Here is a 52,668-nt window from a genome sequence, read left to right as displayed (position 1 = left end):
TTCAACCGATAAAAATATTTAAAAAATATGAGATGTCTTTTTAGCCAACCCATATATTATTTATTTTCATCACCTTATGTTTGTTTTTTTTATAAATAGAGTTTGATATTAACATGCAAATGTAACACCCAACCAACATGAACATGAGTTAATAAGTAGTAAAAAGTTGAAACTGCCGATTAGTTAATTAACACGTGGAAGGTCAAAAATGATGTGCATATTCAAAACCTAATATCGAACCTATATTTTGACTTTCACAACCAAGTTCATATAGATATAGCAACTTTTGTGTAACACAAAAGTTTAACATATTTACCATGCATCGTAATAAACTCTTACAAGTCACTTTCAAAGGCTAAAAAGTGCTAATCACAAGAAAAAAAACAAAATAATACCAGAATATTACAAAATAACAACATTATGTAACTCGCGAAAATGATATTGTGAATTTGTGATATATTTTACCACTAACTATGTAAGATGTATCCTCCAATGCCGGGTTTCGTTACAATTACCATAGCATTCTGTAGAGTGTAGGGTGTCTACTTAAATCTTTATGAATCTTGTAGTGGTTTATGCCATAAATATAATCTATGATTAGAAACCAAATATTAGATGAAATAGATTTAATTATAAAATAATCTAAATAAACAAGGATAAAAATATTTAATTGTTAAGAATATTTTTGAAAGACGTTTTGCATTGTAGAATGTTTGACAGTATATTGTGTTAAATGAAGACTAATAAGGATGAGGAAAATGACTCTTGAGGGTAATTAACTTTTGTGTTTGTACTTATTTGGTCCATTTCCTTTTTTTGTATTCAATATACCATCGAACTTGTTGTTTGCATTCACCATAACCCTTTTGAGCGACTTTTGACATGTGATAGCCGATCAAAGGGTTATGGTGAACACAAACAACAAATTCGATGGTATATTGAGTACAAAAAAAGGAAATAGACCAAATGAGAACGAACTCAAAAGTTGGTTACCCTCCTGAGTCATTTTCCTCGAAAATTTAAATGAAATTAAAGTTGCAAAATTATCAAAGACTGCAACCTTCTTTGGCTATAACGTATATGAAGAGCGTTTCAAAGGCGTAACCTTATTAAAACATGGTCTATGTTATGCTTACTGTGGTTAGCTGTCAACAATTCTTTGCAAAATGATATGACTGTGTATGAGAGGTATATTTATCAGCATAAACGTTTACCTCAAGTTATATTATGATGATGTGTCTACAAAAGCAGCATGATATTGTACATATTGATGTTGTATCTTATCCCATGAATTCGATCTTAAAGCTAAGTAAACTCAAAAATCACAGCACTTGTGATTCCACTCGTTTGTAGACTTGTCTAGAATCCATGATACGATAAATCATTTGATTGGAAATGTAATTGTAGTCATGAAATGCGCATGCTTAGTCAAGATTCCCCTAATAAATATTCAAGTGCATTACAAAGTTGTACATGTATGAATAATGTTCTTTCGTGGGTTATGTTTTTAAGAGAAGCAAGAATGAATCTCATAAAGTCATTAATATCAGTAGGAGATGACGTGAGATTTGTTGTAAATGAGTATATGAAAAATGAATCAGGAGGGTAACCAACTGTTGCATTTGTTCTCATTTGGCCCCTTTCCTTTTTTTTGTATTCAATATAACATCGAACTTGTTGTTTGTGTTCACCATAACCCTTTGACCGGCTATCACAGGTCAAAAGTCGGTCAAAAGGGTTATGGTGAACACAAACAACAAGTTTGATGGTATATTGAATACAAAAAAAGGAAATGGACCAAATGAGTACAAACGCAAAAGTTAATTGTCATCAAGAGTCATTTTCCCATAAGGATGAGTAGATGTTTTTCTAATTTTCAGTTTTTAATTTTGAACAAATTATTAAAATTGTCCGTATGGTTTGGTCAATTGTGACATCTCCAATTTCACGGCCAAAAAAGACCGATTTGTTTATGCTTTGTTTTATAAATCAGAGTGATCGTTTAAAGAAAACGGTTGCGGAATTTGTTCCTAAAACAAAATATGATAAGAGTTTATCAAAGCATTTCTTTAAAGAAATGTATTTTCATTATATAACAAAATCTCGGGATGTCATGTTCAATACATGCCAAAAGCATAAACAGAACAAAATAGACCTTACAACAGTTATTTATAACTACTGATCTATAATCCAAAACCTCTCGTCAAGTCCACCAACTTATACTTTTGTGCCATTACCTGTAATGCAAAGAAAACTGAGTGGGTCAGGCTTGGGAGCCTGGTGAGCATATAGGGTTTTCAACCCACAATAAATAATTAATTTAATTTCATCAACCAATAATAATCCAATTACCCATTTCCGTTATTCTCACTTTACATCCCTAAGACAACTAACACAAGGGGCCTAGTCTAAGAATATTTCATCGAGGCGACAACACATGCTTCGGGGGTTCCTCAACAATATAAGTCAAATAAGGCAACCATGAGGGGGATGAAATACATCGAATGAACACCCAAGTTCATTAACACCTACAGGTTATGAGCCTGCTGGTGTTCCACGGGACTGTCTAGAAAGACTCCGTGGTCGTCATCTAAATTCCACTAGATGACTGGATCACAATGACATCGAGGCCTCTCATCTGTTTATCACACATCAACTATCTACCCATGTTCTACCCAACATATTAGTAGATAAAAATCTATATTTTTATACATAGTTTAAAACCTGTATAACATTCTCATTCAATACATATTCCAAACAACAGATGAGGCACATACACATAACACGTATTTCATAGAGAATAAATCTTATCTATGAGATAGAAGAAAGTGAATATACATTCACACATATAACCACAAAATATACACATAACACGTATGTCGTATAAAATACTTCATAATTATGTGTTAGAAGAAAGTAACTACACACTTACACCAAACATATACTTAATACATTCAAACAATACTTGTATTAAAATCGTGTTTATGAAAGGGACTATACACTCACACATATAAACAAGTTTATATTATACACATAGCACGTATTTCATAACAAATACTTAATATTTATGCGTTAGAAGAAAGTGAAAACACACTCACTTGATCAGAAGATGATCGGACAACACTACGACTTGCAGAAGTAGTATTCTTCAGTAGATCTGGAAGATCTTCACCAAAACCGGGCTCCTCGCGGGCAGAGCTTCGACTCGGGAATAACGCTCTTCGAGATCTTCGGTACTTGCTTCGGGTCTCGAGATGATAACGGGGCTTAGGGGGTACTTCTTTGCACGTAAATCGATGCAATACAGGTGAGAGATGAGAGAATGAGCAACTAAACTCGGTTGGGCCTTCAAATCTATTTATAGGGCAAAACTGGCCCTTGCCACGTCGTGGCACCTTTTTCCACGTCGTGGGCTTGGTCGTCACTGCATGCGTTATCGCAAGTTGCATCTAGGGGACTCCCGGAGGTGTCAGAAGACTGGCCACGTCGTGGTATCTGACAGTTTTGGGGTTTTGCGCTCCGAACTTCAGAAATTCATAACTTTCGCATACGAACTCCGTTTTCGACGTTCTTTATATCGACGCGAAGGTGAGATTATGCTCTACAACTCTCGTTTAGACTCAATTGGCTAATTTTGACTTTATTTTTAATATATTATAATTATATTACTTATATATTATGTTTAGTAGGCCGGGACAGGAAAACTCCGTTATAAACTCATAACTCCTTCGTCTGACGTCTGTTTTCGTCCGTCTTTCCGTCGTTGCACTACTATCGATGAGATATTCAATTCTCATTTATATTGTTTTGTATAAATATCGCTCTAACGTAAATTCACTATTTACGTCGCGCTGTGTCGTGCCGGTTCTGTCGCGAAACTTCGACAGGTCATAACTTCTTCGTTATAACTCGGATTTCGACGTTCTTTATATATTCGGAAACCTCGTAACATAAACTACATCTTAGTTAAGATTACTACTTCTAAATAATATTTCCCAAAAAAAAGTCATTTTTGACGCTCACTGTCCTTAAATTGACTAGCCCAGATCTACAGGCGTTACATCAATATTATATGTTTGGTATTTTAACTTTTCTTTTGCATTCGGACAATCCTTATAATTTAACTTTATTACGGTCTTGGTCCCTATTGGATGTAAAAAGACCATCATGCCATTGTCTATAACTTTTTAATATGTTAATTTTTGAAAAAAAAATTATATTATCAATTAAATTTTGGGTTAATAAAGAAATGTTATTAAAATACCAACGGACACTTCCCCCAGCCCACAACATGTCCTTCCCTCCAACCTTCGTGCTCTCCGGTTAATCTTCTGGTGCTCTTGCGAGAATCTGTAAATAAACACCTCAAATCCTAATCTAAAATTAAAAACTAAATCTAAAATTTGAATCTGAAACTGAAAACCAAAACTCAAAATCAAAACCTGAAATTGGACTCAATATCCGACCTAAATTATGAAACTCCAAAATAAAAACCCAAAATTGATCTATCTAGATGGTATTGTAATCCAAAGCTCCAAATTCCAACTACAATTACTACCACACTATCATTACAATCGTTTCCAGCTCATACAAAAATTGAAGAACAGTTTTAATAAATGTAAACCCCTAAACCCAAAGAATCACATACAAAAAACGGAGAAAAATTTCTTATAATTCAACCCTCAATTGTATGCCTATCTTAAGAAAATAATACCCGATACCCGACCTATATTGTCATTCGGGTTTTGGGTATTCGAGTTTGAGGTCGCGTCGGGTAATTATCGGGTATACCCGAAAATTTCTTAAATGACACTTATTGATAGCTTTTTTTTAGGAGTGTTCATTTGGATGGATCGGTTTAATCCGATCCAATCAAGTGTATCCAAATTAATTTCGGTTTTCAAAACATAGATCCAAATAGTCCAAATTAAATTCAAATCCAATCTGATCCAACCAAATTATAATTCGGTTGGATCGGTTTTTTACAATTCGGTTTTCAAGAATCAAGACATTTCAACAAATATATAACTTTAGTATTAACTTACTCTATAATATAAACTAAAAAATATTGGTTGATTAGTTTTGAACTAAAACTTATAAATAACTATCAAGAAAAATATATTATAGTTTACTACTTTATTGACAATTTTTTTTTATAAGAAGTACATATTAAAGTATTATAATAGATGAAAAATTTTAATATATTAAAATAATAATTTAGTAAATTTATAATTTATTAAAGATATATATTAAAAAGAACAAAATAATAAATTGTAATTCGGTTTTTTTGGACTATTCGGTTTTTATTTTATAAACCAAAACCAATCCGAAATCCAAAATAATAATTCGGTTTTGTTAAAAACCAATCCAAAAATCCGAATATCCGAACCAAATAGTCTGATCCAAATTGTCCAATTGGACAATTCGGTTTTATCCAAATAATGAACATTCCTACTTTTTTTTACATGTTGTTTGGTTTAATAAAGAATTGGTAGGAAAATACTCCATACAATTAACAAGTACATATATAATAACAATACAAATCATTATAATATGTTATGTACTTTTTTAATTCCATTCCGTGCGATAGTGAGAAACTGAGAATTGTGATGACGATTCAGGACTTTAGCTTCAGCGTCGTATTCCCTTTGCAAGTTTGCGTCGAATGTCGAGTCGTCGTTCATAAGAATGAAACGAAGGGTTTTGTTTTATTTGAAGTATTTGCGTACGTGAATGCATTATATATTTGGTATTATTTAAAAAACGAATTCGGGAATTCGGGTATACCCGAAAATAAATATTCATATCTAAAACCCGACATATATTATTATCGGGTTAACCTATTACCCGAATGTTCATACCCGTTACCCGTTCTACTCGCCCCATTCTACCCGAATTCGGAACGGGTCGGGTAGGTAGAACGGGTTTCGGCTTTTTTCGACAGGCCTACCCCCAACAAATAACTTCCCTTCGTCTGAATCCATTGACCCCTCTTTATTTCTTGCACAATGAAACGTGGAAGGTTGAGTTGTAGTTTTTGAATTTAGGGTTAAAAGAAGAGACAGAGAAGAGAGGTATGGAGAGGAACCATCCCTAGGTTGTTGGAACATTTGAACTTAGGGTAGAAGATGAGACATGGCAAAGAGGTAGGGAGAGGAACTCATCTTCGATTTCAAAAAAGACCTATTATAACTTCCCTTCGTCTGAATCCTCTATTAGACTACCGACGAGCATAGAAAATCACCCATAAAGCTATCACCGACACCACCAGAAAATCGCCCAGAAAACTTTAATCAATCATCAATTAGGGTTGAAGATCTGTTGAGAATGTTTTCGAGAACGGATCTGACAGACAGACCAAGGTCATTGACGTAATTGTTCCATACGAGGAGCTTGTACATGGAAGCAGACGTGGTGGCGGCGGTGGAGGAGTCGGGGTCGGCCATGGAGGCAACATTGGTGGTGGTAGCTGATTGTGCATATGAGCACACGGTATAAGCTATCTCGTTCTCGTTATTGCCGACGTGGACACGCTTTAACGGCGTGGTAACGGGGGAACACCGCCCCCTTCTCGTTGTGGCATGCAATGTTGTAACGAGAACAGGCCAAAATGCCATTTTCCACCAATCAAATTTCTTTTTTTTTTCTCTATATCTCTCTTTCTTAACACATGTTATAACATTGAACACCATTTCCTATGTAAATGGTGTGGTGTTAAGGGTAATGTGTCATGGTGATGTGACAATTTTTTGGTGTTATAACACCCACTTATACCAATGGTCCATGAGAAAATGAAGGAGGGGAATGGGTAGGGAAGAGATAGAGTAGGTGGGACCCATTTAATTAATTAAGAATATAAATATAAATAACTAATAAAATAAATAAATGTAAAAAAAAAAAAGACAAGATAGTCTTTTTATATGTGACAAGGATGAAATACATAACAAAACCGCAACCTAGGAACGGACCGAATGCAGAAAATAAAACAAAAAAAAAAAGTTAAGGACCAAACATTTAATTTTGATAAAAACTATAGGACCATTTTAATAACTTTTTCTTTAATTTTTTTGTTTTTTTTTTTTTGGGTGGATTAAGGACTTTATGTCAAACTTAGATAAGTACTCATTGTGTCGAGCTATAGGAGCGAGCCCTTATAATTGCAACAACTTGTCATTTGGAAGGAATAAAGGACAGTGAGATTGTATTGGACTGTTGGACAAAGTGGTAATCTAAAAATTTCATAATTTCATTAAATTATAATTTTATACATAAAATAAAATGATATATTTTTTCAGTTTTTTTTGTTTGATTCAGTTTTTATAATAAAAAAAGCAAATCGAAACTTTTAAATTTAAGTTTTTCAAATACTAAAACCAAACTGTCAGGTCTTACAAACACCTAACCTTTCTTGTTTGATTTTGATTCTTCTTCATGATACTTAGATTAACAAAAAGTAAGATAAAAATTGTTATATAAAAATGTTATTTGTTTTGATCGATAACAAACAAAATAATCAATTAGTTTTTATGTTTAGAATTTGAGATAAATCATCTATTCAGGTTTGAAATTTGACAATCACAGTACTAGGTTTTCTTAATAGTAAAAATTACTATTTGTTAATCAATTAGTTTTTCGATTATATGATACCGCTGTATACTTTATTTGCAGACTTATGTATATAGGGTAAATGATACAAAAAACATTATTTTTACAAAGAAATTCGATTTTGACACCATGTTATTTTTTGTGTCAATTTTGAAACTGTGTTTTCCAATTCGTTACAGTTCTGACCACTTGACCGGTTAACCAGGTTACATGCTGACGTGATATGATGACGTGTCAGTTTTGATGACGTGACATACTGACATGATATGGTGACGTGTCAAAATTGATTTTTTTTCCACAAAAAACACTAAGTTTTCACTTTTTTTCGATTTTGACATTAAGTTTAATTTTTTATTTCAATTTTGACACTATGTTTTTTTTGTTCCAATCGAACATCATTTATCAAATTTTGTTCAATTTTGTCTATTTTCCATTTGAAACCGTATAAATATATTTTTTTATTACATTTTAAACCGTATAAACATATTTTTTTCGTTTAAAAACCACATTTTTATTTAAATACAAGGTGTTTTTTTTCTTACATTCAAAGTATTAGTTATATCATGAGAATCAAACTAACCATAAGCTTCTAATAAGATGTAAAAATTTGATGGGTTGCAAACTTGATATCCAAATTTTGATCAACTACACGCCTATAAACCTTCAAACACATTTTAAAGTTGCATATTAATATAAAATACAATTTTTATATAGCTAATACATATTTATACATAAAAATATGGTTTGAGTGTAAAAAAAAATGTATTTATACAAAACTATGGTTTTTAAATGAAAAAAAAAACATATTTATACGATTTAAATGTATTAAAAAAATATTTATACGGTTTCAAATAGAAAATTGTCAACATTGAACAAAATTGAAAAAAATGATGTTCAATTTGAAACAAAAAAACATAGTGTCAAAGTTGAAAGAAAAAATTAAACGTAGTGTCAAAATCGAAAAAAAAAATGAAAACTTAGTGTTTTTTGTGAGAAAAAAAATTCAATTTTGACACGTCAGCATGCCACGTCATCAAAACTGACACGTCAGCATGTCACATCAGCATGCAACCTGGTTAACCGATCAAGTGGTCAGAATTGTAACAAATTGAAAAACACAGTGTCAAAATTGACACAAAAAAAAACACAGTGTCAAAATCGAATTTCTGTGTAAAAAGAGTGTTTTTTGTATGATTTACCCATATATATATGATATATCTTCGTGCATACGATAAATACTTAAGATGTAAGAGTAAAATAAAATAAAATCCCTAATAAATTATTGAAGCAAAGGCTACTTGTGTAAAAAACCAAATAGAAATAAAAGTTGTTTCCCAAAATAAAATCTAACAAAAATCAAAATGTTAGTATTATATATAGGTTAATAAATGCTAGTCAAAACTCAAAAAAGGGTAGACGACTTTCATAATTAAATTCACAACTGCATACCCACCCCCCCCCCCCCCCCCCCCCCCCCCCGAAGATATCTAGAAACTAGAAAGAGAAATTGAGAAGAAAATTTCTAGAGAGAGAGAGTAAACTAAAGAAGAGTCAAACCCTTTAATCTTGTGTTCTTATTGCTCTTTTGTCTTTTAGAATCATTTTCGTCAATCAAAATCCAAATCTCGAATTTTCAATTCAACCCAAATTCCCCAATTGGCAAAATAAAAAAACCCCATCAATTAGCGTGTTCTTATAATCATATCATAAGCCTTCATAGCAACGAATCATCGTTCCAATATTCTCAACTCTTTATCTGTGTTGTTCTTCTTCTACTTTTTGTGGTGATACATAAGCTCGCATCTCGTTCATCTTCTTCGTCGATTTCTTTGAATTTCGGATGTGGTTGGTAACACTGCGATGTTGAACAATCAAGCGGATTTTTCAGGTAAAACAACGCAGTAGAGTAATCGGAATTGTGTGAAATGGGAGGGGTTTGTACTGGTGGAACGTTGAAGCGGAGCGTAGCGGCCGAGTATGGCGGTGATAAGGGGATTTTGGGGTTTTCAGGGAAGTTGAAATCGGCGACGAGTTTTAGTCGGCAGACGAAGAAGAATGATTATGATGATTCAGGTTTATATTCTTCTTATTCACATCATGATAATGATGATGATGACGATGATGATGTTTATCATAGGAGGATAACTCCTTATGATTCTGGCGAACTGATGTTCTCCATTTCAAGAGAATTGAAACCATCTACTCCAGCTAGGGTTGGGGCTATTAAGGTCTGTATGTTCAATCTCTCTCTCTCTCTCTCTCTCTCTCTCTCTCTCTCTCACACACACACACACACACACACACACAAGATCATCTGAAATTGGAACTTTAGGATGACTGTTGAATGTTGATTCCTGCAATTGAAACTGAAAAATGAAAAGGGAAATCTAGAATTGAAGATGAATGAAAAAAATTGGTTTCTAGATTTGAAACAAAACCATATACAATTTCTCTATAATCTTGTGTATATCGAAAAACATATTCATACAACTTCTCTATAATCTTGTATATATTCAACCTTTTCTGACATGGTGACATGTTTTAGAAATTTGGACTGAAAGCTCCATTATAAACTTCTAATGTTGATTATTTGTCTAAAAGTTAAAGATTTAACCAATAATTCATATGATAAAAAACCAATTTAAGACATTTCTTTACAAAAAAACAATAATTGTACTAAAGTGATGTTCTTGATCTTGTATTTTTATAGGCACCTCATGTGAGCACATTTCTTGGAAAAGCTGGTAGTGTAGGTCTTGAAGTGTTGGATACATTAGGAAGTAGTATGATAAATTTAAATGCTAATAGTGGATTTGTATCAAATATGGCTTCAAGAGGAAATAAAGTATCAATCCTTGCATTTGAAGTAGCTAACACCATTGTTAAAGGCTCCAATTTAATGCAATCACTTTCTCAAGAAAATATCAAGACTCTTAAAAAAGAGATTTTGCATTCAGAAGGCGTTCAGCTTTTAGTTTCCACAGATTCAAAGGAGTTGTTACGTATTGCAGCTTCTGACAAGAGGTGAGATTTTCATCTTCATCTTCTTCTTCCTTTATTATCTCATTTAAACCAATTTGTATATTTGTTTTTATAAATTATAACATGGTCTTTTGTTTTTGTAGGGAGGAACTTGATGTGTTTTCTAGAGAGGTTGTAAGGTTTGGGGATATGTGTAAAGATCCACAATGGCATAATTTGGGTCGGTTTTTTTCGAGGTAAAAATCCGATTGTTTATTTTGACATTTTTTTTATGAAATTGGAACTGGATTTTGACTTTTTGACTGTTGATGAATCAGATTGGATACAGATCTGTTAACAAATCAACAGCTAAGAGAGGAGGCAGAAATTACTATGCAAGAATTGACCAATCTTGCTCAATATACTTCGGTAATTTGCTTATATTTATTCGATATACATTACAAAATTTACAGGTTTATTCAGTTTACATCACAAAGTTCAAAGCTTTATTCTGTATACATTCACAAAGTTAAATAGATTTTTTTGATATACATTACAAAGTTAAAAACTTTATTCTATATGCATCAATAAGTTCAAAGTTTTATTCCATATACATCACAAAGTTGAAAGCTTTAATATCTTATTTTGTTTGTTGTAGGAATTATATCATGAGTATCATGCTTTAGGAAGATTTGAACAAGATTACAGACGTAAGCTTGAGGAAGTTGAAGCCTTGAATCTTCCTCGAAAAGGTTAGACACGTATAATTATAGATAAAAAATAGTAACAATTTTTGTTATTAAGCACGTCTCTAATAGCTTTTTTTGCCTTTGAATTATTATTTTTATTTGGTGTTGATTATTTCTTTACATTGTAGGAGAGAGTCTCTCAATGTTACATAGTGATGTAAAACATCAAAGAAAACTCGTGAGAAGCTTGAAAAAGAAATCTCTTTGGTCTAAAAGTTTGGAAGAGATTGTGGAGAAGCTTGTAGATGTTGTCACCTACATCCATCAAGCAATTGTGGAGGCTTTTGATGAAAATGGTATCAAAATCTTGGATTAAATATATTTCTTTATACAACATTCAAAACTTAGCTCATAAAATCCTTGATTATTACTTTTAGCTCCAAGTTCAACAATCAATGACAAAGAGGTCCATAAAAAGCCCGAAACATTAGGTGTTGCGGGGCTTTCTTTACACTACGCCAACTTAATCACTCAAATGGACAACATTGTAAGCTGTTCTCCATTTTTCTTCACTTTTTGTAATCATGATTTATTTTAGTTTAATCTTTAAATTAACATTATTGTGATTAATTATTATTATTATTATTATTATTATTATTATTGTTATTATACAGGCATCTCGCCCTATTTCATTGCCTCCTAATATTAGGGACAATTTATACAACGGTTTGCCAACAAATGTCAAGACAGCTTTAAGATCTCGTTTGCAAGCACTTGACTCCAAAGAAGGGGTAAACGAAATATAAGAGTAACTTGTTATTATATATGAAAATTAAAAATAGATTGTATATATCATGAGTGCAAAAAGTTTCAATTAGCGAGATTCTTACAGAGAAAGTGTGTTATATATATTTCAGATGACAATGCCTCAAATCAAGGCAGAAATGGAAAAAACACTCCAATGGCTGGTTCCAGTAGCTACAGATACCACCAAGTATGTATTTGTATTTAAGAACATGTATAAACACCAATGCTTCAAACAATTCGATTTGTGTTCCTAATACTTTGAAATTATTCAATTTTGTGTTTATAGAGCGCATCAAGGTTTTGGATGGGTGGGAGAGTGGGCAAACACGTGGTAATAAGCTAATCAATTCTTATGCATATCGATTTTTGATTTCTTTCTGCTTCGTATTTGACCTAATTGGATTTGTTTTTTTTCAACAGCAATGAGTTTGGGAAGAAGACAACAGGGGGAAACAATGTTATCCGGCTTCAAACACTTTATCACGCTGATAAACAGAAGATGGATCGGTACATACTTGAATTAATCATCTGGCTTCACCGTTTAATAAGCCTTGTGAGATTCAGAGACAAGGTTCCAAAATACGTTCCTGCTCGATCTCCACCTCCACCGAGTAACAATGGCGTTGTCGTAGATCCATCTCGATTGAAAGGCAATGGAAAGGTTCAACGCGTTCAGATCTCATTGGAAGATCGGAATCTTCTGGAGGAGGTGATGAAGCGAAGGATGTTGGTTCCCGGAATCAGCAAAAGTCAGGAATTCGTGATGGTGAAGAAGAAGAGATTGAAGGGTTTTGCATCGAGATCGAGTCGAAGCATGGGGAGCTCACCTAGGAGGGAATTAGGGTACACGAATGCCGATATGTTGGATGTTTTGGATGGTTTGGGTACAAGTTTTTAAGCTGTTGGTACATATATATACATTTCAAGGTTAGATGGATGGATTGGGTACAACTTTTTGAGCTGTTGATACAACACATGCTTTGCATCTTAATTATATGTGTATATATCATATAATATATAATCTTATATCGTAATACATACATGAGGTGGGTGTACTAAATATTATATGAGATTATGTCGTGGGTTGTTTTATTTATTTATTTATTTATTTTTTTTTTAATATTTGTCACACAAAAGATTCAATTTGTAATGGTGGGATCGTTGGAAAGATATTATTATATAGTAAACATTGATAAATCCACGTAGGAGGTCCAAGGATCAAACCTTAAAACTTTCAAAATGTTGTTAATGTTCAGATAATATGTTTTATCATTTTATACCAAGAAGCATATAAAAAAAGAAGTGGAATGTGTATGAAAGATTTTAGAAAATGAAGTTCATTTAATTTACGAGGCAAGTTGGGAACAAGTTTAATAGCAATATTGTTTTTAACGATGTTATGTGTAAACAGCCGAAATGGATTTTGAGCTAGATTGTGACCCGACATGTTTCCATCTTGAATATGGAGTGGATAATAAAGAGAATGGTGCAAACATGGAAAAAACAAGGACTATAGAATAAGAGAATATTGTGTCTATTCCAACCTGGAAACTCTAAAAAAGATGTTGATTTAAAAATTAAATATGTAGCACAAAGAAAAAAAATGAAAAATAAAAATAAATTTAACAATTAAACACCCAACATAAAGAGATGCAGCACAAAAAGAAAAATAAATTGTTACAGAAAAAAAGTAAAAATGTAAGGCTTCTAATAAAGTGGTGTATAACTATGTGCAATAAGGCTTATTAAAGGGGCATCAAAGTTGAAGTTATAAATTAAAAATAAAAAAAAAAAAAAAAAAAAAAAAAAAAAAATCAATTTTCGATCAACAAATGAATTAAAAAAATGGAAGAAACACAGCATATATGTTGTATTGATAAATAATTAAATAATTTGTATTTTTTATATTTGTAGTTTTATATTTCATGTTATGATTATAATTTTGTTTATCCATTACATAAAATAATCTTTTTGTCTATATATATATTAAGTTTTATAATTAAATAAACAATAATTTATTTGTTTCAAAATAAATTAAAAACATTATTAATAGAGTAAAAATAATTACGTATTATATTATTAAAAATTTGGTTTGAATTGGATTGTGAAAACAAATCATAGTTGGATTGCAGAGGTAGAAGTGTAAATAAATCGCATGTTTAAATGACCGTTTATAAATCGTTCAGTTGAAAATTCATTTATATTAGTTTATTTATTAATTGAATTTTTATTCTTTTATTAGTTTATTTATTAATTAAATTTTTATTCTTTTAGTTAAACGAACGACCATTAACAATTGTCACATTTATTCATTTATGTTCATGAATGTTGGTTTATGTTTGTTTTTGTAAGTTTATTTATGTTTATATATGTTAAATAGTTTTTTATTATATTAATATATATTATGTTTTTTATGTTCATTCGTGTATATGTTTTATTTACCTTGTTCGCGAATATAAACAAACATGAACAAGATTATTTGTTAATTAATTGAATATGATAAAAAAAACCTTTTTATCTGTTTGATGGTTCATGTTGGTTCTTTTGTACGGCTAATTTGGATACGCTGCTTTTTGTTGTCGACATTTGCTTTGGAAGTCAAACATAAATACAAATTTTAAGATTTTCTTCTTTAGTTTTGACATATTCCTCCTCAGCCTTGATTTTTCTTTTTCTTCTTGTTTATAGAAAAAAAAATGGCTTGTTTTAACATGTTATGACCAAACTATAAAAATTAGGGTAAATTATACGGATCGGTCCTGTGGATTGGGGTAATCTGCACGTTTAGTCCCTAATAATTTTTTTTAACTCGGAAAGTCTCTTAAACTATAATTTGTTGCGTATTTGGTGTCTACTAAACATAAAAAGACACTTTTTACCTTATGATTTTATTTTCAGATTTATTTATTATTTATATGTTATTTAAATAGAATAATTTAATAAAAAAAAAAAACTTCATCCGTCCCTCCATACAAACGCATTCCTCTCTCTCGCGTTTGAATATGGTTTCACGTGTATCCAGAATGTTGACTGCCTCCTTCCTCCCACCTGAGTAATATCCCTTTCTCCTCCTCTTCACTGTACACATGCTTCATCATCTCCCCAACCCCAGAATTACCCCCTTTGTGCCCTAAATATCGCTGCAAAATGTGACTCGCGACGATGACCGACCAAGTCGACTGCCGCTTGCCCCATCGTCTCTATTTCCCTCTCTCTTAGTTGGAGCACCTCCTTTTCCGACGTTCCGTTTCACAGGAAATCGGTGCTTTTTACCGTCACTGGTCTCCGTCATCAAGCATCCGCCTTCGGACTCCAACGTCAGGCAACCTCCGTGATTTCAGACATTCCCTCATTTCCTCTGATACAACCAAATAAATCGATTTCTTCCATACATCCATTGACGAACAAAATCAGTTTCTCCATAACCGATTTACACGTGAGCACTGGGTAAGGGTCGAGATCACAGATCTACATAACTGATCAAAATACTTTTGGAGTTATATAGGAGAAGAAAATGGTAGCTTAGAGGCATCTTTTTTACATTAGAGTGATTTGGGGTCAAATATGAAATGGAGAAGATATAGTTAGGGGGTTGGTGGTGACAGGGCGACAGAGGAGGGGAATGGGAGAGAAGATGGCCTTCGCCTTCGTTGGATCGCCAGAAACCTTTGAACCATCACCATCTTTTTCACCTTCGTGTTTTATCAGCAAAACCAAAATGGGGGTTGAGGAGGTCAGAGGTTTTAGGTCCGGTGCCGGTGTTGATGGTCCGTATTCTCATTTTTGTAGATAGAAAGGGAAAAAGATATTAGAGAGAAAGGGTAAAAGATTTGGTGGGTGGGACCCACACATATTAGTCGATTTCTTTTTAGTAAGGGTATATTGGTCATTTTAAGTCATTCAGGGACCAACGACGCAACAAAATCAAACTATAAGGACGATCCGATTTAAAAAAAATGTTAGGGAGTAAACACAAGGATGATCCGATTTAAAAAAAATTGTTAGGGAGTAAACGCACAGATTACCCCAAACGATAGGGACCATCCGTGTAATTTACCCTAAAATTACTGATTTTAGCAGCCAAATTGTTATTTGCTGAATATTGCCCAAAATACCCATGTATATACGTTACTATACACCATGTTCTCCTTAGAAAAAGCTAGAAAAAAATTCCAAATACTTTGTAGCAAACTGATTTCTATCTCTAAAACATCAATCAATCTGTCACCCTAGTTTAGTGACATTTCTCACTACTAGTGGAATTAGGACAGTTTTACCCCTCAATTACACGCAAATTGTAAAAGGTTTATACAGAATTTATTTAACACAATCAGCTAAATAACCAAGGTTTATTAGAAGCAAGATTCACAAATCGCAAAATAGTCCCAGTATATGCAGTAACTTCAGTTCTACTTCATCTCATTTCTTCCCACTTTACTAGAAGAAGATGAACCCATCACATACCGAAAGAAAGACGATGCAGGAGAGTCAAGTCGTTCCTTTATTATGAGGTATCCCTAAGATTTAAAGAAATAAATACCATGTCATTAATTTTATGGCAACTTTTAAACATGCAAAACTTAAATAATCTTTTTTGGACGTTTTTAAAACATTTTTCCAAATATTTATAGGTTTAATGTTTATTTATAGCCCTATTTATATAAATAAAGACAAGAAAACAAGTCTTAATAAAAAGAATGAGTTGGGTTTGAATGAAAGAAACATAGTTTATACATTCAAAAAAAAGCTTAGAAATGAAATTAAATCAAATAAAATTTGAAACTATAATAAAATAGGGATCAGATGGTTATGAATTGGAGGTGCCTGATTGTCGTAAAGCTTTAGGCAGACACCCCATCTCGCATGTTTAATTGCGAGCGATGACCACTCATCACTTCCCATTAAAACTTGCTTTGAAGGATCATGCCTTTTCCATTTCCCTTAACCTCCCTTTTATAGCCACTCCCCACATTACTATTTCTCTCCCATCTTCGATATGGGACCAATTACATTTATTATATATATATATATATATATATATATATATATATATATATATATATATATATATATATATATATATATATATATATATATATATATATATAGTCATAATATTCATAAACTTAATGCTAAATCATATATATTATTTTACTAGGTGTGAGACCCGTGTATTACACATGTTGATTTAAAAAAAGATTAAACATTAAAGTGTAAATTATTAATATTTTTTAATGTATAATTTTAAAATAAAAAAGAAAGAAATGTATTTATTGCAATTTAATATCATATATATGATATTTAATACTTTGCATATATAGTAAATGACTTTAATTTTAAAAATTGAAACAAACCAAAAATTGACAAGTAGATAATATTTTTTTTCAAAAATACCACAAAATGATAAATGTCAAAAATAACGAGAGATTGACATGCGGTAAAAAAACCTTCAATTATTAAGAAGGAAGTGATAATGTTTGTGTTGAGTTGTTTGTTGCAATTTAATATTTGCCATGAATGTGGCTATAAAGTTAGAACTATTTTTGTTCTCTTGGCATAAGATCAGAAAAATGTATAATTATCTCTATATGTGAATCAAAGTATTATTATTACTAAAATGTAAAAGGAATACAGTAAAATTTACGTAAAAATATTACTCATAAGAAACTAAATTATGCACACACTACAAAGGATACAAACCTTTTATTTAAAGAAATCACCATGTTCCAAAAAATGTTTCATTCTTAAAGTTTAAACTACGGCATATTTGGTAAAATTAGATAGCTGAAAGTTATGTCTTTTATATACATAAGAGGGTTTGGGAAAGTAGCTATTTGCTTTTAGATGTGTAAATTTAGTTAAAACTAAAAGTTAAAAACTCCAAAGATATACTTGAAGTAGTTTTTAGACTCAGAGTTTAAAAAATAAAAATAATAATAATAATAAATTCTTGTGACAAACGAAACTTTTTTTTTCTACATTTTTAAAAGATAAAAACTTCATGTCAAACACACATGTGAATAAATCTAAATATAACAAATGTTTTTTGAGTAAAATAAAGGCTATTTCGTTGTTATGTTTTCAGATTTAAAGTTCCTTTAACAGTTTAATTATTTGACAATGATATTGTTTTAAAACATTTGACTTTGCTGAATTTAGTATCATTTTGAAATTAAACATTAAAACGTCATTCATATGTTAAAAATCAGTTATTACCAATAATTTCAATGATGTTTTATAATATTTTCACATTCAATATTATCAAGTCATTGAAAGTCAATGATGTTGATATTTAAGTATTCCAAGTTTTACATTTTTGTCCAAAAACGGTAGTATTTTAAATTGACTAATTTTAGATGACATATTTGTTGCTTATTGGATTCAATTTATTATGACATTTTTTATACTGAGACAAATTCTATAATGTAATAAACACAGATTGTATTTTGGAATTTAACATAATTTAAGACTCGCATGAACTATCAACTAATGGGCCCATGAATTGGGCCTTTATAGTGATTTGGGTCTCAACTCAATGCAGATTTGAAAATATTTTTTTCAAATCATGGGCCCTAATAGCATTTTGAATCGATTACTGCCTTTATATTTTATCTCATACAAAAGTCCACGCAGATTTAAAAAAGTAGTTTTTTATTAAGGTCGTAAAAAGAGATAACTTTTTAAACATGAAAAACGCATTTCTTAATAAATTTAAAAAGAGCATTAAATAGGCTCTTAATTTTTTTTTCATTTTAAGTTTTTTTTTATATTTTAATGATTAAAATGACAAGTCGACGATATTACTCTCAAATAACGTAACTTTCATATGATGAATCTAAGAGATTCTAATTTTGACAACGTATCAGTACAAAAATACCAAATACGAGAAAAAACAGAAGAAATAAATCATCCTATAATATGTAGCAGGGGTGGATCCACAATAGATATCAGGATGCCCCTCAAAAAAATTTAGTACTATAATTTTTTTAGAAAAAACCTGTTTTATGTAGTGTATATATACATAATATTAATATGTTTAGCGAGATAATTACACAAGTTGTAGTTGGTTTAGACGGTTAAGGTGTTAGGATGTATTTCGGGAGGTTGCAAGTTCATATTTTCTTATAAATATTTATTTTCTTTCATTTTCACAGTTTCTTTTATATAGCTTTATATGGATTATACTTATTATATTATGATGTTGTGAAAGTTAAACACAAATATTGTGTTGTCAAAGTGGTAAAGCGTTGAACTTTTAACTTTAAGGTTCCTATTTTATTTTGTTTATCAGTTTTTCAACTTGTTTTTTTTAATTCTAAAATTGTCTCACATCAATCATAACATGAAACATGGATCATACACATGTTATATAAGCAAGACAAACTTCTCAATTCTCAAAAGTTAAACTTTCGAATGGGTTTAGGTTTAAACCCGAAACCGAGTTTGGAAAACCGAGAAACCGAACTTACTTTGACCCTGGCTCCGCCACTGATACCTACAATAATGTTCAAGACCATTAGGTTTTTACGCTTTAACACATGATGTGTATCGATTATGACATCCTTAAAGTTTTATTATTTTGAGACATTTATTAGTACTCAAAATGTTGTGCCTTACTCGAATTTTCTGCAAAAAAAAATGATTTTTGAAAGCGCAAATTTTTTTTTTGTTTTGAAAATTAGGATGTTACAATTGATATCAGAGCATTAGTTTAAGCGATTTAGGAAATTATGAGGATTTCTAGACTTAAACTTAGAGTGATAAGCGATGATGATAAGGCGTGTGTCTAGTATATCTTAGGTTGTGTATATTAGGTTGTATATCTAAATAGTACTAGAATACCTTAAGGCGTTGACCATAATTAAGATTATGTGCTCATGAAAATTATTTTATAACATACCTTAGGTTTAATACCTTAATCGATATGATGTGTAGTAGCATATTAGGAGAGATGCCTTATATGCTAATATGTGTTGATTGATAAATAATATAGCATGCTTTAGGTTGCTTACCAAAACTGCTATTACTTGAAGAAGTTTAAGGTTTGTTACCGTCTTACCTAGGGGTGTTCAAAAAAACCGCAAAACCGAAAACCCGAGCCGATCCAGTCAATCCAAAACCGGAAAAACCTGAACCGAAATTAACCGAAATAAAAAAAAAACGAAACCAAAAAAACCGACTATCTATGGGTCGGTTTCGGTTTTAATATTTAGGTATCCACGGATACCCGAACCGAACCGTTATATATATATATATATATATATATATATATATATATATATATATATATATATATATATATATATATATATATATATATATATTCAAGCATTATTTCCAAAAGAGAGAGTGAAGATGCAATAAACAAATAAACAAATAAATAAATAATAATGATATATATTATTAGTATAGATATAAAACATAATAAAAATATTAAAGATCTTAATTGTATGCCTGTAATATTTTTTAGTCACGAAGAGAAAGTGAATATGCAATAAACAAATAAACAAATAAATAAATAATAATGATATATATTATTAGTATAAATATAAAACATAATAAAAATATTAAAGATCTTAATTGTATGCTTGTAATATTTTTTAGTCACGATATATAATACTTTTTGATGGTTAGGATGGTTGACATAACAAAATTTATCCTTAAGCATGATCCGGTAATGGCCATTGCCAATTTTCAGTTTCCATTTTCACATTCATCATGTTTTCGTGTTATTTTTATTATAATAGTTATTATAAATATTATAATGAATATTATTTGACGTCATCATGTTTTTGAAGTCTACCTTGCTTATTTTGATAAAAAAAAAGGTTGAAATAGAGTTTGTAGTTTTGTTTGAATTTGACGTTTATATTTAGTGGGTATCCGTGAACCGAACCGTGGTTACCCGTCTTCACACGGTTTGGTTCGGTTCGGTTTTTTCTACCAAGCCGGTTCGGTTTCAGGTAGTGCGCAGGGACCCCCTCCATACTCACTTCCCTAACCAGGCACATACAAGTATCACATAGATAACAGGTATAACTAAACATGCACATAGTCATCGGGTGCCACCTGGCATCGAACTGTAGTCTGGAAACATACATATAAACATTCATCGGGCCCCATCCAACATCGAACCGTTATCCGGAAAGCATACAGACATTCCTCGGGCATCGCCCAACATCGGACTGTAATCCGAAAACATACAAATACAGACACATGCAAGAATCATGAAGACATCAAGCATACCAACATTCCTCGGGCACCGCCCAACATCGGATCGTAATCCGGAAAACATATAAACATACATCGGGCACCGCCCGACATCGGACCTTAGTCCAGAAAACATACAATCATAAATATAGGCTGGCATTTGTGCCTTCAAGTCGTTCAAACAGGAGGAAACTCACCTTGAATGTTGAAGCTCACTGCACGAAATCCTTAGTTGGTGCCCTGACAATTCCTCCATCTATCAATACCAAAATATCACCCAATTAGCCATCAGGTCCCAAACCATGATCCATAATCCATACTTGGGGTAAAATGACCATTTTACCCCTGGCCCAACAAGATTCACAACTAAGTCCACTAGTGGCCCACTAATGGACCACTCTTCTAAATTGGGACAACCCCTCTAATGGGCCTTATCCTAAATCCCAAACATATTCTTAGCCCAAAATATCTGATTTCTGATGACCTACAAAGGCCCAAAGTAGTAAAGTCCAATGAATGGCCTAAACCGAAGCCCACATGTGCGAAGCCCACTCTAACTGAGTATGTAAGGCGTACTCAATTGTACGCAACGCGTACTGGGTTTGTGACATGTACGTTGTGCGTACCAGCCTGTACGCCCAACGTACTCCTATGTTAATTCTGTTTTTCTATTAAGCACTTAATGCTTCAAACCAAGGGACCAAATCACAGATATGAGCTCTACTTAACGTCTTGACCTATAGAGTCACTGACTTGGTGACTTAGCATGAAAGTGACCTTAACTCATGCATGGGTGGATTTCAACCCCAAAAATGGCAACTTTATGATTCTTGAACTCAAATAACATTGAGAATGGAAACTCTAAGTTCCAAAACGACATGGACACAAGGGACTTCATCCATGGGATCAAAAGAGTCTATAAACCCAATCTAAAAGAGACCTAAGAGAATAACCACCAAGTTCAAGACTTTATACCTCAAATGAGAGCCAAAAGTTGATGAGGTGTTGGATCTAAAAGCTCAATCTTCTCCAATAAATCTTCAAGAGTGAACACCTTCTTCAAAAACACCAACATGCTCTTCTAATGGCCTTATAAGCTCCAAGAACACACAAGGAGGGATTAGGGTTTCGTGAAAGTTGTCTAAGGGTGAGAGGGAGGCTGATCTTTAAGGACATTGTGCTCTTTATATATCTCTTATCCCTATAATTAGGGTTTTCAAGATCTGACCGTATCCCCCGCATACCACCTTGTACGCCCAATGTACGAGGTCTCGCACCCCGACCTAACCCTCGCGCCTACTCTGCGCGTATCAATGCTACGCCCTGCGTACTAGGGTTTTCCCCAAACCCTAATTCTTCCGAAAACCATAACTCTCTCAGTATAACTCTGATTTCGATGATCCTTATATCCACGAAAAGGTGTCGAGAAGCCTTACGCTCCTAACAACACACCCAAGCCTTAAAACCTCCCGGAAAAAAAAATCCAAAACCCACAAAAGACCGAGATATCAAATTACGATTATACCCTTGGCTTTTGAAGGCACAATCGAATACTTGGACCACTTATACCATGACACCCACATCCGAAGTGGGCCAAATCCTTCCTCTCCTAAGGCCCTAATCCTTATGACAATTGATGATTGGGCCGTAACCCCGAGCAACGAAACACTTTCAAAACCGAGTGTTACAAACGATGTCATGGAAGGATTATGAAATGAAGAAATAGAACGATATGTATGGTGACTTGCATGAGTTAAAAGATGATACAAGTAGTTAGAGAGTGTTTTTCTCCATACCGCTAGAATAAATTCTACTATAGTGTACCTTGTAGACTAGACAACACTTGAGAAAGAATTTATATGAAGAGCTTGGAAGTGAAAATTACTAGTGACCTAGGAAAAGTATTAGAACATGCTAGATCATACATATGCATGAGAAGGATCCTAAAAGGCAAGTATGGGAAAGCCAAGATGTGCTTGATAGATATGTAAAATCCCTAGTTGATTTTTGGAGAAATTGTTGTATGTACTTGTTTGAAAACACTTTTGTGTGATTAGTTGCTTAGTGATATAGTGAATTGGAGACTACCAGAAAATTCTTGGAACGAGTATGAATATGTGTGGAAGGTAGTAGAGGTCTATACTACCCACAACACAAGACTCACACTTGGATCAAATAGTGTAGCACCCGGTTCCTGGTACGTAAATGTTATTTGAGTATTTCCTTTCTTTTAGCCTTGGACTCGGCGAGTCATAGGTCCGACTCGCCGAGTGGATGCGGGACCCGGGACACGTTTAAGTTGGCGACTCGGCGAGTCCATATCCTGGACTCGGCGAGTCATAGCTGTTGGATGAAACCCTAAGTTTCAGGGGTTTGCACCCTATTTAAAGGACTTATCAGCCCCAAGCCGGCCCCCATTGACCCTTAAAGCCCTGTATCTCTCGTTCTAAGCTATTCTTTGAGAGTTTGAGGTTTGTGTGTGTGTTTTTGAAGGTTTGGAAGAAGGAAGGAAGTAGATCCAGAAGAAGGGAAGCCATCCAGGCATTATTTGTGTTCTTCCAGCAGTTCCTTTGAGGTATAACCCGTTTTCCCCTTGATTCTATGCTTAAAACTTCATTTGGGTCCTTCTTGGTCAAATCCCCAAGCTTGTATGTGCATTGTATGTCGTAATAAGATGTTTGGCCTCTAGATCTAGGCAAGATTGAGCTCCAGGAGCTCAGATCTGTTAGCTTTATGGCCCCATGTTGCTTGTTAGCCCTAGATCTACCCTTTTGAGACATTTTGAGCCCTAAAATCCATATTGGTGAATATCCACACGTAAAGTTGGAAACTTTACGTGTGATTCGTGTCCTAGAAGTCCAGATCTGTGAATGACATGGACTAGAATCGAGCAAATCTGTGTATTTAGTGGATGCATGGCAACGACTCGGCGAGTCGTTCATATGACTCGGCGAGTCTGTTCGCGAGTCTCCGAGTTTGTCCCCTTTTCGTAGTGTCGAGTGAGCAGTGAGTCACGGGGTGTGACTCAGTGAGTCGGAAGCTTAACTCATCTATGGAGGTACTCGGCGAGTCAATGCCCTGACTCGGCGAGTTCAAGGCAATCTCCTTAGATCAAGAACAGACTCGGCGAGTTGTTCATACAACTCGGCGAGTCTTAGCATCAGTGTTCATCGGATGAAGATGAACTTGACGAGTTGTTCATACAACTCGGCGAGTAGGATGAAGGACTTGAATATTGGTTAAGAAGGTAACCCCGTCGAGTCGTCGCCTAACTCGACGGGTAGGATCGGGATTCAGGGCAGTCGTTTGGATAGGGACTCGGCGAGTTGGAAAGCCAACTCGGCGAGTCGGGTCAACTGAAAGTTGACTCTGACTTTGACTTAGGGCATGGTCAGGGGTAAAATGGTCTTTTTACCCAAAGGTCAGTGCGCAGTGTTTGATTGGGTATATTGTGGGAATTGCAGCCGGAGGATTTCCGGAGCAGCAGCAGCAGCAGCAGTAGGCAGTCAGTTCCCGATCAGATCAACAGCTACTTCGAGGTGAGTTACCTTCCAGTAGCGGTGGGTCTAAGGCCACAACGCCGACCCACCAGTAGGAGACGTATGGTAGATGATTGTCTTTGTGATATCATCTAGGTTTACTACTACCTGATATGTTATATGCTAGCATGATACGTTGTATGTGATAGTAGTCGAGTTCGGTTGTTAGGACCGAAGGGTAGTCAGACACCCCAGATACGTCTGACCGTATATGATGATATGTTTGCATACTGGCTTGTTATGTTATATGCGATAGAGGTAGTATGAGGGGACCAGTCCCTGTGGTCGGTTGTTAGGACCGACGGGTAGTCAGCACCCCAGAATGGCTTGACACGGGTAGTCAGCACCCCAGAATGGCTTGACACGGGTAGTCAGCACCCCAAAATGGCTTGACATGGGTAGTCAGCACCCCATAATGGCTTGACACGGGTAGGACGGCACCCCAGAACGGCCGTACCGGGTAGTCAGGCACCCCAGAATAGCCTGGCAGTAGGTATGTTACGTGTTTGTATGGTATGTGGTACGACGGGGGAACTCACTAAGCTTTGTGCTTACAGTCTTCAGTTTTGGTTTCAGGTACCTCCTCAGCTAGGGGAAAGGAGCCGGCGCGGTAGAAGCATGTCACACACACACACTCTCCGGTTTCCGCATTTACGAGCTTCACTGGGATTTGTACTCTGATATTTTGATTGAATGTATGAATTGGCTTTTAGACATGGTTCACTTGTGTTATGATTTGATCAGACAATGTTTTTAGCATTTATTTTCTAAAGTAATGTTTTTAAAACGAAATTTTTGGTCATGAAAATTGGGTCGTTACAAGTTGGTATCAGAGCCCTGGTTTGAGGGATTCGGACACACCTTCGGGAGTGTCTGAACTCAAATCGAGGGATTAAAAGATTTTCTAAAAGAAAATGTTTTCTAAAATTGAGAAAAGAGTTTTGAGAAGGAACGAAGTGTGTGATGTGCGCGACCGGCCGAGCTCAAGTAAGTATCCCCAAAGTATCCATACAAGTTTACGTTATGTTTATCAGCTTTTGTAGAACAGCATGCTAGAATAGGACTAAGGATCTAGGAGTGATGCCTGATGTGCCTGCTTAATGTGTTTCAGTTGTATGAGAACCTGCATGCTAGTTATTGAGTAGATAGTAAGTAGGATAGCCTGATTAGGTTATGCCTGGTAGTATGAGCTTAGCACTTTATGCTAGCTCAGTTCCTGAAAGTGGATAGAGTTAATTGAGATTGTTACCCTTATCTGAATGCTGCTTGCTTCGTGCTTCGTGGGACTCTGAATAATGGGAGTTAGCCATTAGGCGAATGCGTCACGTCACATGTGATTAGGGTTGAATAATCTTAGAGTGCCGGATTTGATCCTACTGTGCAGCTCTTATTTGAGTCCAACCGTTGTAGGGACGAGTCCGATACTCGAAGGACTATCTGAGCCTCGTCACATGTGATGGTATTCGGGTAATGGCTAACTGGCATTACAAGGAGGCCTGCAGCAGCTGAGGACTGGTTAGAGTGGAACTAGAGATTTCCCTAGGGCAAGCCTAGGATGAGTATAGCAGTAATCAGCAGTAGTGAAAGGGATCTGGTGGAGTCGAGGCATTCCTTGAAGAAGGTACGGATAGATGTGGAAGGTAGTATGGGCCCATACTACTGAAAGCAGAGGATCCGTACCCGAACCAACGATGGCCAAGATAATACCAGGGAACTTGTAAGTAGATGTGATCCCTCAGGGAGTATCAGTATCACTAATGATTGTTGTGATGTATTGCAGAATGGTGGTACTTCGATCGAGGCCGGTAAATGGCGGTTCAGGAGAGGGGTCAGGTTCGGGATCAGGTTCCGAGCCGGTTGATGAGAGACTACGCGAGTTCATCGCGTCAAAGATTACCAGGGGCATCCTTGAGTCGACTCCCATTATCTTCGGGTCGATCAAGGAAGGGATCATCGAGTTGATGGAGGATCGCCTCAGGGCGTTCAGGAGCGACATGGCATCTGGCCAGTCGGGGTCTCGCACACTGTCCTTTAAGGACTTTAGGGGCAGTGGTGCGCCGGATTTCCATGGGGTGAAAGACCCCATTGCTGCCAGGCGATGGATTGCAGACATCGAGTCTGCCCAGTTGACTAGCTTCTGCCCCGAGGGGTCGAAGGTGAGGTATGCAGCAGGATGTTTACGGGACCGAGCCCGGAATTGGTGGGAGTCAGTGGGTGACTCGTTGGGAGCCTCAGCTATCGAGGCCATGACCTGGTCGGACTTTGTGACCAGGTTCAGGGCAGAGTTTGCGTTGGCGGTCGAGCTTCAGCAGCTGGCCAGGGAGTTTCTTGACATGAGACAGACGACAGAGACTGTGGCGGAGATCACCACCAAGTTCCGGGAGAGGGCTTTGTTGGTGCCCCAGTATGCCGGTGACGAGGACATGAGGAGGACTCGTTACCATGATATGCTACGAGCTGACATCCGGGAGCATGTTAGCTTTTCGGCTTGCCCTACCTTGGACTCTATGATTGCCAGGGCGAGGGAGAGGGAGATAGATTTGGAGCACATACGAAAACGGAAATTGGAGGAGGGACAGGCAGGAGGGGCTTCGGGGAAGAAGCCCAAGGGATCAGATGGTAGGCCGAAAGGCCAGTCAGGACCGAACCGCTGCAGGAAATGCGGCAGGCCGCACGAGGGGGCGTGCATGATGGGATCATCAGGCTGCTACAAGTGCGGCAAGTCCGGGCACATCAGCAGGGATTGCACTGCTTCGGCAGCAGTTATTCAGACATCAGAGTTGCTGTGTTTTCACTGCAACCAGAGGGGCCACAAGAAGGCCAATTGCCCCTAGTTGATAGTTTCAGCGCCGGTGAAGGCGCCAGCTCCAGCGACCCTGCGGATCACGGATGGCCGGCAGGGCAAGTCAGAGGCTCCAGTGGTGAGAAGCCGAGCATTTCAGCTGACTACCGAGGAGGCATGCACCGCACCCGATGTGGTGACGGGTATGATTCTTTCCCTCTATCTTATTTTTATAATGTTATGTTATTGATATGTGCTCTGTATGTATACGTATGCATTAGGATCGTTCCATGTGAACGGCCTCCCAGTTCATGTGTTATTTGATTCGGGTGCGTCCCGATCATTTGTTTCCCTTGCACTTAGCAAGAAGTTTCATGAGCCATCAGGCGAGTTAGATTGCCCTTTGGAGGTGGAGATTGCTGATGATCGATCGGTGCGAGCATCGATGGTATTTCGAGATTGCATGTTGTGTTTGTTCGAGGAGCGCTATTTGGTAGATTTGGTTCCCATACCGTTGCGTGGGAACAAGGTGATTATAGGCATGGATTGGCTGAGCCCTAATGGGGCTGTGATAGATTGCACGCAGCAGCTAGTGCTGGTCAGGACCCCAAGTGGGGGAGAGTTAGTGATTCATGGAGAGAGGCCCCAGTGTGGACCCGCTGTATGTTCAGCAGCGAGGGCTAGGCGCTACCTTCAGCAGGGATGCGCAGGATATGTCGCGTATGTGATGGATACCCGGGAGGCGGGTAAGTCGACAGTGAGCGAGGTTCCGGTGGTCCAAGACTTTGCAGATGTTTTCCCAGAGGAGCTTCCTGGGATACCTCTGGAGCGACAGGTGGAGTTCAGGATTGACCTTGTTCCTGGTGCGGCTCCGATAGCCAAGGCACCGTATCGGTTGGCTCCTCCCGAGATGCAGGAGTTGTCTACGCAGCTGCAGGAGCTGCTAGACAAGGGATTTATTCGTCCGAGCAGTTCGCCTTGGGGAGCTCCGATTCTGTTTGTGAAGAAGAAGGACGGGTCGCATCGGATGTGTATAGATTATCGGGAGCTGAACAAGGTAACAGTGAAGAACCGTTACCCGCTTCCGAGGATTGATGACCTCTTTGACCAGCTTCAGGGAGCATCTTGGTTCTCCAAGATTGATTTGCGTTCGGGTTATCATCAGATGAGGGTCAGGGAGGAGGATATGCAGAAGACCGCGTTTCGGACACGCTATGGCCATTATGAGTTTGTGGTGATGCCGTTTGGGCTCACCAATGCTCCTGCCGCGTTCATGGACCTCATGAACCGCGTATGCAGACCGATGCTGGATCGGTCTGTGATAGTCTTCATCGATGACATCTTGGTTTATTCCAAGACTCGGGAGGAACATGAGGAGCATCTGAGAGAGGTGTTAGAGACCCTGAGGAGGGAGAGCTTGTATGCCAAGTTCTCCAAGTGTGAGTTTTGGTTACGCGAGGTGCAATTTCTAGGACACCTCGTCAACCAGAACGGGATTCTGGTCGATCCGGCCAAGGTCGAGGCCGTGATGAGATGGGAGGTTCCGAAGTCTCCATCTGAGATTCGGAGTTTCCTGGGATTGGCAGGCTACTATCGGAGATTTATCCAGGATTTCTCCAAGATAGTCGTACCCCTAACGCGGCTAACGAAGAAAGCCGTGGTCTTTCGGTGGGGACCCGAGCAGCAGGCTGCATTTGAGACGCTGAGACAGAGATTGTGTGAGGCACCGATCTTAGCCCTGCCAGAGGGCGTAGAGGATTTTGTGGTTTATTGTGATGCGTCCATTTCTGGGTTGGGTGCGGTACTGATGCAGAGGGGGCATGTCATTGCCTACGCTTCGAGGCAGCTCAAGCCTCACGAGGCGAACTATCCGACGCACGATTTGGAGTTGGGGGCGGTGGTCTTTGCCCTCAAGATTTGGCGGCATTACCTCTACGGGGTTCGATGTACCATCTACACGGACCACAAGAGTTTGAGGTACCTCATGGATCAGCCGAATCTGAACATGAGGCAGCGTCGATGGTTGGACGTGGTGAAGGATTATGATTGTGAGATCCTTTACCACCCGGGGAAGGCCAATGTGGTGGCCTATGCGCTTAGCCGCAAGGCGGCGCCGATCAGGGACGTTTGCATGAGGATGACCGTGGTGACTCCCCTGTTGGAGCAGATTCGGGAGGCTCAACAGGAGGCTATCAAGGAGGAGCATCGGAAGAGCGAGCGTGTGGTGGGTCAGGCTTCCTCCTTTGATTATGATAGCCGAGGACTTTTGACACTACACCGTAGGGTGTGGGTGCCGTATCACGGAGGCGTGCGCCAGATTTTGATGGAGGAGGCGCACAAGTCCCGATTCTCTATTCATCCCGGGGCGCCGAAGATGTATAGGGATCTTCGTCTAGACTATTGGTGGCCCTGCATGAAGCGGGATGTGGCATGGTATGTCGAGCGATGTTTGACTTGCAGGAAGGTCAATGCCGAACATCAGAGACCGCATGGCAAGATGCAGCCGTTGGATATTCCACTGTGGAAATGGGAAGATATCACGATGGATTTTATCACGAAACTTCCCAGGACCGCACGTGGAGTGGATTCGATTTGGGTCATCGTGGATAGATTGACCAAGAGTGCTCACTTTATTCTGATTCAGAAGAGCATATCGGCCGAGAAATTGGCCGACATCTATATCAGAGAGATTGTGGCACGGCATTGGGTGCCAGTATCGGTGATCTCGGACAGGGATGTGCGTTTTACTTCCAGGTTTTGGAAGAGATTCCATGACGAGTTGGGCACTCGTCTGCATTTTAGCACTGCCTTTCACCCGCAGACGGATGGGCAAAGCGAGCGGACCATCCAGACTCTGGAGGATATGCTGCGAGCGTGCATGCTAGATTTCGGTGGTAGCTGGGATACCTATCTTCCCCTGGTCGAGTTCTCCTACAACAACAGCTATCACGCGAGTATCGACCGCCCTCCCTTCGAGATGTTGTACGGGCGGAGGTGTAGGACCCCGATATGCTGGAGTGAAGTTGGTCAGAGGGTCATGGGGAGCACCGAAGTGGTGCTCAAGATGACCGAGAGGATCCAGCAGGTCCGGAGCAGGCTTCAGACTGCTCAGAGTCAGCAGAAAAGTTATGCCGACAAGCGTCGATCCGATTTGGAGTTTCAGGTCGAGGATATGGTTCTCCTGAAGGTGTCGCCGTGGAAAGGCGTCATTCGATTCAGGAAGCGGGGCAAGTTGGGCCCGCGATTCATCGGACCGTTCAGGGTCGTAGCCCGGGTGGACGATTCTGCAGTAGTACCTTTGGAGGATTCTGCAGTAGTACCTAGTGGACGATTCTGCAGTAGTACCTTTGGAGGATATTCAGGTTGATGACAGCCTGAATTACATTGAGCACCCAGTCGCAATCCTCGACAGGAAGTCGAAGGATTTGAGGAACAAGAAGGTGGAGCTAGTGAAGGTGCAATGGCAGCACGCAAGGGTTCGGAATGAACTTGGGAGCCGGTGGACGAGATGATGGAGCATTATCCCGAGCTGTTTCAGGATCGAGCAGCAGACTTCGAGGACGAAGTCTAAAATAAGTGGGGGAGATTTGTAGCACCCGGTTCCTGGTACGTAAATGTTATTTGAGTATTTCCTTTCTTTTAGCCTTGGACTCGGCGAGTCATAGGTCTGACTCGCCGAGTGGATGCGGGACCCGGGACACGTTTAAGTTGGCGACTCGGCGAGTCCATATCCTGGACTCGGCGAGTCATAGTTGTTGGATGAAACCCTAAGTTTCAGGGGTTTGCACCCTATTTAAAGGACTTATCAGCCCCAATCCGGCCCACATTGACCCTTAAAGCCCTGTATCTCTCGTTCTAAGCTATTCTTTGAGAGTTTGAGGTTAGTGTGTGTGTTTTTGAAGGTTTGGAAGAAGGAAGGAAGTAGATCCAGAAGAAGGGAAGCCATCCAGGCATTATTTGTGTTCTTCCAGCAGTTCCTTTGAGGTATAACCCGTTTTCCCCTTGATTCTATGCTTAAAACTTCATTTGGGTCCTTCTTGGTCAAATCCCCAAGCTTGTATGTGCATTGTATGTCGTAATAAGTTGTTTGGCCTCTGGATCTAGGCAAGATTGAGCTCCAGGAGCTCAGATCTGTTAGCTTTATGGCCCCATGTTGCTTGTTAGCCCTAGATCTACCCTTTTGAGACATTTTGAGCCCTAAAATCCATATTGGTGAATATCCACACGTAAAGTTGGAAACTTTACGTGTGATTCGTGTCCTAGAAGTCCAGATATGTGAATGGCATGGACTGGAATCGAGCAAATCTGTGTATTTAGTGGATGCATGGCAACGACTCGGCGAGTCTGTTCGCGAGTCTCCGAGTTTGTCCCCTTTTCGTAGTGTCGAGTGAGCAGTGAGTCACGGGGTGTGACTCAGTGAGTCGGAAGCTTAACTCATCTATGGAGGTACTCGGCGAGTCAATGCCCTGACTCGGCGAGTTCAAGGCAATCTCCTTAGATCAAGAACAGACTCGGCGAGTTGTTCATACAACTCGGCGAGTCTTAGCATCAGTGTTCATCGGATGAAGATGAACTCGACGAGTTGTTCATACAACTCGGCGAGTAGGATGAAGGACTTGAATATTGGTTAAGAAGGTAAACCCGTCGAGTCGTCGCCTAACTCGACGGGTAGGATCGGGATTCAGGGCAGTCGTTTGGATAGGGACTCGGCGAGTTGGAAAGCCAACTCGGCGAGTCGGGTCAACTGAAAGTTGACTCTGACTTTGACTTAGGGCATGGTCAGGGGTAAAATGGTCTTTTTACCCAAAGGTCAGTGCGCAGTGTTTGATTGGGTATATTATGGGAATTGCAGCCGGAGGATTTCCGGAGCAGCAGTAGGCAGTCAGTTCCCGATCAGATCAACAGCTACTTAGAGGTGAGTTACCTTTCAGTAGCGGTGGGTCTAAGGCCACAACGCCGACCCACCAGTAGGAGACGTATGGTAGATGATTGTCTTTGTGATATCATCTAGGTTTACTACTACCTGATATGTTATATGCTAGCATGATACGTTGTATGTGATAGTAGTCGAGTTCGGTTGTTAGGACCGAAGGGTAGTTAGACACCCCAGATACGTCTGACAGTATATGATGATATGTTTGCATGCTGGCTTGTTATGTTATATGCGATAGAGGTAGTATGAGGGGACCAGTCCCTGTGGTCGGTTGTTAGGACCGACGGGTAGTCAGCACCCCAGAATGGATTGACACGGGTAGTCAGCACCCCAGAATGGCTTGACACGGGTAGGACGGCACCCCAGAACGGCCGTACCGGGTAGTCAGGCACCCCAGAATAGCCTGGCAGTATGTATGTTACGTGTTTGTATGGTATGTGGTACGACGGGGGAACTCACTAAGCTTTGTGCTTACAGTCTTCAGTTTTGGTTTCAGGTACCTCCTCAGCTAGGGGAAAGGAGCCGGCGCAGTAGCAGCATGTCACACACACACACTCTCCGGTTTCCGCATTTACGAGCTTCACTGGGATTTGTACTCTGATATTTTGATTGAATGTATGAATTGGCTTTTAGACATGGTTCACTTGTGTTATGATTTGATCAGACAATGTTTTTAGCTTTTAATATTTTCTAAAGTAATGTTTTTAAAACGAAATTTTTGGTCATGAAAATTGGGTCGTTACAAATAGAGTCACAAGGTTACTAAGGCACTAGTAGTTGAGTTTGTTTTGTCTGTTTCCATCATTACATGTGGTATGGTGATGACTAGGAAAATGACTTTTATTCAGACCCTAGTTGTCATAACGAATCGAGTAAGATTTATATAAGTTTGAGAAGTTAATTGACCGGTTTAAAGAGCCACGTCATGTGTAATAACCGACTTTAGTCGGGGGATTGAAGAAGGAAATGAGCGAGATGATCGAAAGAAGTATTGCAACATTCGTTAGGGTTAGGTAGATAGTAACTATAAATGTTACTTGCTACAATGTGGTTGTAACACATTAGAACATGAAGGAAGGTGTTTTTCGTGATAAGAGTTTGACTCATAGAAACATGAGTCTAGTTTGATTATACATATGTTGTGTTGTGCAATGGAATACCATTAGAGTGTGACCATTTGGTTTGTTACTATATCCAAAGTAAAGACCTTATATATGGTTAAGTCTATGACCCAAATTGAGAAGGAGCACGAGCCTCGGATGAAGACTGAGTTGTAACTCGAAGGAAATACGGATTCGTAAAGATCGTGAACTTTGTCATATTAATCTTTAGTGATAAGGGATTAGTCGTGTGAGGAGATTCATTGAAAAAGAGTATTTTGGGTTATAGTAAGATTTTAAAAAAACCAAGTTGATGTTTTGATGATGAAACTGTGTCGACATGTTGATAAGTTGTCATAAAAGAACCTAGGATACCATGATGAATATCAGTCCAATAAATTAGTTGATTTAGTACTGTGGGTATGCGATACACAAACAAATATTTGTTTAAGATTCATTACCCATAGTTGTTTTGCTATTGTTTGATTTCTGGACAGAATCATCCTAAGTGGGGAGAATTGTAATGCCCATAAGTTAGGGCTAGATTATTTAAGTGATTATTATAAATAAATATTCATTTTATTATTTGTTAGTTTTACGCGTTACGAACTATATTAACCTTTTATTACTAAGCGATAAAAATAACAATTTTGATAGATGATTATTTAGGATAAAAATAATGTCTCGATGATGATTCCATAGATATAAGGAACACTCAAATCTGACTTCGTATAAAGAAGTTATGATTGTTCGAAGTTTTGCGTTCAAACCTATACGAAAAACTACATCGTAAAATTCGAACCAGAGATAGGTTGCTTATTAGTCGTAAAAATAGATAGTGTACATATAAAGAATGCCAAAATCTGACTTCGTATTAGGAAGTGATGATTTTTCGAAGTTTAAGTACAACAGAGCGTGACACTGAAAGCGACATTAAAATTGGTTGATGGTTAGCCAAAACAATGTAAACGAGAGTTAAAGATCACATAAATATGAACCCGTAAATATAAAAAAAGTCGAGAAAGGAGTTCGTATGAAGGGTTTATGATTTTCGTATAGACTTTAACAGTCCAATCTGTCTAAAAATATGAATTTAAAATAGAGCGAGAATTAGTTGTTGAGGTATAAAGGGAAGTGGTAGAGCTCATCGAGAGAATTCCAGGAATATAAAGAACATAAAAAACGGAGCTCGTATGTGACAGTTATGACCGTTTGAAGATTTCAGGAAAATGCTGGTCTGATGGTGTGGCATTCCGAGAACACGCCGGACTGCCTTGTCCGGTATCCGACTCCTCCAGGTGACCGAGTGATGTGGCCGAATAAGAAAGTGACACGTGGCGCCATGAAAAATGGACATGTGGCAGTGTTCTAGAAGGCGAACGACATACCGATATGGACCAACACGACTGCGACATGTTGGTGCCACAAAAAATGGACACGTAGCAGTGTTCGAGGTCGTTGTCTCAATAAAAAATAACCACAAAAACCATTAGATAGGCAGGCTAAGTAAGGATTGAATCCATGGGGAGTTCATGGTCAAACTTTGTGTCAAAATAGTAAATGAAAAATGGATTACTTGTAATTGTCACAAAAATATTTGAACAAAGATTTGACAAAAAGGTTAGAACTTTATAAATTAAAACTGATCTCTAAATGTGCAAAGTAAGGTACTCTCGGTTCAGTCATCGAACAATTCAGATTCACTCACTTTCTTCCCTAGACAAATAATAGACGCATCCACCTTTGACACAACATTATGATAAAGTTGTGTCGGATGATCTTTTATCCACTATTAGTATCAGGAAGATCGTTGTAAGAATCAAACTATTAGTATTAGGAAGATCGTTGTAAGAATCATTGTTCAGGTAAATTTATATTTTTGACCCAAAGCGAAAATTTGTTGCAAATTGGTCCCCATGGCACGTTAATGAATGTCACGCCTCATGTGAGTATGTTGTGCGTACTCACGATTACGTCGGGTGTATGTAACAAACGAGAAAACCCTAATTTTTAGGGTTTAAGCCTTATTTAAGCATTCTTGTCCCCTCGAACCCTTTCCCTCATCAACCTCCATCTCCCAAATCGTCCTTTGCAAACCCATATCCATTGTGTGAGCATTTTTAAGCTTGAAAGTGCATTTCTGGTGTTCTTGAAGGAAGAAGAAGGAAGTGAAATCATCTTGGAGGTATAAAGTTTGAAACTTTATGAGTTATTTTCTTGGATCTTGTTAGCCTTGAGTTTGTGTTCATTTTGGTCCCATAAGCTTGGTGTTCATTAGTATGGATTACTCTAAACATAAGAGTTGTCCTTTTAGACGTTTTTAGGTGTTAGGAACCAAAAAAATGTGATCTTTATCCTTCTATCCCTTCCATACAAGAGTTATGATTTTTTAATGGAATAATAAGTTGGGATTTTAGCTCTTTGACCTTTTCTAGCCATGGAAAGTCGAAAAGGTGGAAAATTTATGACTTAGAATGATGTTTTGGGTCTAGATCTTAATTTGGGTGAAAAGTCCTTAAGGAATGAGCACTTAATAAGAAGGATTGGGTTCAGACGAAGTATGTTGGGCATACCAAGAGGTACGTTGCACGTATTGGGTTAGAGTCTCGTGGTTTAAATGAGTTGCGACTACACCCAACGTAGTAACGGAGTACGCAGGGTGTACTCAGTTAGTTTGATTTTCCTTGACTTTTTGACTTTGACCTTTAACCCGAGGTTTGACCAAGTGTGACCTAGGGGCATTTTGGGTGTTTTAAGTTGTAGTTTGAGCTTAGGTCATTGTTTGTAGTATAGGTAACATGTAGAATTTGCATTTGGAGCAACGTTCTTTTTTGCTATATGTTCAGAGTGTGAGGTGAGTTTCCTCACTGTACTTGTGGGTTGAAGGCATCAATGTCGACCCATTAGGTTATGTATCCTGGTATATAGGTTGTTGCTATGCTGTAGTGATCTATTAGATCTGCATGATTATTTGTTTGTTGGTTATATATTTATTTGTTACATACGTCGACATACTAGTCTAGCATCCAAGTGTTGACCTCATAACGAACTGACGACATTAACACGGTCATGCGAGTAAGTTATGAAAGAACTGTCAAAAGTACAATGAACGGCGGTCTAAACAAGCCATGAACAAAGGTTAAAAAGGGTTGCTCAAGCATTAAATGCTGTTAACGAAGAATATACATATGTGACTAATGACAACAACTAATAAATGCAATTTACTCACAGACGACTCCTCGTTTGCTACCACAATCAAGTCCAAAGACAAATTTTCATGGACTAACTTTATCCTTTGGACTATGGGGGATTAATGGTGTGCTCAAGTCGATGTCTTCATAAAATACTAACATCGAACCTTGGCATGATAAAAGCTTACACCCTGAATTGTCGAACACCATTAAGACCATCACATAACTATTGGTCAAGAACCCTAAGATAACATATCTCAAAAAATGCATTCTATGAAAATAAATGTACAATTACGAGACATAAACTAATCTTAAAAGTACAATGTATATCTTATAGTTAATAGAGTCCTATAAGGGATCGGGTAAAACAATGGACCCGATCTCCTAATAAGTTATATAAAAACAGAGCATGACTTAAGGTAAAGGGTCACTATTTTCTTCATCATCAATCCATACTAAAAAATGCAATATTGTCATGACTTAAGCATTTAAGATCAATACCATGATGCGACCTAGATCAAGTTTTTGACGTTTTTGTTTATGTAAACAAGTTGCATGTAGGAAGCCATCGACCGAATAACCATACTAACGAAAAGGGGTATATCATATATTTCATTATCTATTATAAAAGAATCGTTACTCATATATTTCATTGTTTATTATAAAATAATCGTTTATTTAGCAAAAAAAATATTTGGTAATATACGAAATAACATAAGTTCTAAAAGAAATGTTATTTCATTAATAGTGATATTATTTTAATAAAAAAATCGGATCCTTTTCAAAAGGAAATACCAAACTAGTTCGTATAAAATTTATGAAGTACAAAAATAAATCTTTAAAAAACATAAACAGAACTATTAAATTTTTCGAATAAAAAAAAATCATACAAGTAAAAACTAAATAATAATACTAATAAAATAGGGATCAGACGGTAAAGAATTGGAGGTGCCTAATTGTCGTAAAGCTTTAGGCAGACACCCCATCTCGCATGTTTAATTGCGAGCGATGACCACTCATCACTTCCCATTAAAACTTGCTTTGAAGGATCATGCCTTTTCCATTTCCCTTAACCTCCCTTTTATAGCCACTCCCCACATTACTATTTCTCTCCCGTCTTCGATATGGGACCAATTACATTTATCATATATACACCACACAACACCACCATGTACATATTATCTCAAAATTAATTTTAATTATATATTTATATTTTTCCTATCGGTATTTATCAGTGTATCAATATCTAAATCTAAGTATAATAAACAATATTAAATAAGATAAAGGCGAAACTGTTGTCGTTATATTTTTAGATTAAAAGTTCCCTTCCAACATTTGATATATTTGACAATGATATTGTTTAACATTTGATGTTGCTGAAATTAGTATCACATTTGAAATTTAACCATAAAAACGTCATGTGTTAAAAAAATACGACTATTACCATGTCCTAAAGAACTCGTTATGACGCGTCATTGCTCCAAAGCTTGTATTTGTCGTCAAACTTTGACAAAATGTCGTTTTAAGCCACATATGTATACAAAAATAAATAACAGTATAATATATATATATATATATATATATATATATATATATATATATATATATACTAGTTACGTTCAAGGCCCGTGCTAATCACGGCCCATGAAATGTAATTTGGGTATTTCATTCTATTGTCTGAATCTTGAACAAACACAAGTACATAGCTGTTATTAATAAGAAATTCAAAGTATGTTGATTGTTATTGGTAAACAACCAAGTATGTTGTTATTATTGGCAAGGAAATGAAAATGCATTGCTACTATGGGTAAGGAAATTAAATAACATTGTTATTATGGGTAAAAACTAAAGTACATTGTTTATGTTGGCAAAAAGCATAAAATTTGTCTCCTGTAATTCCGAATTTACCCTTATTGGCTGGTCAAGACCCCGGGCTTGTCCATGGCTCCCACGTTTCATGCATAATTGATATTTACATAAAGCATAACATGGATCTATCTTTAAATTGTTGTTGTCTATAGGTAAATGCAAATGTGTTGTTATTATGGTTATAAAATTTTAAATATACTGCAATTAAGGTCCTTTTTAAAGCAACATTAGTAGATAAATTGACAAATAGTTTTTACCTTAATAGTTTTCTTAGCAGCCTTGTCATGTAACATTGAACCACTTGCTATTAAATAAAATTCTCTATCAAACAATTTTATTGTGTTTAGTGTTTGGCAATTTTGGTTATCTAGTAAGATATTTATAAAATTACCAAAAACTACATTGTTATATATAAGTATTTTACTTAAATCTTAAAAAAAAAAAAAAAAAAAAAAAAAAAAAAAAAAAAAAAAAAAAAAAAAAAAAACTATTTTTGATCAACTAAAATAATATTTGGGTGGAAAATTTAAAAATCAATTGGATTTACATCATGTTAAAAGTATTTTTCATGCAGATTGTACCATTAAACTATTAATATTTATCATCATATCATGATGATTATCATTATTATTAAGATACCAAATTTATAGTTTTTTTCAAAATACTGAATAATAGTTATAATAATAATAAACTAGAAAAGATTCGCCGGCCTTGCCGGGGTCGGAAGGTACTGCTTTGTAAAGTAAAGTAGCATGTTAAATTGCATTAAGATAATCTAGTAAACGAAGATAAACAATGTCATCTAATTACATAAGTAAAGAAATCTAAATCATTAATTAATGTAATAAATGAGGAAAATAAAGAATGGTCTCACAAATTGAACTTTATTGTCATGTATGGCAGCGGTCAGAAAACCAATCCAGAAAATATATACCGTTGCTTTTTGTCCGTTAATGTGAGGGTAATTTGGTCTTTTCAGGTAGTAGGGACTGAATTTGTCACCATGGGTAAACTGTATGGACAATTTATGTAATTTTGGCGGCGGTGGTGGTGATGGCAGATGGTGGGTGGGTTTATGATATTGGGTGTGTATTTTCTAATAAATAAAACATTAATTTAAAACCAAAAAGAGAATGTTAAATCTGGTAAACCACAGGGACCAATCGTGTAATTTTGTCTAACAATAATAATAATAATAATAATAATAATAATAATAATAATAATAATAATAATAATGAAGGACCATTTCTGCCAAAAGGCTAAATACTAATAATATGTAATAAAAGGTGAAGGTTATTAAAAATTCAAACCAAAGTGAAAGGGTTGTTTGTGAACAAAAGCATAAAGGTGAAGGGTCAATGTTGTAAGTTGGAGGACCAAAATTGATAGAAAAAGGTGTTATATTGTGGGTATTTTCTAATAAATAAAACATTAATTTAAAACCAAAAAGAGAATGTTAAATATGGTAAACCATAGGGACCAATCGTGTAATTTTGTCTAATAATAATAATAATAATAATAATAATAATAATAATAATGAGGGACCATTTCTGCCAAAAGACTAAATACTAATAATATGTAATAAAATGTGAGGGTTATGAAAAATTCAAACCAAAGTGAAAAGGTTGTTTGTAAGCAAAAACATAAAGGCGAATGGTCAATTTGTAAGTTGGAGGATCAAAATTGACAAAAAAATGTACCACTTTACTGTTAAAATCTTTCATAACTTTAAATATATATATATATATATATATATATATATATATATATATATATATATATATATATATATATATATATATATATAATAGTTTATTGGTTTAATGGGGTAGAAAATACTTTAGACGTAATATCCATATATAGGTAAAAAAAATTGTAATTTTCTATGTGTCCCTACACTCCAACTTCTTCATCATCAACAACTAAATCAAAACTCAAACATATAAACTAATAAAAATTACATGATTATTTTCTATTTTTAACCAAAAAAAAATTCATGTATCCACCGTCTTGGTTTCACATAGACTCGACGCATGTTTGTATTGTAATTGGTAGTACTTTTCATATACTTGAATTGATTTGCATTGTTTTCTCATTTAAAATGAAACAACTATTTGAAAATTGATATACGAATTAGTTAGTTTGGTTATCAAAGTCAATGCACAGTTTTTAAGGGAAATGGAATTAGCAATTTTAATCTTTCATGGCTATAATTGTTTTGCTTGTTTCCTCGCACCGGAAATGATTAAACATATAGTAAAAAAAAATCGTTCACAGTTGCATAATAAGTTACATTGTCGGTCCTTGTGTTTGCACTCACTGTATGTTTCATCCCAATCAAAGTGCTTCCACATTTATGGGCATTTACTGACCACATAAAATAAAATGTCAACTTGTCTAACTTGTTTCTTTTTGCATATCACATGAAGGTTGTTTAATATGCATTAAGAAAAGTAAAATGCATTGATATTACAGAGAGGTTTTGTATTTCCAATATGTGATCACATACCTCTTGATACAACTTTACCAATGGGCTAGAATAACCTGTATCAATCTCATTCACTACAACGTTATGCTCATTCACCATCAAACAAATTGATAAACATGTTTCCGTTACGATTTGAGTAGTGTACTGATGTGTTATTAAATAGTTGTTTTATAATGATTAAAGCAATTTTTATGCTGCTAATTTTAGTTAATTTTGGTTACTTTCATAGCTTCCTCACTTCTTATGGGAGTATTGTCTTGAATTAAGGACTAATGCTTAGCCACTATGGGAAGCAAATAATTACATGGTGATTACTAAAGCTGGTATTTTTGTTCATGGTTTCGATCATAACTGTAAATGAAGACCTAATTTTTTAAGCATCGTGATTATGCATAGTCTCTATGAAGGTAGGACAAGTAATCTTAGTAAAAATGTTTCAAATATTAATTCTTTATTTTGCTAATTCATAAATAATTTGCTACAAATACATCCCATATAATAAGCATCATGAACCAATCTTTATACATGTAGTGTAGTCCGCCAAATGTATTGAGATCTATTTTGTTGTAGGCAATAGTTTGCAACAAAAATAGAGTTGTCTCGATCAAAACCTATCTTTTTAGTCAAATGTGTTTTGGTAGTTAGAGCTACTTGATTTCCAAATAGAGAAGTATGAATAAGAATTTGAACACAGGTGATTGAAATGACTTTTTTCTATGCTTCATGATTTTGACCAAATTGAACTATATTTCTTTTTAGCCAAGTTTTCTAATTGTATCTAATTTACCAATACACGAGAAAATTATCATGGGGCTACCAGATATATGTTATAAGCCAACTCTTACCTAGAATATCTCCTTTCAATGTTTCTAGATGAAGTATAATTTTGATAAATTAAAAGTATAATCTTAAGAAATTAGCTAATATATAGTGATTAAAAATATGCATATATAAGTTACTGTGTGATCGAGAGATTTTGGGTGAATAATAAAAAGATGAAATAGGATCATATATTCACATAACTCACAAAAAATATCTTGTTAGGACTAAAAAATATAAAAGAGTTTTATACCATCTTTAGTCTCTGCAACACATTATCTTCAATCATTAACACAAGAACTTCACAGATGGTGTAGCAAAATGCTTCCCTTCCATACCCACTCATATTGTCCAATCCCAAAAGGCATTTCATTGAACACCTTATATGCATTCATATAAAACACTTATTATAATATCAAGCACTAACCCATTTTCAAAATATAAACTAAACAATGAACGGTATTAGAACGAGATTTTTACACAATTCACAAGTTAAAAACAAATTTGGTTGCAAAATACCAAAAATGATGATATCGGTTTGGATCATAACATTAAGGTGGAGATGAGTAGAAACAATGAATAAGAATTTTTATCAGGTTACATTAAAAATATGTGTAACAAATTATCAAACACATACCTTCAAAAAGGATTTTGTGAAGATAAGGTTGCTTGAGCCTTGAAATCGTTTGCCCTTCCAAGAAAATCATCATGTTTTCTATCAGAAGTACCAAACCAAGGGGATAAATTGAGAAACATGAAGAGGAATTAAAGCAAGGAAGAACACTTACAAAAGATGAAATCGAAATGTTGTGGTGGACCATAAACGTTGAAGTGTGATTTTTTGTACATCTTTAACAAAACCCATACTTGTGGTATGAAGATGAATATGTCGACATAAGAGGAGAGGGTTTCACTTATGGAAAAACGATCTCGGAAAATGAATCTGTAAAAATGGGGAGAGAGAAATGAGAAGGGAAGAAGAAGATGGAGAAAGAAAGGAGCGTTCAAAAATCGTATGAGAAGTCGCTAAGATTGGATGCGTCGTTTTCTGGAAGCGATGCCCCATATGGGGCGATGATGGTATTGGCAGAGTCGGAGGGTAGGGCTTCACTGAAGTAGGAGAGAAATTAAGAGAGGAAGAACATGCAAGTGATCGATGAATTAAAATTTGTCGATTCCTAGGTTCCATGGGTTTTGTAGATGAGGGAAGCATATTAGATGCACTTATTACAAACATGATGTATTAGAGAAGCAGCGGGAAGCGCGTGTTGAATCGACACCACATGCAAAGCGGTTGAGAGAATAGGTGTGATGGTGGAGTCGATTCCATCTTCCAGCCAAAAGTAATGCTTGAAGACCGACGTCAACGGCGGCGTTTAGAATGTATGTGACGTAGCGTTTAATGAAGGTTGTAAATTTGATTTTGACGAAACGAGAAAAACAACGTTTTTATATATAATAATGATATATATATATATATATATATATATATATATATATATATATATATATATATATATATATATATAATTGCCGGCTTAAGTCACGCTTTACAAACGAGGTGGCTCGTCACGACTCAAAAAAACTTAACACTAAACATTGTCGCCAAGTCACACCTTATGTTATTTAGAACTTTGGTTATTACCAATAACTAGGTTATAACCCGTGTAGTACACGGGTTAATTATAAAAAAATATTTAATTGGAATTTGTGAAAAATAAAACACAGTTTGTGTACAACTCTACTATTAATTGACAAGTTTATAACCCGTATAATATACAGTTGATAAATTAAAGTAAGATAAATAATAATTGTAATAAAATGAATGGAATAGAAGATTATTTATAATTGATTATTTCATATAATTGATTATCAAACATTTTGAATTTCAAAATCTTTATTAATAATGCTAATTTTAAGGGATTTAGAAGAGGATTTAAATTTAAATGTAAAATCATTAAGAAAAGATATGTGTTATTTTTTTAGAATAAAAGAAAAAAATTCAAAATTATAGAAAAATGACGAGTGACAAATTTAGGATTCTTTTATTAGAAAAGAGAGATTTCAATGATGTTTTATAATATTTTCACAAACAATATTAACAATATTATTTTAAGTCTTCTAGAGTACTTAATAATAACCACAAATATGATATGTTTATATCACTATCACCTCATCATCACGCATAACTATGTTGCGTTGGTATATTCACCACTACACATTATCTTTTGTAATTTAAATTAAATATACAATATGATGAAATTGCTAGGTTTTTTAATTAAAATAAAACATTACAATGCATAAATTTAAACTAACACCAAACAACTAAAAAAAACGTAGAAGAAAAATATCGAACATTTAAAAATTAATCTTAAAATTACATAAAATAAAGGTTCTATAAAAAACATAATTCAAATATATTAGTAGTCCTCTTTCATGTTGTTATAGTATAGATGCTCCACTAGGTCTCCTCGGAGATATTGACATGTTTCAACATTTTGAATTCCAGCTTCCTTTGTTAAGAATTCAATCGAACTCATAATGAAATGTTGATCCGAGTTAGGTATGTCGTTCTCATTGTACGTGTAAATCACTATACCTTCATGTTCAATAATCACAATATGCAATATAATACATGCATACACTATTGCTTGTGATATTTCATTATTCCAGGGTCATGCAACGTGTTTCATTACATGTCATTTTTACTTGAAGACTCTAAATGCCTTCTCTATATCCTTTCATGTAAGTTTTTTGTTTTTTGTTTTGTTTTTTTTTTGTCAACATCTTTGTTTTTTCTGTTCGATGTACCGTTTATGCCTTCACAAATGTAGTAACCATGTTTGTACTTGCGCTCGTTCATCGTGAAGGAAATTCCCGGTCCATATATTGTAACGTCCCAATTTTTTTTTTCATTTTTAAATTAATAAAACCAGTATTCCAAAAACATCATCATAATAATCCATATGAAACAAATGTATCAATCATCGCATCATATCAGAGTAAGTCAAGAAAATATGGAATGAGGTTGGGTGTGCTCTGCAATCATCCTGAGTTCTTCCATTTGAAAACCGAAGTACCTGAAACATAAACTGAAAACCGTAAGCACAAAGCTTAGTGAGTTCACCAAAGTATCACATACCAATACATACAAATGGGCCCAACCTTGGGGTTCGTTTCAACCCAAAAAGCAAGTATGGGCCCCGTCTTGGGGCCTCACCCTGGGGCATATTTCAACCCGAACATATCACAGTGGGCCCCGCCCTAGGGTATATTTCACCCGAACATTTCACAGTGGGCCTCGCCCTGGGTTATATTTCAACCCGTCATGCCATGTTGGGCCTGCCCTGGGGCGTGTTTCAACCCGATCAGAACATGTATCACACAACAAACTATCATAATACATATCCATATAATAGGCCGACCTTGGTGTCTTCGACCCATGAACATAATGAGAAAACTCACCTCATACAACTGAAATCCACGGATACTCTCTGATTGCAGATCCGCTAACAATCATGCGCTATCAATTACCTAAAATAACATCAAATTAATAATTGGGTCTCGATTCACACTGAGAGTCCCAACTAGGGTAAAAGACCTTTTTACCCTTCCGCATGCTTGACCCAATGCCCAAGCTCAAACTAATAATCCAAAGGCCCAACTTCCATATAAACAGCCAAGGCCCAAATATGACCCATTTTTCCAAATTGGCCCCCCAAAACCCTTTATGGGTCTAAAATCCAATGGAGCCCAAAAGGTACAAACTAAAAGCCCAAAAAGAAATCTATTGGCCCAAAAGGCCCAAACTAAGAAAACCCAACAATGAACCAAACCTCAAAAGCCTAAAACGACCCTCTAGGGAGTACGCCCAACGTACTAGAGACGTACGCCCCACATACTCGACCATAAAGAACAACATACAACAACCTGATGCACGATTCTCGCATTACGCTGAGCGTACCTCCTCGTACGCCCAACGTACTAGTCAAGAGTCCAAAAAATCATATTATGCTCTTAATGGGTTAAGTCAAGGTGTCCAAAACATAGATTTGGTCCCTAGCCAAGGTCTTAACCGATAAAGTTTCCAACTTTAGTCACAAACACAACTTAGTGGGAATCAACTCCTAAAGAAAGAACTAAATAAGAGATTAATACATGCACGGACCAAAATCTATCATAAATTTTCCATTTTTATGAACAAAGGACCTCATTGGAGCTTAGATCTAACATTTACTACTTCTGGAGTAGATCAAAAGCTCACCTGTATATCAAGGGACTCAAAATGCCAAAGAACTCCATAAAGAAGACCCAACCAATAAGATCATAAAGGTTAAAGCTTTTTACCTTAGGAAACTTGAAAATGGAAAGATACTCTTAGATCTAGAAGCTCAAGGCACACCTCTAAATGATTTATCTTCTTATTCACAAAACACCCAACAGGCACAAACCAAGCTCAAAATCACAAAATTGCACTTAAGGTTCAATTATAGGGTTAAAAATGGGTGGAGGCTGAAGGTATTATGGTTTGGTGAAGAGAAAATGAGCTTAAATATGGTCCAAAGCCCTAAAACAGGGTTTGCATGAATCTGGAGTACGCCCCGCGTACTCTTAGTACGCTTTGTGTACTCCTCTCAAGATCGTGATCCTTCTCCTTCATACGCCCAGTGTACATCGAGGTATGCCCAACGTACTTACCTTCGCATCAGTACGCCCCCGCGTACTCCCTATGTACGGGGGGTGTACTAGGGTTTTGCCTTAAACCTCGCAACCTTCTGAAGGCCATAACTCCTTCATTATAAGCCCGATTCCGACGATTCTTATATCCACAAATAGGTAACAAGATGCTCTACACTTCTATCAACTCATACTTGCTTTGATATTTCCCGAACAAAAATCCAATTTCCATAAAAGCCCGAACTGTCACTTTACCAAAATACCCCTTGACTCCAAAACACAAACTGAACACCCGGATCATCTAAATTACGTCACCTACACCCAATTGGGAGACTATTTGGGACATGGCGTTACATATATCATTGAAAATAAGAGAATGGACAAGAACATTATGTTTATTGTTAGACTATACTACCCTAAAGTACGCATCCCAAATCCAGAAATATTGAGATGCAACAACTTCCAATATCATAGTCGGTTCACCTACATCAACTTGGGTATATTGACTGCGCCATACATTTGAACATTTTCCCACGACCAATGTGTACAATCAAAGCTCTTGGTAATGTATGCCTCTCTTCATGTGCCAACTATAATTTCTCAATATCATGTGCAACAAATTTGTGCAAATATTCTTTGCGAAAAAACTCATAAACACATGCGCAAAAATGATCTACACTCAATTGGGGTCCACTCAGACACTTTCAAATACTCGTTCGATGCATCATACGTTATAAAATATCCTAAATATCTGAATACAATTGCACATTTTTGTATAGTACTAAAGCCCATTCCACATCTAGCATATGGTTTTTGCTGACAATATTCATATCGCGCCACTAAAACATCACTAATACGTAAAAAATAATGCCCTATTAATACGAAAATGACGTCCGAATGTTGCATCATTATCAAGACAGTTATCGACAAAATAATCATGTATCAAAAGTTATGTGCAACTTGCCAATCTCGACTGGCAACTGTTTTTGTATTACTAACATTCATATAATCGGCTATGATTTGCACAACATTAAAACATGTTGCGATAAACTCCTCATCATCATTCGAATCATAATTTGTAAAAGAATACATCTTTTGTGGTGTTAAAAAGTATAAAAGAGAGTGTGTTAAATGTTTTTTTCTTTTTTAATTTTTTTTAAGCAAATAGTCATTGCACATTAAATGGAGAAGATGGCTTCCTATTGTTCTACATCACCACCAAGACCACGATGATTGAAAGTCAAGTTGATACTTAAGTATTCCAAGTTTAACTTTTTTTTTTGTCCAAAATGGTAAATATTTTAAACCGGCTAATTTTAGATTTTTTTTTTGAAACGACAAACTAACTAATCTAGTCCTAAATAACCACTTATGTCTCCACCGAGACTTGAACCCCATACCTCTTATATAAGATGGTCACTCCATACCGCTAAATCATTGGCCCTTTATTGTTTGGGATAATGACTTGAAAGGGTAACGAACTTTCGACTTTTGTCACATTTAGTCACTAAACTTTTTTTCGTTATCTATTTGCCATTGAACTATTGAAACTGTTCACATTTTACCCTTATGACCGGTTGTTGCCGGTCATAAGGGTAAAATGTGAACAGTTTCAATAGTTCAATGGCAAATAGATAACGAAAAAAAGTTTAGTGACTAAATATGAACAAAATCGAAAGTTCGTTTCCCTCTAAAAAGTTCAATGACTAAATGTGAACAAACTTTCTCTTGTATTATGTTTTAGCAAATTATTTATTTTTGTTAAATTGTAGCAACATTTGTTGATAAAGAAATCTATGAAATAAAAAAAAAAAAAAAAAAACAGAACCCTAAAAATATATTTAAAAAAAACAAAAAACCAAAACCGAAATAAAAAACCAATGGTTTGACATTTTCCAAAATAAAAAATCAAAATTTCTTATCTGATTTTGGTTTTACAAAAAAAATGAACCATTCTCACTGATGTGAATTATGACCATTAGTTTGGCATGCGGAATTTGTGACATCCCATGAATATGTAGTTACAACATCGTCTGAACTCGTAATTCATAGTAAGAGGTTAGAGTATCATCGCATGAATACGTAGTTACAACATCATCTGAACTCGTAATTCATCACCTACAGGTTACGGGCCTGCTGGTGTTTCCACTGGGTTGTCTAGAATAGTCCATGGTCGCCATCTATACTTTGGTAGATGACTACATCACCACATTGTCGGTTAAGGTTATGGTATCTCCTTTCATCCTACATCACATATTCATCATCATCTATTTACCTAATTATCATCACCTTTCTGTCATCACCTATCTCTCATCATTTTATTTCATCACACACCAACTATTTCATCTACCCATGTTTCATCCGTAACATATTTGTAGATATAAAATAAATATACCGTTTAAATCTTTTAAAACATGTATAAAATCGTTCATCCAGCATAGACAACAAGTATTTAAATAATATGCACACATAGCACGTAATTTATATAAAATACTTCATATCTATGTGTAAGATGAAGATAACTATATATACCATAAAAATCCCATAAATGCTTCCTAGCTTCGAACCCCAAGGTTTACTCTACTAAAGCTTCATATTCTCGGCTCTCTGGACCTAGAAGGGTCCAAATCTATCACACCAAAAAGCTCAAGATAACTCTTCCTTTCACTCTACACACTCAACCTCGCTAGGGTTCTCACTTATGGGAAATGTAGTCGCAGTTGAAGGCCATAAGTGCCTTTAAATATGGCTCGGGCCCAAAGATTTAGGGTTTCTACCAACAACGCGGACTCGTCGAGTCCATTCATTAATCCGAGTCATCAGTCGCGACCTTACTCAACGAGTTGAGGCGTCAACTCGTCGAGTCTCTCTTTCTAACTCAAATGAAAAATACTTAAATTATGATACCTGGAAATCCGGATGTTACATTTTGTTTTTTTATTTCATAGATTTCTTCATCAACAAATGTTGTTACAATTAAACAAAAATAAATAATTTGCTAAAACATAATATAATAGTAAGTTTGTTCACATTTAGTCATTGAACTTTTTAGAGGGAAACAAACTTTCGATTTTGTTCACATTTAGTCACTAAACTTTTTTTCGTTATCTATTTGCCACTAAACTATTGAAACTGTTCACATTTTACCCTTATGACCGGTAACAGCCAATCATAAGGGTAAAATATGAACAGTTTCAATAGTTCAATGGCAAATAGATAACGAAAAAAAGTTTAGTGACTAAATGTGACAAAAGTCGAAAATTCGTTACCCTTTCAAGTCATTATCCCTTATTGTTTAGATGACATATTTATTGTTTAGTGGATTCAATTTAGTATGACAGTTTTTGTGAAAAAACAGACAAATTCTTAATGTAATAAACAGAAATTGTATTTTGAAAGAATTCGGCCTTTATAGTGATTTGGGCCTTAACTCAATTTTGGGCTGTAAGGCCAACTTATCATCATACTTAATAAAAACATTTTAATTGATTACATCCTTTTTATAACTTGTTATTTAGTGATTAAAACGATAAGTCAAACGATGTTACTCTCGAACTACGTAACAACTTTCATTTAGATCATGAATTCCAAATCTATACCCAAAGATAGTTATTTATCAATAAAATATGAACTTAACAGATTGTAATTTTGATAACATATCAATGAAATACCAAACAAGGAAAAGTTATATCACACTCATAATCATATACTTTTACTATTTATTATAAAATAACCGTTTATTTAACAAAAATATCCGCTAATATACAAAATCATTTTTCATGACATCATAATTTGTGAAAAAAATCACGAAATAACTTTACTTTTCACAAAAATAATGTTAGTTCATTAATAATGATGTTATTTTCATTAAATAAAAAAATCATGCCGATCTTTTGCAAAATGTGCTAGAAGAAGCTACAAATTATTCGTATAAGCAAAACTAAATTTTGTAAAATATAATCTCCGGAAAGGTGATTTCCCAAAACACGAATTAACTTTTGTAAAACAAGTCGTTTTATAATTAAAAAAATAAAAAATAAAATGGATAATTTGATATTATATAAGCTGAAAAAACTTTGATTATACTAAACTTTTTAAGTCAATGTAATGATTTGCTCAATTATTAATTTAAAATCAAATAACAACTAATAATAAACTGGCATTCCAATAAAAAAAAGTTTCAATATAAAAATTTAAATAGACAAACTAAAATGAAAATAATAATAATATAGGGATCAGATGGTTATAAGATTAGAGTTGCCTAATTGTCGTAAATATTTAGTCAGACAACCCATCTTGCATTTTTAAATGCAAGCTATGACCACTCATCACCTCCCATTAAAACTTGCTTGAAGGATCATATGACTTTTCTATTCCACTTGATCTCTTTTTATAACCATTCCCCAACTTACACCTTCTTTTCCAATTCCAATATGGGACCATTTCATATCAAAAATAAACTCCAATTTGATTTGGTAATTCCCCAAGTCTAAGATGATATGTTTTCAGTTTGATTGGACTCACTATAAGTGCATGTTTGGTATGCAATAATGATCGAAGGAAATGAATGAACCATTGAAGGGTATATATGGCATGTTTGGTTAGTTATCTGAAATGATTGTTTTACTAGGAGGTAATCACATTCCTCCATAACATGTTTTTTCATCCTTCGACAATCCCTGTTTTTATTTTCTTTCATTTTCATATTTCAATAAAAGAAAATACCGACGTTACCTGTGTATATTTGCTTTGAAAACAATATTTGATACAATGATAGTTAAATTTTTATCTGTAACATCCCAAATTTGGTCAATTTTAAAAAATGCATGCTCGTCGAATAATATTTCATACATATTTGTCGCGGTTTTTGGTTTTGCTCAACCCATTAAATAGTCATCAATGGTAACTTGATTTTACTTTTAAAAAATACATAAAAAAATATTTTTAGGTTGTCTCAAATTGAAACATTAAACGACTTGAAAGAACTTGATCATAACCTTACATGTTTTTTTTTTTTTTTTTTTTTTGGGTGTTGTGTGTCAACCTCTTTTATTTAAAGGGGTTGAAATCTTTTACCAAAAGTCCAGGTATTGTTTTAGATATTGTAAATATAATAGCATATCATGTTATTTCTCATGTAATGTCATATTGTGTTTAACTCATTCATTTAAATAGATTGAAATTTTTTATCCAAAATTCTTTATTTCGTGTCGTATATTCGTATAATACTAAATTAATATGTGATGTCAACCGTTTATCCAATTAAAGTTATTGGATATCTATTATCATAGATGATCTCTCAACATAAGAAATATCTCTATCGTCATCACAAAGTATTCTAACTTTTGAAAGGCACTATTATCTACTTATCTATTTTCTGGCATATATCTTTACATAGAATCTAAGTTATATTTTCGTAAGTAGAACCTTCTTTAGGAAAGGTGGTTCGTTATATATATATATATATATATATATATATATATATATATATATATATATATATATATATATATATATATATATATATATATATAGGTGCTAACATAAAATTTTAAATATTAATTTTATAAAATATTTGGTAAAAAAAGAGTTGAACGACATCTGTATTTTATAAAAGAGTAAATTACAGTTTTGATCCCTGTGTTTTGCTCAAATTTATACATTCAGTCCAATCTTTAAAAATTTGACAAGATATATCCTTTTGGTTTAAAGAAATTGCGCTGCACATCCTTAATCCACTTAAAAGGCCATCCTTAATTTTTTTTATATTTTGCCGCTTACATTTTATTTATATTTTTTATGATTTATATATATATATATATATATATATATATATATATATATATATATATATATATATATTTTATTCGAATATATTTTTAATATTTTTTATATTTTGTTCGTTTATATTTTTTTGACGTTTTATTTGGATAATTTTTCTAGTTTTTTTTTGATGTTTTGTTCAAGTATATCATTTAATGTTTTTTTTTATCTTTTG

The 52,668-nt window shown here is 35.4% G+C and overlaps 1 protein-coding gene and 3 non-coding genes across 4 annotated transcripts; 1 reads left to right on the top strand and 3 right to left on the bottom strand.

The window, feature by feature from the left end:
- Positions 1-9,116: 9,116 nt before the first annotated feature.
- Positions 9,117-13,182, top strand: LOC145066203 (protein PSK SIMULATOR 2-like). The gene is made up of 11 exons (XM_079013413.1): positions 9,117-9,833; positions 10,316-10,629; positions 10,731-10,823; positions 10,905-10,995; positions 11,225-11,318; positions 11,444-11,611; positions 11,693-11,802; positions 11,930-12,046; positions 12,173-12,249; positions 12,349-12,393; positions 12,483-13,182. The coding sequence occupies exons 1-11, from the start codon at positions 9,531-9,533 to the stop codon at positions 12,958-12,960; spliced, it is 1,890 nt and encodes a 629-aa protein (XP_078869539.1). The 5' UTR covers positions 9,117-9,530; the 3' UTR covers positions 12,961-13,182.
- Positions 13,183-16,857: 3,675 nt separating this feature from the next.
- On the bottom strand, positions 16,858-16,962 carry LOC145071736 (small nucleolar RNA Z279/snoR105/snoR108). Its single transcript, XR_013690745.1, has one exon. It is a non-coding gene; the product is annotated as a small nucleolar RNA Z279/snoR105/snoR108 (small nucleolar RNA).
- A 20,778-nt stretch (positions 16,963-37,740) lies between these two features.
- On the bottom strand, positions 37,741-37,845 carry LOC145071737 (small nucleolar RNA Z279/snoR105/snoR108). Its single transcript, XR_013690746.1, has one exon. It is a non-coding gene; the product is annotated as a small nucleolar RNA Z279/snoR105/snoR108 (small nucleolar RNA).
- A 13,056-nt stretch (positions 37,846-50,901) lies between these two features.
- On the bottom strand, positions 50,902-51,007 carry LOC145071738 (small nucleolar RNA Z279/snoR105/snoR108). Its single transcript, XR_013690747.1, has one exon. It is a non-coding gene; the product is annotated as a small nucleolar RNA Z279/snoR105/snoR108 (small nucleolar RNA).
- Positions 51,008-52,668: the final 1,661 nt, after the last annotated feature.

Source organism: Lactuca serriola, chromosome 8 (assembly GCF_051521515.1).
Source record: "Lactuca serriola cultivar US96UC23 chromosome 8, Lser_US96UC23_V15, whole genome shotgun sequence".
NCBI lineage: Eukaryota > Viridiplantae > Streptophyta > Magnoliopsida > Asterales > Asteraceae > Lactuca > Lactuca serriola.
This window is presented reverse-complemented; position numbering and strand designations above follow the sequence as displayed.

Excerpts from the sequence above, each read along its gene's own strand:
- LOC145066203 (XM_079013413.1), top strand. The coding sequence starts at position 9,531 with ATGGGAGGGGTTTGTACTGGTGGAACGTTGAAGCGGAGCGTAGCGGCC. Across the intron at positions 9,834-10,315 it reads CTAGGGTTGGGGCTATTAAG|GCACCTCATGTGAGCACATT; the intron begins GTCTGTATGTTC and ends GTATTTTTATAG. Across the intron at positions 11,319-11,443 it reads CTTGAATCTTCCTCGAAAAG|GAGAGAGTCTCTCAATGTTA; the intron begins GTTAGACACGTA and ends TTTACATTGTAG.